Consider the following 68,933-nt stretch of genomic DNA (forward strand, 5'->3'; position numbering starts at 1 on the left):
CTACGTGCATACAGCAGCGAATTAATTTCTACACAAGACACAACTGAAGGTAAAGGTTGCTGGCAATGGCAGTAAACATGTCTGTTTTACTATTTTGTCTGTAGAGTTCCAGGGAAGCTTCTGCTACACATATGCACAATACACAAACAGATTTGATCTGATTTACAGTAAAATAATTGAAAACATGTGAGAAAAGTATCTGTAGTTAAGAATTTCTGTGGAATAATGAGTAAACTGTATTTTTCTGATCAGAGAATCTCATTTGCATTTAACTATTGTGAGTGGGCTTGTTGATTTTCCCAATAGAATGTGCCTCTTCTTGTGCTGAACTGAGAGGATGACATTTGTCTGTGTCAACTACAGTTTCACTGAATTTCAACCTTACATTTCACTCCATTATTAACAGTTGTACAGTGTATTTAACTTGTACCTGTCATTCACAATCACTGGAGATACCACACTAACAGTACTGGCGATGTGGGTCGGTTCACCACTTTGTTCCAGACTGGAATACAACTATTGGATAGAGTGCCATGATACTTTGTTCACATGTTAATGCTCCCCAGAGGATGATGCCCTCTGATTTATAAGCTACACAATGAAGTTGTCTTTTTTTTTTTTTTTTTTAGTGCAATGTCTAGAGACAACTAAAGGATTGTCATGAAATTTGGTACAGATATTCAGGCTCCCAAGAGGATCAGTTCTAATGACTTCATTGATTCTCTGACTTTTCATCTAGCACCACCAGCAGGTTGAAGCTCTCACTTTTCCATTTAAATATCTTCACTCCTACAAAATGGGTTGGCACAAGACCTTCATCGCTCCCAGACGAAGTATCCTGCTAACTTTGATGATCACCTCACTTTAGTGCTGCATGAGGCTCACATTTGTGGGTTTGAGTAAACAATTATTGGATGGATTGAAATTAACTTTGGTACAGACATTCATGTGTTCCCCATGATTAATTGTTACAACTTTAGTAACTCCTTAACCTTCCATCTACTACCATCATGTACTTTTTTTTAATTTTTTTTTAGAGCTAATTAGCAAATATTAGCATATTAACACACTAAACTGCCTGGTTACCATGGAAAACATGCTAAACATCTGTCTCAGTAACGCCTCCTGAGCATGGCTGTTAACCCTTTAATTTGCTTTTTTTAATTTCCCAAAAATGACTTGACACACCGTGTTTTCTTAAAATAAGATTTTTAATATTACTTATTATCATAAAGATATATTTACACACTTTACAGAAATAGAAAATAAAAACACAAAGCTACGCATGAAAGGAAAAATAAAATAAGTACTCCAAGAGCTAAAGCTTATCTTTTATAAATTAGAAACCAAAAGTTCAAATATGTACACAGTATTTCAACCATTTCTGATACACTTGTTTTATTTATTTATTTATGTCATTTATTTTTGCCCAGTTCAACATCAAAACAGAGACAGGGACTGTACATTTGGCCTGGTGGGTAATATGAGCACACACCATAAACAGAATATAAGTTTCAGGAGTAATACATTGTCTTTCAAATGGTATCTGCTTGAGACCTAGTAACACTGTTGCGATGGCGTGTAAGCCTTCAGACTGCATCTCTCCTCAGATTGTTCTGAATGTAGCTGATTTTGGAAACAGTGGTTATATAGATGGAGAATGTGTCACAATCAAGGCAGGAGGGGCCTGTGCTATTCTGGGTGTAGGAAGTCTCATTTTGAGGCTCCGAGATTATGACAGATCATAGCCATTTCCCATGGGAGATAAAATCTAGTTATCCTTTGGATTGCCCAGCCGGTGGAAAAGTGTGAATGCATTGGATTGAATATCAGCCACTTGATCCTGCAGACACCCACTCTGAAGGCCAACATGATACAGTTTGATGGGCTTAGAGCTTCACAAGGTAAAATCATGGAATGTGTTTAGTTTGTCAACTCTGTTTCCATTTCCACAATGAGTGAAATGTTTGGTTCAATGTAACGTTAAAGGAATTTTATCTGGTAGAGAAGTGAGAGTATAGAGTGACAATAGGATTTGAAAAAAAAAAGTAAAAACCTTGTGTTTTTTGCGATCTTTTAGTGCGGGGGTTGTGTCTATAGCTATTGGGAAACAGAGACCAATGGCTAAGCTAATATTCTATAACCTGCTGCTAGCTTATTCTCATCTCCACCAGTAACACAAATCTATCTCTCTGCTCATTCCCACTCCTTAAACACTCCCAGCCAAATGCATTTGGACAAAAAGAACTAAACACAAAGGGGCAAGTTCTCTGAACAAACTTTTTTTTTCTACCAGGAAAACATGCTAACAAGTGCATAGGAACATTACTCAGGCCTTGTGATGGTCACAGAGAAGAGGAACTGGAGAGGAAACATTGAGAGGATAGGAATCGTTTCTCTAGTGTAAGCCTTGCTGGAAAAGACCATTAAGGAAAATGGTTTTGCTCCCCGAGCATAATGTATTGGTTTACCATTTCAGTTTGAGCCTGGACGTGCTTGTCCTTCCACACCACAAGCCCCATTAACCTGATGTGCAAGGGAGGGTTGTGGGCTATGATCTGCAAGAAAAGAATGCCTGAAAGCTTTCACGTGTCCACGACATATTGTGCTGCAGACTACTTTTCTATTTTGTTACATCCACAAAAGATACAGCTTTTCACACTGTATTCAAAAAGTAAGCTTTGGACAACCAGCTAGACAAGAATCAGACAAAGAAATTGTCACAATACACTGGAAAACCATTCCATACCAAGAGACTCTTGTTTTCAGGGTGTATTTTTCCAGCAGCATAATGGAATTGCAAAAGTGCAGCCTTGCAAACCCATACAGAGAAGTCTTGGAGCAAAGCCACGTCTATTCGTTGGGACTAGTTGACACCGGAGGCTTTGGATTAATGGGATATTTGGCTTTGATTTTTTGGATTCAACTGATAACCAGACAAAGATTCAAAGGGTACTTTACATAAACATTGGTTTGCTCTGGTCTCTGAAAGGGCAGCATGGCTGGTGCAGATGGTGAGGATACATTCATGAAGAACAGTGCGGATACAGACGTTGCTCGGCTCCGTAACAATAACTTCTGAGATGGGGAAATATTGATTTGAACCCCTTTTCATGACCCAGTCTACTTCCAGCATCCCAACTCCTGCGGCTCAGAACTTCCATCCCCAGCTCATATCTTCATACTATCTTCCCCAATAATACATGAGACATCCTGAGAAAAGCTGTCTCATACCCGAGGAGCATTAATGAAATCTACATCTCTGTCTGAGAGGGTATGAAAAAATAATGGTGGAACTGAAATTATTACTCTTCACAGTGCCCTAGGATTTAATACATTTTTAATCAAGGTGAGCTTGGCTGGGTGGATTACCACTGTGATTTTAGATGCTCTCTTAATAAAAGCTTCTCATGCTGGGACTGAGAAGACTCTGCATTTTATTATAATATTTGCATGAGACATGGCGAGAGGGAAAGAGTGTTGAAATCTAGTTTAACCTGCCAGTCGCTTGTCTGGTCAAAACTGCCTCGAATAAGGGCATTTGCTGATTGTAATGTTGTCTCTTTTCGAGTTTTCAACTTAAACCCTTTTTTTTTTTTTAAATTAGGAAGTTGCCTAATACGCATCAAACGACTGGAAGGTGGCTGCTCTACAGGTTAATATGTTACATGGTTACACACTGAATCAGTAGGGGTCTGGGGATTGGAAAGGGGGAAGGGTGTGGTTTCAGTCTAAGCCAATTTAACAATGAGCTCAGACTAAGTGGCCCCGGCCAGCCTTGGGGAGATCCATCTGAGAAAGATTAACTCTAGGATTTAATGAGCGTAATGATCAAAGCCACGACCACCTGTGCTGTGGAAGGGCAGACTAGAAAGGCAACTGTACCCAACATAACGTAGGGAAAGGACTGAATCAGGATACATGGCTATATTGGTGTATACATAGAGGGAGAGTAAAGATACAGTATACAAAATATGCTCATATAAGCTTTAAATGTACTGTAAATTTGTGTTTTTTTTAAAATAAATGCGCAAAATAGACTGCTCTAGTACAAGCCTCTATCACAGCACCCTGAGAAAAAAAGAAATAAAACTACTTAAACACACAAATAACATAAACAGTAATATAATATATTCCAGTATGATGGAAAGGCATAGCATTATCTCAGTGAAAGATATCGGGGTCAAACCAGCCTTATGCTGAATATTAACACAGCCAGAGCACTAGTGGTAGGCTGATCATGGTGACATATTAACTCAGCTGATGTTTGCTGTAATGTTTGTTTGTTTTTTTCTTTCTCCTTCTTCTTATTTTTTTCTCTTTTTTTTGGTCTAATTTAACTCTTCCGCACTAACATTGTCTCACGTGTGTTTTCTGTTTTGCAGAAATTTAAAATGCATAATGTGTCAGTGTATCAAGACTTCAAACAAGAGGTAATGTGTTTCTCATTTCTCCCTAACCTTTCATTCTTTCGTTCCTGGCAGCATTGTGGAGAAGGTTATTATTTGGCACTTCATTAAAAGGCAAGGCGGCCTGTCGGTGGAGCAGACCGCCCCTGCCAGTTAACAGTCGTGTAGAGCAGCTGCACGGGGCAGCAGTGTGGTGAGAAGGCTGGGGATTGGGGACAGGATTGGGATTGGGATTTGGGGTCAAAAGACTCATCCAAGGTGGGACATGTTACAGTAACCTTGAGCGCATCAGTAAACCCCCCAAGGTGTTAATGAGTTCAGAAACACCGAAATAGCTTTGGATTAAAGAATCTCCTAAATGAAGGAATTATTCTGTCACTTAAATAGATTGTTTTGACAATATGTGCTCTCTTTTCAGTCCGACTTTACTTTGCATGTGGATGTACTGTCGTTAGGAATTACAAAGCACCATTAATAAAGATAATTAAGCAAAGTCATGATGTTGTTCAGATGTAACGCTCTTGCTTTTCCATATTAAACACGAAACATTTGATTCCTTTTCGCAGCAGACATACAGACTATCAAGTAAACTTAATATTTGCTATTGTCAACTATTAAAACTGACACCGCCCTTTCCCATGATTAGTGCTCTCTCCCACTAGTAAAGCCACTAAGTAGCTACACAGCAATGAAATTAGCAGCTGCAGTAACCTTGAATCTGAGAGATGGGAAAACCACACAGTGGAGAAGTGACAGATGCTTTAAGACTCAGATTGTTTTGACCGGGCTCCCTCTCCGCCACATGTCATGCAAAGTGTTTGAGACACACAGGGAGACTGCTATGATTGGGCTCTATTAAGCAAATGATAGAAAAAAACACTTGGGAGAAGACAGAGATAGATAAGTAGTTAGGGAGTGAGAGAAGGAGAGAGACAGAGAAATAGAATCTGATAGCTCGGGCTAAATACCTCCCCACCCCCCCTTTCCCTGCCCCCAATTCCTCCTAGAGCTGAGGGTGAGCGGCTTGTCCTGATTTTTTGTGGACAGAGTTGCTTGAAGAACCAGCAGGTGCTATGGACATCACTCTTCAGGCTGGGCAAGCGTAGGCCCTTCGTTGCAAGGCCCCCCAAGGCAAAGGAAGAGCATAGAAATCAGAACCTGGGGAGGGCGCTCAAAGCAGTGCCTGCAACACAAGAAAATAACACAGAAAAAGTGGCATCAGCGTGTGTTTTTTTGTTTCTTAAAAAACATTTTATGAGTCATGCAGACTTTTCAATTTCCTCTCCAATAAGGTTGCCCCTCTGGGCATTTCTACCAGAGCTTTCACAGTGTTATCTTGCACTAGAATGAAGTGAAACAGCGAAGAAAAGGTTACTCTGGACATGTTCATCCAGATTTCACCGTCTTTGTTAGAAAAGTGAGGCAGGGAGAAAGAAAAACAATTGTATATCTCGCTGTAGAACACAAGCCCATCATTATACTGCGATCGGGGCACTGTATCGCTTCCTGTCAATGAAGAAATCTGTTATCTTCCTTCGCCTTTTATCTCCTCCTGTCCTGTGATAATTTCCAGAGATTTCACATGAGTAGTAGTGCAGTAAGCTTTGTTGCATTACAACAAGGTTCATTCACTGATAAGAACCGGCTTTTGTTTAGAGATGGCATATTTCTGAAGTCATGTAATACCCAGAGAACTGATGTACATATATCTAATCTCTGATGAGTTATATAGCGGTTTGTTGTTTTGTCTTTCGTGCTGTTTGGGTCCACAGGATGATCTCAGTGTAGCAGCTCCTTGAAGTCATACTGTATCACAGAAGGAGTGTATGGGAGGAGTTGCAGACCTGCTCTACATTTTTTCTGATGGAAAGCTCTTTGGAAGACTCATTCACCGAGCTTTCTCACACTGAGGGTCTCAAGGGGCTTTCATAAATTGCCTGTGGCTTTAAAGCTGTAATATCCTCTCGTCTTTTAGACTGTCACTGGCATGGCTTAGATCCAAGAGTTGTAATAGCACGTTCTGAGTCTACTCAGATGCTTGAGAGGATGACCGGGGTCGACGTCTTTCTTCTCAGAGTCCCTCACATCTGGAATGTGTAATGATGAAAAGGCAAACTTTGCCTCAGGTGTCTTAGAGGATAAAAGATGAGCTGTTTCTGACACTGAAATGGGGAGTTGCTAAACAGGATAGAGCTGTTGGATGGACACTGTCACATCCAACATTGTACTTAATGTCTACTTAAACAGAACAGCAATGATGATTAAGACATAATAATGTATCCACATTCAGTCTGTCTGCCTAGGAGTCTGACCAGTCCTCAGCTGGGTGTCTCCACTGAAGCTTTGATCATAAAACTTTGTGTTTGAATGAAACAAAATGCATCTCTGGCTGCTTCCAGAGGTGTTTTTCCCCTCATCAGCTCAAACTGAGGAAGAAAGCAGGACACATCAAGTAGAGCAAAGCCTTTCAAGTTGATGTGTTGTCAGAGTGACTTGATGGATGGACTGATGCTAGATATCAGGCTTTGTGAAGAATTAATTCCTCTAGTCAGATAACATCCTTCCTGGAAAAAAAGAACTAACTAAGAGGAAGCTCAGATGTTTAAGTTTTTGAATGATTTACTGTGGTAGCTGATTCCTCTTAAATGCCGTTAATGCAGGGCTTAATTCACACGCTGGTCAGGTTGGGGTGCAATGGTATGTGCAGAAATCCTTGAACGAGATGAACTTTGAGCTGGAGAGGGAAGCGAACAAGAAAGGGAAATCTTCAGGGTGTTGTGGTTTAAGTGGTGTTTGTGGAGACAGCATTGTGACTCACTGAGCCGTTCACTTTTACAGAGCTTCACAACTTCCTGAAGCTCCCCCTATTGTGTGGCAGACACTGTGGCACTGAACACAAGCACTGACCACTCAACTCGCAGAGAGGATTCTCACATTTTATTGGCAGACCGAGGAAAGTTGGAGGACCCGTGTTGTCCTTCAAGTGCATGCTAGCCTGGCTTGGCCCTTACTCATTGTTTCCATCTTTGTGCTGCTGCCTCTAAAGTCTATTATGAAAGCAGGAATGAGTTCAAAAGAAAGAAAAAAATACAAAAAAACCCCAATATTGATCCATAATTCACTATAGATTGTGAAACCTTAGAGAAAAGAGATTACAAACTTCTATGGCTTTGATCCCCTCTCCTTAAAACTGATTAACCATGCCTTGACACTTTGGCTGCAGCTTCGTCTCACTGTGGCTTCAATTTATGGTGGCCCTTTGCAGGTCAGTGTTGTATGGTCGTCACCTCCTGCAGGGATATTGTGGCTTGTCGGGTTTCCCTGTCTCTCACAGCGTCTGGGAGCGACGTGTGAATGGGTCTTGTGCTTCTTAACACACGGACATAATTGTACTGCTGTCGCATTTTATTCACAGAGACATGCTAACATTGGCAAGTGCTTAGACAGTTTTAATCTGTATATACTGTACATTTGACTGTTTAAATGGCAGTAGTATACTTTAGTTTCTCAATCTGTTTTTGCTGAAACACAGAGTTTGTTTTGGTTCAGCATAGAAAATCAAACTGTGAAAAGTTGATAAGTAAAATATTATCTCTGATTTTGGATGAAAGAGTTTTCACACTAAGGATTGTTTTACTTGACAGCGAGTTAAACATTCCTTCCTGCAAAGAGGCTGAGCCAGGAAACTCAACTCTGATACGTATTATCTTTGGTAAAGGGTTTTAACTGACTTAATCAGATGGACAGAAAAGATTTATTCCAGCTGAATTGACTCAAAGATTAGGTTTCTACTTATAACCATCTTCCATATGAGGAAATAAATGACGCAGCCTTAAAAACAACCTACAGAGGCATGCAAGCTGGTAGGCTAAAGTCCAATAATCTGTTACAACATGCACTTTTTTTCAAAGCCAACAATAACATCCTTGTATTGGCGTTGAGTGTAGCTGTGATGGTCCGTAACAGACTTTCCAGTGTTCCTATGAGAGTTTGACTTTCCCATTCGTCATCGAAAACATCCGAAATGATTCTGCCAACAAAGTATTTTAAGACTCAACAACGTTCCTCTTAAAAATTCCTCTCCATAATAGTATTTCCCCCGCTAGTCAGCAGTTATGATTTAATATATCTGGAAATCTTTTTGCTCATACTCTCTCTCGTGAGTGTGAAATGTGCAGTTCTGACTTGACAGAAATTCAGAGAGAAAGTTGGTCAGATAGCCAAACACAGCAAATATAGGCACATCATTTTAAACAAGAATTCAAAGTTGGTAGAGAGACTTTTACTGTCTAACACTGACTGTTTTACTGCAGTTTGATGGCACGCTCTGCCAACAAAACCTAACGAGCGTCTTTTCACCCCTGACTTCTTGAAATTCACCTTGCTCTAGAACGGCATGGGCCCCTTGTGGGAAAGACGGGGCCGTGGGCGTCTCCTCTTCCAGCCGGATGGTCTGTGGGTCTGACCGCCCCTCGCAGGGTTTTGCTGGACCAGCTTTCTCACCGTAGCTGCCTCTTCCAGCTCTCTGCCATGCTCCGTGGAGGCCATGGGACCTGGACGAGACAGACACACACACACACACACACAGAGGAGAGACCAATTAGATCACCCAAAAATGGCCTCTAAAGCAAAAATGTGATTTCACAGCCTCCTCTCACCCAAAGTATCACATTTTGATTATGAGCCAAATCCACCGGTGCCTAAAGAAAATGTGAAGCAAGATCCTAAGAGGGATTACAGGGGTAATGGATGAGGAAACAAGAGACATGTATAGATAAGTGTGTGTGTGTGTGTGTGTGTGTGTGTGTGTGTGTGTGTGTGTGTGTGTGTGTGTGTGTGTGTGTGTGAGTGTGAGTGTGTGTGGGCCTCTTAAAGCCCACCCAGCATTGTAGTTCATCAAGTCACTGTGGTGCACCCACACCACAGCAGATAGCCATAGTCCCGGATGAAGCAGGAAACCCAAACCCTCGTGTCTCATGTCTCTGTCACTCTCCCCCAAGATTACAAACACCACACAGCACCAGACCTTTGTATAGGTGCATCCTGTCGCAGTGTTTGATCCAAGATTAGAGATGAGCTTAATAGCAGAGTGTGTCTGGCAGAGAATGTGTGTGAACATCTTAGGTGTGTGTGAACATGCGCATGTGTGTGTTTGAGAGTGATCCCAGATGTTCTTAGTCAGCTCTCAATAAGTGTGGTCTGATCCTCTTAAGCCCCTCTTTTCCAAACGGTTAGGTCCACCTCAAGTATCTCTATAACCTTTCAGCCAATCTTAAACTGAGAGACCCCCTCTTGGAGAGCTAGAGATCTTTTTGGGGGAATGTTTTGCAGAACTTGTAATGGGAGATTTAACGTGGGTGATCTTTCACACTACTCCTAGTTTTTTTAGTCCAATGAAATCTGAGTAAAAGCAGAGCAGGATTTTCTTTATTCAGCCATGTCAAAGTGATTTAATATCTCAGTGAATAGGTATTGTTGGTGTTACTTAGCTACACAATTAAGCATTTTTCCTTTGAATGAACAATTGAATGTACATTGTTATCATAAACAATTTAAGTTACTGCAATGAAGCTGTGTAGATGTGATTAAAGGGGTACTTGGTTGTACTGTATTTGATGTTGAGGGAGTCACAAGAGACAGGTTTATAAAAGAGTGTAGCACAGGAACAGATGTATGGATGGGAGGGTTTGGAGAGATTCCCATATAAAGGACTTGCTTCACATCATCAGACTACTTGGAAAGATTTTGTGATATCTGAATTGTGTCCTATGATAATTTAAAACACTGTGCATTGGCAAACTTGCATTACATCCATTAAATTCAGGTTTGATTACATTGACCAACAGACTTTGGCTGATGTTTCATGTTTGCTTGGTTTTCAGCCACTTCTTTTTTAGTGCCAAGTCATGTATATCAAAGCTTTCAGAAAAATCCCAGTTACACAGTCATAATTACAACTTGGATGCTGATATGAACACTATTTACAAGTCAGAAACGCGTAATTACTGTAACTCCAATGTGACATGAATGTGGCATTAGATTACACTTTTTAGACCACCCTTTTATACAAATGTAGGCGTCGAGTAGCATTCCTTGTGTTGAGTAAGCTGACCTTTATGTGCAAAAAACAGTTCACCTTTCTCACTCTTCCAAATTGATGCAATGTTCTATGATCCTTTCTGCATTTCTAAAACATTCTAAAACCATTGGGCATTTTCTGTCAAAAAGCTGATTGACATCACTTATTTGGGGTCATGATATCCAAGGCTCCTCTCCTCAGAGACACTGACACAATTTTTAGACTTAAAGTGACCTTTCTTGGGTTTACGAGGGCTTGGGCAAAGACACAGCTTAAGATAAGTCACTGAGTCGACTGCAGAGGTGGAGAAAAGTATCAAGTTTACTGAAGACAGCATTTGAGCAGCTTACAAAAGCTATGATGATTCTTGGCTCCCTGGTCCCTTAAAGCAATTTTCAGCATTTTTTAGTTCAATATATGTATGTGTGGCAGAGTGGTGATATTGCTAGTGGTGATGTGAACAAGGCACAGCTGTAACCCGAAGAACGTGGACTGATAGGGACTTTGAAATACTACCTCTTAAACCTGCCTACTGCTTTCAAAACACTTACGATATCTCCAACAGCCAAGATCAATTTGTTTGAATAGAGGTTAGCTTTCTTCAAGAGCAGACTTCAAAATGCCATTAGAAGCAAGCCAAACGTCTCTCTGTAGCCTTTCTTAATTAACGACCTTCAGCTGTGGCATATTGAAGGAATTTTTTAAAAGAACAATTTCCACTGAAATGGAGAAAACATCGAAGGGTCTCTAGCTTTCAGCTTTCAACAATGGTGAACTGCATGACTGAGCTAGCTTGTTGAATGTTTTGAATATATATCCCTGAAACGCCAGACATCTCAAGTTCCATTTCCACACTAATCTTCTTCCGTGAGCACATTACACACCATATTTGTGGGCGAACAGTGGGCTAATTCATTTGCAGCAGAGAAAGTCTCTGTTGCATATTTCTGCATCCAAAGCCCATCTTTGCCCCTAGGAGCACTAATCTGCACATTATCCTTTTGTTATTGTTCCAGATACAGAGTGAATGAGCGACGTTCACACATTCTGAAGGCATTCAGCTCATTTCTTTCAAATCCAAGGGGTTGAATGTTAATACAGTCTGTGTTTGGGTAGATTTTGAGGCTAACAGAAGTATTATGGGGAGGCCCTACTTCCCTTTTGCCCCTGAAACACCCTCAGCATTGAGAGGCAGAACACACACACAAACAAAAGGCTGTAGTCTTTGCCATTTATGTGGCAGTTTGCTAAAACTATTTTGTACAATGCTGTGTTCGTTGGACCATGTTTTGAGGTCAAAAGTTGTTTTGGCTCTTATGAATGGCTGCACTTTCAATTAGTATTTCCCTCAACGTATTCCCAGTCGAACATATGAAAAAGTGGCAAGTACTCATGTAGAAAAGGAAAGAGAACAGAAAAGTGAATTGACCATTGACCAATTGTGTTAAAAGTTACCAAATTCAACGTTAGAAAGGTGTGGAGGAGTAAAAGGTGTCAGACACTGTTCAAGTATTCAAGCATACTGACACCTTCGATGTCTCACAGTGATACCTGGTGTAACTACAATGCTGCACAACGGCCAACTGCAATTGATCTTTGAGCGATGGTGCTGCACATGCATGGGGTCACACTCAATCGCTATATACGCATACATACACACACTGCAATGCGAAATGGTAAGGTAATTGCATTTCGGCTGACACAACTCATCTGCTGTTCCTCTCCAGGTGGCTCAGGCTGTCATAACCCAGGTCCATAATGAGACAATTTAGATGTCTCCTGCCATGGCAAGCTGTCAGCCACTGCTCAACACCGCGGTTTGAAGGGAGAACATCTTGTGATTCTCCTGACAAATCTCAACCATCCAATCTGGCGACAGGATGGAAAAGTGTAATGAAAGCTGCTAAAAATGAGCTAGGACCCAGCAATAACACCGGGAGTATAGATTAACTCTTGCAGCCTGTGGGGAGAGCATCACAAAGCGACAGATATGACATACAGCAACACTTAGTTTTGTATCTCTACCCATCCGTAGTGGAATACATATAGATTGAATGTGGCAGCATCTGTTGCATCAGGATAAGACCTTTCGATTGTTACTATGGCAGGTCTATCATTGGATAATGCATATTTCATCTCCATAAACAAAGATATCTCAGCTATCTTATTGCTCTGAAATTGGATCCAGTCTCTGTAGTATCCCATTTGATCTTTTCCCATCGGAGATTCCCATGTTTAGGTTCAGCTGGTAAAACAGTCAAATGGAAGGATAACATACTGTATGTCTCACAACAATAAGCCTCTTATCTCTACTTCTGATGACCTTGGAGCCCTGGGTTTGCCCTCTTTCCACCAAATCTCAACACTTCTTTCCCCAGTTGGTAATTCCCTAATTAAAGTTTAATAAAGGGGGAATTTCAGGAATGCCTGGTTATTGCTGCTACTGGTTGCATGGCTGCCCCCTCCCTCAAAAAGAGGATGGAGAGGAGAGGTACAAGCAGATGCAGAGAATAGTTGACAGTGTCTCAAACTGGCCAGTCTCCAAACTTATGATGAATAACTGGTCGGCTGCTCCCTAATTCCCCGTCCTAGTTTCACCACCACCTCCTAAGGTGATATCTGTTATGTTGTCTTTTTCAAATGGCCAGCTCTTTGTCTTATTATGGCCCAGCGGAAAGTGGAATACTGACAGCTTATCCCTGTTGAATCTGCAACAGTCCATCAGCGGAGCCTGGAGAGATATATATCTTCTAGCACTTGTCCATCCAGTCAGAGAAGAGAAATGGCTGTCCTCTGGTTTAACGCCAAGTTCATCAACTGCCCTCATGGCTGGCAAGAGCAAACTGTATATCACATTGTTGTGTGTCAACGCAGGAACACAGACAGCATTGCAAATGGACTAGAGCAGCTTATTAATAGTTGTAAAGCTGATTTGTGTGTAACGACTGCCAAAACAACCACATAACAAATGTCTGCACTTGTAAATGCAGCCGCAGCATAATGGTTTTTCTGCCACTAGGACATAAGAGATTAAACTATACCAGCCTGTGAGTTTAACTACAGCAACAAGTACACAGAGGAAAGTGTTGCATCAAATGTAAACATGCACCAGTCAAGCACAGCCTCCACAATTTAATCCATGCTGTGTTTAATTTTCTCTGTGTCATCGCAAATTGATTTGCTGTCCTATTGAATCTTATCTGTTTGTTTACTCGTCTTGCTCATCACTCCCAGTCACACTGATTATGAATCAATTGTGTGCAATCTCATTGATCCACTGTCACGGTTGGCTAAGCATCTCAAAAACATTTCATCCCTCCTCTGTGTTTGTTTTTGTTTTGTTTTTACTGTCCCTACATCACTTATCTGACACCTCTCCACCACGGATATTGCTCACTGCGAGTTGTATCTCGATGTGTAAACAAACAGCTGGCAGAGTGGGGATGGGTCGGTACTGGACTAAGAGGAGAAGAGGGGGGTTAGCTGTATGTGCCCACTGTGTGATTTCTACTTCATCTTTCAGCATCAGAAACATTGTAAATGATCAAAGTAGTTTATTTTACTGTGATCGTTTGAACTATGATAGTGACAAAGCTCTGCGGTCGATTAGTTGGTCAGACTGACTCTCTCTTATTAACACACCCTAAATGCTACCACTAATAAAGTATTCCCCAACAATATATTATAATATAATAGTGGATTGGATTTCCACTGCAAAAACAAACACTATGACCATATTTGCTGGTCATGCACAGCATAATACAAAGAAAGCAACACTATTTGTTTGTAAATGGGAGGTAGTTGTAGCCTATTATGTGCATGTGTAATCCTTATGGGTAACAAAACAATATTTGTGTTAGCAGGAGAGAGGAAGAATAAATACCCTGGTGTGTGTAGTCATGGTTATTACCATGACGTTGGAGGAGCAGGCCTGCTGTCTCCTTCGTGTGCCTCCCTCCTTCATTCACTAAAAGCAGAGGAATAGCTTTAGCTAATCAATCCCTCTATAGCATGCCATTACCACAGACATACTAACCCACACAACCAGACTGAGACATGTCACGGGCAAAAATGCTTCGCACTGCATAAGCACATTACAGGATAAGGATTATTTAGCCAAGGATGAGATGTGTTAATTGTGCCAAACATTCTCCTAACCTAGAATAAGCCCCAGTGCTCCCACAGCATCGTACTGAGGATTTGTTAGCTGTCTGATAGCCTCCCCACACATTCATCCAGCGCATATGGAATGGTGCCTAACCAAGGAGGCAGTCCCTTGTTGTTCAGCTTTCACAATCCAACATTTAGTGTCGGAAATGCTGCTTATCGCATGCCTACCAGTAAGTCTGGGCCTTGGCAGAAACTGGTACCAATTGCTTGCCGACTTTCAGACCACGTTACCATGGCAGCCACCATGAAAGGCGCTCAGTTTGGAGCAAAAAAGAATGACATTGTCAGTTGAAATCGACCAGGTTCTCATTTTTACAGATTTTGTTGCACACAGTCTGAATCCATGATCAGCCCTCCGACTGTGTGTGTGATGTTTTTAACCTCCTCTGGGGGCCACCGCACTTGGCCGCTGAGTGTTCGTCTCAGGGGGGGTTTGTTTTGGTCGTGAGCACTTTCTTTTATTTCTGTCGGGGACTGTTTGATATGCAGCATTGTTGTACTGTGATAATGCTAGGCTTGTGGCTGAGCTGAAGGCTGGCTTTGTCCGTACAAACTCCAATGAGGAAACTAAGGTGCATGAAAAGTTGCTCCCATTACTGCAGCTTTTCCTCCCTCTCCTAAAAGCAACCCCCCTCTCTCACCCCCCTACACACTCTCACTGAAGGCTCAGAACAAATTAAAAACAAACTGTGCAGCCCACTAGTTTCTGGCTTTCTGCAGATGTCCCTTTGAGTCAGTCAGCTGCCTGTGAAGTGTGGAGCTATATATGCTCCTGAATTAGAGAGTGTATGAAATGATGAGGTGTGAGACTGCATACTCTGCTATGATCAGAGCGCTGCAAGTTCAAAGGGCCGGCAACAGCATTGAGACAGCTAATGAAGCCACTGACTCCCCTCACCACTTGACTGCCTTGTTGGTTTATTCACAATCCCACTCAAGTTGGAGGGGTGAATTTGTGGCTACAAGGTTACTGCAGGTTGGAGCCTAGTAAACAAGAGCAGCCCAGAGAGGGAAACACAAAATAACCTCATAACAACTTTCCTCAAGGACTGTAAGAGGGGCTGAGGACAGAAACAGGAGAGATGCTGCTGTTTCTGTGAACAGTAGCAAACTGAATCTATGCGCATGGCAGGTACAGTAGGTAGGTGAGGCTACCAACCGTTGCCCTAATCTCCAGAGATTGCATGTCAAGGGCAAAGGGATTCTCCAACCATCCGTTTCCATGGGCACGCTAATCAGATGTGAAACACAGCCCCTCCCCTCTCCTGTGTCATCACTCCCCCCATGCTGTGAACCTGCGTGCCTTCTCCCATTTGAGATGTGGGAGAAAAGAGAGAAACAGAAAGGGGGAGAGAAACGTCACTGCGCAGGGTTCACTGCAGCTCTGGATGCCTGAAGGGACCATTGCCTCTCCCACAGAATATACAGAACTATTAAAGGAAAATAGCAGCAACATTGCATCAGACTATATTACCTCCCAACCAAACTAAATAATACAAAACAATGACTCTGATACTTAAAGAAAAACTGGATAGATTAGCTCACACAATGTATTATTGCATGCAGTCATTGTTTGAGTTGTAGTGGTATGTCACAACATGGCAAATTCATGTTTAATCACATGTAAACTAATGAAACTGATGCTTAATGCAATGAGATATGTTCCATTGTTGTTGCATTTCTTTTTCTTTTTTTTTAAGATTTTCTCTGGCATAGACGCCTTTATTTGAAAGTAGAGAGACAGGAAATTACGGGAGAGAGAGGGGGGTGTGACATGCAGAAAGGTCCGCCGGCCAGGAATCGAACCGGGGTCCGCTGCGTACATGGCATGCGCTCTAAACCACTCGACCACCTGCGTGCCTGTTGTTGCATTTCATTAAACAAAACTCTTCAAATGTGTAAAACAAGACCTCAGTAACTGATTGTGTTCGTTTTTAATGATAGTTTTCCTTGGAGTCATACATTTTGACAGCAGAATTTATAAAAAACTCAAAATTGACCATATTATCATAATAACCCTGAAAGTTGCAGGCAAATAACTTGTGAGTAAGGCATGTTTAATCTTTTGTAGCACAAACAATACTTTATGCCACAGAGATAAATATGTCTATGAAAATAATAGCTTATCATATACCTTTTCATATATTACTATTTTTAATTGTCATGGTTTGGATGGTACATGTTTTGGACTTAGTGAAACATGTCTCCTAGAACATTGTTTTATTATTACTATACTGAGCAGTTGTGTAGTAAAGTAGCACCTTTCGGTAAATGTTATGCAGTGAAACTTAAGAAAGCAACTCTGTCAAACATTTATAGCGAAGACATAAAATTCATAAACGTTTTTACTGACAGGTTCAGCTGCACAGTGCTGCAGGTGAGCTAAAGCTCAGTGTTTATTGGCCCTCCGCGTCTACAAGGTTTTCATCAACTGCTAAGATAAACTGTTTAGCTGATGTGGATGCATGTTTATGAATTCCATATATTGTTTTGCTCTTCATTTTTTCACAAACATCTGTTTGTGTTCAGGGGCCCTGAGTGCAGGGGGACCTCTCCTCTACAGTGTGTTAGACAGAGGGACACAGCAAGGGGGCCTGTACAGATCCAGGAAACAGTCTGTGGGGAGATTCAGGCTGTTAGTCTGTGGCAGATCATGTGATTGACCAGTATTTAAGTGTAGACCTGTATGTGTGAAATCGTCTCCCAGGGAAAATGACATATGTGATCAAAGACACATCAATTTTGATGAATAATGCATGATTTCATAAATGAATGATCTGTGTGTTGTCACAGAAGGGACCCAGTTGTGTGGAAAATGGAAGAGATCCTGTGATTTCTGTTTTCAAGCATTTCATCTGAGGCAAGAACATAAGGTACATGACTGTTTGAAACCGCATGAGGTGCACCACAATAGCTTATAATTCTCTGAGAACAAGCGAGACACGCACATCCTGCTGCCTAAGGCTTTGAGTTTAGGTAGATCCCAGTGGGGGCATCACTAAATGAACCCTAAATCTTCTAAGTCCCTCTACACCATCTATAGCCCCAATCCAGTCTGCCATCTTCACAGCAATGAAATCCCTTTTTTGACTTACAACAGCCTAACAACAGCCAGCTGTGCAGCGCTTTTAGCCTCATATGAAATCTCACTGATCCATGATGTCGCCTCTAGACGTTTCACATTAATGGCGACAATACCCTAAACCATATTTATTTGATTCCCTGTTACTTCGACATAGCGTTTTAGCTGCTGAAATATTAATTTCTACCACAAATGACATCTCTAAAGCAATATACAGAAGTCATATTTTTCTATACTGGGTTTCGCTAAATTGAGCATGAAAGTAATTAAAGCACCTGCATTCCTAAAGACCACAGTATTTATTCTGTGGTCTGGCAGCCCATTTATAAAAATGTCCACTCAGATCTTGATCAGGAATCTGATCTGCCTGGCCTACCACTATAAATGTAACACTTAATGTTCAAAAAGAGAGTCATAAATCACTTTAATATTGAACACTGGTGGAAAACAGGGCAGTTTTTGAAAAAAATAAATCTGGCTCTAATTAAGTTGTAAGGAGCGCCCTGGGCCTGAGGATAGGGTCTGGTGATCACATGAGGTCTGGTTAACACAGGATCCCCTACCCCCACCCCTCAACCTCGTGCCCGAACCTCCAGGTTATGCCCTCAAAACTCTAAGGGGGGCCTGGACTGCACCAGACATATGCACAAGGAATCAAAATAGAGTCAGAATTCAATTTAGGTAATTTAAGTAATTCAACAGAACAGACTTCTTATTTACTGCCAAGAAGAGTAATTTCTCAACATATGAAATCTGTAAAGATGGATTAGATCTCCAGCTGTGAGGTTTTAAATGTTTCTGTGAGTTCCTCCACCATAGAAAGCTTACCACTAAACTCCCAGATAGCCAGTCTTCCGGTCCTCCCTTTTATTTTTCTGTCCCTTGGCCCGTCTTTTACTCCCTTTTGCTTTTTTCCCCCCCTTTACTGCATTCACTCTCAAGGGAAGATCTAAGTGAGTAGATTTATTCATTCAAAGGGTTCTGAATTACATTACACCAGCCCAGCAGTCACATATGCCAAAGTCTTCAACAGCTGAGCTCTCCAGGGAGCGTTAGCCCAAAGGTTAGCCTTATATCCCTACCAAATGAGTTATGATTTTTCTCTAAATCTCTTCCTCAACTCCCACTCACTCCAGAGCAATCGTGAGTGCCATTTACCGAGCTCATGTTGGGTGATATTGTACAGATGTGAAGTGGTTTATCACAAAAAGCCTCTCTAAAATTTCCTCCTGAAGCCTCCAGCTACACTGAGTCACATATAGTGAACCCTAGCAGGACCGCGCAATATGGATAAATTGATGGCGGTACATGTAATTCTGTATCACTATAACAGTATTTCATATATTTTGGCTAGTTCATCAAATCACTTTATCATATTGATGCAGAAACTGTATAAAAATTCAACATTGCCATAAAATAGTCATGCTTATTGATTTGCAACATCGCTCACAATGGCCTAATACATCCAGAGATATTAATTATTAGCTACCATGGTACAATAATATGCCAAAATAATTTATAGTTGACAAATTTATATCATCTCACAGTTTGTATTGTCAATCATCATCCCTCTTTAAACCCAAGCAAAATGATTACATACTGTGTGAAAGATAGCTGTAATGCTTCTATTTAAGCTCAAACAACAGCAAATCACCAGGAAGACAAGAAATCACTCTTTACTCACATCCCAAAACACATCTCAGGGATTGTTCAGTGTGTGTGTGCGTGTGTGCCTTGTCGGCAGTAGACAAACTACACTGATGCTGCAGGCGGCTGGCTCTATTTCCCCGTAATGCTTCATGAAGAGGAAATCCAGGTTCTTCATGAAATGGATTTCATCTGACCCAATGTGTGTGCCTGTCTGTGTGTGTGTGACATAAACCCAGCTGGTGCTCACAAGCTCCTGTGCCTCAAACAAAAAAGAGGCTCTGTGATTCTCCATAATCCCGTAATAACCTTTCCACTGCTCCCCCTTTGACACAACTGTTTGCCCACTGTTATAATGTTATGCCTAGACATCTGGAAAAGTTTAGCAGCTTTTGTTCTCTCCCCGGCCACCGTAATCACGTCCACGGGCACAAACACCTTCCTTGCATTAGAAAAACTGGGATTATGATTTAAAGCTTCCTGGTTACGGTTGGTTTAGAACTATAGATGTTGTTTAACTAAATAATCAGACCTAGCTTGGTGTTATTTTATGCCTCTGGGTGCCTTAATGAGTTGCTGCAAGCACTGTAGCCCTCCTCTTTTGGCAGTGCTTTGACCTGTAACACTCGGTTGAGCATCTGAGAGAGGCCGGCTACAGTACAGTATGCATGCATGCTGGTGCCACAGAGCAGCCAGCCCCAACAATACATCAAAGTTTAATATGGAATAATAGCACTGCTGACAGCTCTCATAAAATCACCCCCTTCCCAAGCAGTCGATTTCTCTGCTAGATAATGGCTCTGATCTGGGCCTCGTGGTCCTCTCATGCTCGCAACAGCCTCACCTGTTCAACCCAGGCAGTGCAATTACACCTTCTGTCTATATGTGCACATAGGTAGGTGTGTGCATGTGTCTGAGCCAGCTGCTATTGTTTTTCCCCCTTGCATCCCTAGGTGAAGATTGGAAGGGTGTTTCCATGGCTGAGAAAAATTGAGGTTTGATATCTCTGCGACCCTGTGCCAGACACAAGAGTGTTTTGAGACTAAGGACTGTTTATATACCAGTCTTAAGAGTTACACAGGGAGGACGAGTGATCGGCCTCGGGATGAATTATGGATACCACATGTCTAAAGCTGGAGCCCACTCTTAAGCCAGAGTGCTTTTCAAGGATGGGTAATTGAAGTGTGCTGTTAAAGGATGCTAATATTACATAGAGAGGGCCACAGCTCTTTTAGTGTACTGAATGAATATTGGAAGTAGCATTAGGTTGTTTAGGTGAATTGCCTGTTGCACCAGGAGTTGTTGCTAATGTGCACATACCTCCATAAATACAATTTAGATTCACACTCTTGCACACTTCCCCACCCTATATCAGTCAGATTCAGCCCTATATGCATTTCTTCCTTCAAGTACACACACATGCTCTCTTGGTCTCACTCTCTGTGTATCTCTCTCCTTTCTCAGACACACATGTACACACACAGATGCCTGAGAGAGAGAGAGAGAGAAAGCCCACTGAACTGGAAAAAGCGTTTGTCTCAAGATGAAAGGCTTCACACCCACTGCCTACATGCAGAGGCTCTTCCGACACCTTCCCGCGACAGCGCATAGTGTAGCAGAGGCTTGTGTTTAGCAGACACACTCCAGCTAGCATCCCTCCCCACACCCATCATCGCCGCAACACACTTGCATCCCTTCCTCTCTTTCAATCCCTTTCTCTCTCCCTCTCTGTCAATGGAGCTCTGATACTACAGTAGCAGCCAGGGAACAGAGAGGCACATAAGCAGCATGACTTGAACAACGTTGAGAAGGATAAGCTTCCATGAAAGCCTGAGGCACAGCAGCCTTGTTTTCCCCGATGCTGATGTAGCACGGTGGGCTCTCAGGCGTGGAACATGCTTAGACACACGCAGGGCGTGAAAAATGACACTGACCATGATGCTAGATAATTGCTTCCCATTTACTCATGTGCTGAGAGCCTCAGACAAAAATAGCATGTCGCTATAACGAATGTGCTGGGAAGCATGGGAACTGTGAGTGCTGTGGCCATGGATCGATACACAGAGTGGACAGCATCTTGCAAGCATAAAGTATACACAGCATCTTACAACCACAACATATTACTGTCTATATTATTAGGCCTTTATCTGCCAACATGTACAGTACACAGCATCTTATAATTATAGTCTAAGCAACATCTTATACACTGTCTATATCCAATAACATGGAGTCTGGTCTGATTCTTATACATACAGTATATTACATATAAATACAGCCTGTGTGTGTGTGTCTTCTAAACCACTGTAGTTGGTAGGTAGGTGATAATCCCAAGAATGGTCCGGACATTTACACAGGCCTAACTGTTGTTTTTTCACACCACAATGTTACCTGCATCACATCTGCAGACTGGCCATTGCTCTTCAAACTAAAGACCCCAGCCACATTTCTCAAAACCTTTTTGCTCCCATGAGCTATCAGGGAGAATAAGTCCTGCCCCTGTATAATTGTCCAAAGTCATTGTTTTTGTTCAAAATATTAGATATTTTAGGTCCACAGTGGCATTAATATGTAGTCCAACAATGGCCACAGAGATGCAGCAGCACTTTACGGAAATTTACTGTGACAAGGCATCAAGACTGAGCTCCTCAAGAGACGATCCATGCATCTGGGATCTGTGTTCCCCTCATTGATGCGTACAACAATTACAGTCCTCATTATCATCACCACAGGTGGCACACACGCATATATAGGTGCTGTGTTGCCCTGCTGCACAATCAAAGTCATGTAATAATCATATAGCACATGGGTCAGATGGAATAAATCAAGCCATAAATTAATCAGATTCACTCCATTTGCCACTCCACCTTACAGAACATGTGCCATGCATATCTTACATTTCATAACAGCCACAACAGTCACCATCAAGCCTATATATCACTCAGGAGCAGCTCTACTCTTTCTCACTCACAAACACACACATACACACACACACACACACACACACACACACACACACACACACACACACACACACACACACACACACACACATGAATGTCCATCAATAAAACCCTCTTAATATTTCATCTCCAAGTCACAGACTCTGCTTACATCAAGGTGAGACAGGGAGGAAAATGATACATCTAAGCTAGAAAGCACATTCAAGTTTACCATAAAAGCCATGGCAGTACAATAGCATACAGTATAACCACTGCAGTGCAGTACTGTACACAACCAGGTGCTGATATTCCTGCCTTTTAGAGCCCACACAAGGCTAACCATGCTGGGTAACTGATCAACTACAGCTGCCTGCACGAGCAGAAGGCAAACAGGAGAGAAATAGAAAGCAGAGAGAGGCGACCGGCGACGAGGCTGGCCGCTCCTGTACTCACCAGCACTGGCAGAACACAGCAGAGACACCAAGAGCACAATCACCAGCGTCAGGATCTTCACATTCATTTCTGCACTCCCCTCTGGCTCTCCGCTAGTCACTCGCTGATATACTGTAGTGGTGTGTGTGTGTGTGTGTGTGTGTGTAGATGGGAGGGAGAGAGAGGGAGAGAGAGAGAGAGAGAGAGACAGAGAGAGAGAGAGAGAGAGAGCAGCTGAGCGAGCAAGAAAGAGGGAGAGAGACTGTTTGCTCTCCTGTGTATGTGTATGTAAGAAGTGAGTGTGTCAATTTGTGGGAATGTGTATGTTGCTCCTTGACTGTGCCTGTGTATTTGTCTAAATGCGTATTTGTATATCAGTGTGTGACAGCGCCACGCCAAGACTGAAGGCACGTCTTTATCTGAGCTCTCCCACGGAGGTGTGTGTGTGTGTGTGTCTCCTCTTTTCTTCTGTCAGAGAAACGGCAGCATGAGCCAAGTTCAGTGGAGCTGTGAGTGTGCTGGAAGTCAGCTTGCAGGTCTGTCTGTCGGTGTGTGTGTGCCTGAGTGTGTGTATGAGTCCTGTTTGCCTTGGATAAGGAGGCTAGTTGGTCATGTGGCTTATGTATCATTGACTCCGTGGGTCACGGAAAAGCCCCCCTATTCCACCGTCAGCTGCCCTCTCCACCCCCTTTTCCACAAACACGCGCGCATGCAAGTGCACAAGGCTGAGGAAAGAGAGGGCTGGGAGGTGGCAGAGGGAGGGAGGGAAGGGGGTGAAGAAGGAGGAGTAGGGAGGTGAAGGGTGGGGGGTGTATGCAGGTTTATGATAATACCCAAACAGATGCTCTTGTTGAAAACTCTTTGAATTGCAAACAGGGCCGCTTGCCAGGAATCCAGGAATCAAAATACCAGCTTATGAGGGGAAGTAGATGAAAGAAGGGAAGGTGTGAGATGAGGTTCATGCTTTCCTGCTTTTGTATCTATGGCAGCTGTATAGACCTTTCTTCCTCACACTATTCTTTACCCACAGTGGTGTTGGCGGCCCCATCTTGCTAAAGGTGCAGCTTAAATCATTCGCGCCGTTTGAAGTTAGCGTCCGTGACACGGGGAGTAGCCACAGGAAAAAACTTATCAGACTCTGCCCAATCCCATCACTCGCACTATTTGTTTCACAGCCCCCGAAGTCCTTTGTTTTATTTTGTTACGCCGATTATATTCTTTCAACGAACAAAAGCCGCAAGAAAACCACCTCCCTACGCAGCTAGAAAATGAGGCAACTTAGGTTTTTTTTCATTTGTTTATCAGACAATAAACAGGAAAGGTTGCATTTCTTGCTTTGAATTGTGAGAACTGTAAGTAGACACTAGAACTATACAACAACTTTTCTTATCGCGTTTAGCCATAGAGCAACATCAAGGCGACAAATTTCTGCGTCCGCTCTTGAGACGAAAATCATTTTGGAAGGACCATAAATTTTGTTGGTTCTAAACAACGCATACAGAAAATGTATATCAACATTTTGAACTCCACCCTATGATGTGGATTTGCTGATCTGGCTCAACAACCCTCAACAGTAGAACCAATAAATGAAAACAGCGAAACTGTGAAATATACAAGAGTGAATGAAGGAAATGCGCTAAAATACTGATTATATGACATGAGTTCACTTTAGGGTTGCAGATTTTAGTCCCCAAAGGCTTGCAGTGACACATGATGGATGGATTGCCTTTGGTCACAACCTCCAGACACAACCCCCCTAGACCATGTCTTCCACACAACCCCGTTTCTATATGTTGTCACTAAACAGTCACTTTAGTGGTGTAGACCTGAGAAGAGGGGCCCTGTGACCCTCGACTCTGCAGCTACTGCTTCACACAGCCCAGCCATTGTCTCCCTAAGGCCCTGGGTCCCAGGGGCCAACATGTCTGTGCCACCCACTTGAGATCCAACAACAAGAGCACCTTCCATTTTTACATGCAGCACTTGAAGCCTTCACTTCATGTGAAGCAACCCTCTCACCTCAGGGGTGGCCAAGCCCCCGGGGGCTAAAGATGCTTATCCAAGCCTGTCCTTTTTTTAGCTGAAAGATAATTCGCCCAAGTGCCTTTAAAAGAATCTGTTCACAGCATTTTCTCAAAGGTCCTCACTGATCACTGAAAGAAAGCATGGGCAATTCTTTCCAATTGTACATAATGAGACATAGCAGGGATTATGGTGCCATTACATGCCCACTTAGTAGTTAGTAGTAATTCAAAATTCAATTTAATCCAACATTCAGAAATAATTTCAAAGCAATGTAGTGAAACTGCCTGCAGAATTGTTTTAAATTAACAGTTAGTGTGCATGAGCTGGGTACCAAAACGGAAACCAGGGCAAATATCCAGAATGTGCTGAATCCAGGTGCTACCCGTGATAATTTATGACTGTGGGTTTACTAGTCATTAAAACGTCTTATGGATATGAATGAGAATGTGTGAGACATTGTAAAGTTGGCAGTACGGGCTTAAACATTTGCACTCTCTAAGCTTTAATTGTCTTAGCTTGAAGCAAAGCTTGTAATGAAAATGTAACAGATGGTGTTTCCACAGAGTGTATCAGTGGACGGTGTGCCGTGATGTGAGCGTAAGCCAGTGGCCGATCCGGGCATGTTGAGCGAGACCTGGCAACATGACACGGCAGCAACAGTCAGAGGGCAACAATACAGCCACATCTGCCTCCACACAGGAAACACTTGGCTGTTTACAGGAAGTGTGTGATGAAGGAATGTGATGTATGTCTGGATTTGGTCACTGATGACGACTTATCCTGATTCCTGAGTTTTTAATAATAGGCAGACATTCCTGAGATAAGTGTAACAGAGATGATGTAGAGAGGGTATCTTTGCATTTCCTCTGAGGCATGTTTTCTTTTCAAGTATTATTCAGTCATATACTTTAAGAATTATCAACAGGTGGCCTCTCAGCTTTGGATAAATTAGTCCCCTGATCTCAGAAAAGATTTGCTGCATTATTTACTGTATTCACAATTAATGTTTTTCCTGTTTGTCATCCGCTTCTATATAAAGCTCCTGATTTCTGAAATGCTAATGAAGTGTGCGGATGTTTGTTTGTATTGTTGTTTGGATGATTGAATGAGCAGTGGCAGGCCGCTCGTGTTGTTATTGTTGTGCAAAAGTGAACTTCCATGTCCGCTTCCATTTCCAGCGCATCCATCAGATACAGCCCACCTTTATTAAAATGGAGAACTAATCAAAACCTCCATCAAGATAAGAGTCACAGTCAACAGCTTGAATGAATGCATGATGTCTAAGTGAGATCAGGTCGAGGTTGCTAATTAGCTTCTCTTGAGAGATCAGCAGTGAGAGGAGAAACTGTGACATCTTCATTAAGACGTTTCAAAGTCTGCATTTTCTCGAAGAGATGAAAGAATCTGAGCAGTGTTTTGCTCGACTGAGACTTTAAACAAATGTGATCCTCCCCTCAGGCAGCCTGTGCTTCATATCATGAAATGTCAAGAATCAGAGGCTTGGTGGATTAACCTATCTGCCTTTAATCGTGACATTATCAGCAGCACTGCAAATTCAACTGAGAAATGTTCCCCCATGGTAGATAGGGCAGCAATTTTCTGCCAGTCTGTGCCTTGGAGCAACCACACACATACAGTACATTTCCTTTTCATTTCATACTTGCCTGAATAGAGTCCCTAGCAATCATCAGAAGAGTATAAAGGACTGCTGTTGCCCTGAAATGCAGCAGTTAACAATTATCTTAAACAGTTCCCACAGAAATCACTGTGAATTTTTAGGTTTCTGTCTTTTTGGGAAGAAATTATGACAGACAGGAGACGTGTTTATTCCTGAATCTGGGCAGCAGCTGGGTTTTATATCCTCTAATGTCGAACAGGCTCTGAACTGAGAATAATCACAAACCTTTGACATCAGAGTGCTGTCGGTCCAGACAGGAAAGCAGTTTTCACAATAATCATATAAATACAAATTACCTTCTCATCTTCCCCCCCTTCCTCATTCTACTTAGACAGATTCATTATCTGTAGTGTAATTTGAAATCCAAAATAACCCAATAGATATTACATTTTTCATCGTGAGCTTCCAAGTCGTTTTCACAGCTTCTCTCCCTCTGAATTAACCAGACAAATTATCCCCTGAGACCAGATGTTGTGGTGTTGCATGACTCTCAGACAGTCATCTCTATAATCAGTCCAATATGGTCCATCAGTCTTTGGAAAACAAAGTGGTCTGCAGACAGGAAAAAGATGTTTTGTGAGATGACAATGTAGTGTAACCGCCTAGAGATACAGTAAAAAGGCAACTTTTTATTTCCAGGGAGTTTGTTTTACCAGCAGTTTTATTCATCATAATATCTCTCTAAGGTGACTTCCATCTTAGCAGATTTGGAGGCACAGAGATCAAAGGTTGCACCTGCAGGATGTGCCCTTTTTTAAAAAATCACATAGATTTTACACAAGCAGCTCTCCAAATAATGACATGGTGTAGAACTTTGCTGCACATTTGCTGCTCTGGTTTGAGGCATAGGCAGGATCAAACTCAGGGAGCATGTACAAAACACACTGCACACCCTCATAAGCCTGTCAAATCCAGATATTGTAAAACAACAAATAATGGACGCCTTTTGAATCGGTCTGCGCTCTACGCTGTCTAATCAGAAATGAAAATCTACTGGGGGTTTTTCTCCAGGTGGCAGGTGATAGCAGCCCTGCTGCTGACATCAACCTCAGAGCTCTATGTTTGACTGCTACTGTTGAATGCCTTCAGAAACCATCTTAAGCTTGACTCCTCACCTTTAACTGCTGTACTCGTTGATGTGTATTGGTACTGTATGTGCTGCAGAGAGGGGAATCAGTGGCTGCTTGCCAGCTTTTCACACGCTTCCATGCACTTAAAAATACCAATCTCCTGGTCCGTGAGTGCGCTATTCTTCAGGAGTACTTTTTTTCCTCTGTATGCAGAAGATTTGATGATCATCCACCCTTCCTTTATTGTAGCAGAGGATCAAACACAGTCAAAACAAGCTAAATGGAGGAGGCGTTGTATCCAAAGTGGGTAACGGCTCTCTTCCCCTCCAATATTGTTGCCGTTATCAAAAGTTTAATCAGTGCTACGCAGTTTGGAAATGGCTGATTTGTTTCTTATAGACGCTGCTGATTTTTTTAAAGTGCTGAGGGTTGAGCGTGCCAAGGCTTGATCTTGCTGACATACAGTGAGATGGAGAAATTTGACTTGACAGATGAGAGATAAGCAAATGTTTTCTGGGGGAGAAGACAGACTCTGAAAACAGACATGAGGTGTCTTTGAAAAGGGTCTTTGAAAGCTCACAGAGCCTGAGTCTATGCTGCGAAGTGAAGAAGCTGAAGATCAACGTCTGCCGGAACAGAGCTCGCTGAACCTTTCACTGAATTCACTAATGTTCTTCCGCCTCGATACAAGTCGTGGGATGTTTTAAGGAGGAAACAGTTGCTATGAAGACACATTTTTTACCTGCTACACAAGATCCTGGCCTCCAAAACCCCTTTGCTGTAGAATTTTATTTAATTTTTTTCGTGAAGGTTTTTATTTAATTTTTCTTCCTTATTTTTCTATATATGCATGTAGACACATTTCCTAGAAAAACAATAACTGCAAGACAAAACAGTCACGCCACAACTTCCACCTATGGAAAACATGATCTGATTACATTTTTGAGCAGTGTTGCATAGCTTTGCAGATTGATGTAGCAAACTGAACTTGAAATCACTGAAGGCTGGTGATATTCTGTATTTTTGCCAACAAATCCCTCGAAAAGACTAAAACCAGCAGTGCATTACAGTACTTTGTTTATCAATGCTGTCCAACATCCCCAGCCTGCCTGTGGATTTGTAGTCAAAAGTGCTCACGGTGTCAGTTGTGCATTTGTTGAGCTTATTTCAGCTGCAAAGTTTGAGCTACAGGCAAGATTGTTGGTTTTGGTCTTTTCATGAGATTTGCTGACAATAAGAAAGATTTAAAATATCACCAGACCTAAGCTCACAAGCATTAAATAGGATGAACGTTTGCCAAAAATCAATGTAATTAATTGATACCTTGCAGTCCAGTGAAGTAAATCTGATCTCAAGTTCAATTTTGGTGATCTTTTTAAAAAAAAATGTAATTTAAGATTTTGTTGGCATAGACACCTTTATTTATCAGTAGACAGACAGGAAACATGGGAGAGAGGGGGGTGTGACATGCAGCAAACAAATTCAAGCCATTAACTAACAGAAAGCTGTCTTGATAATGCTGGCCTCTGTGTGAACTGAGAGCAAAAGAGTCAAAAGTGAAGGGAGTTAACGTAACATATCAGATGTGGTCCACCACCCACTTTTATTTAACCTCTTCTTTAGAAACTGCTCCAGAGAATTATGACACATAGTTCAGAAAGAAATGGCCCAAAATCCAAACATATCAAGTTTACTATGAATGACACACAAAGGCTTTAAATCCTCGCATTTGAGACGTTGCAACAAGCAAATATTTGGCATGTGACCTTAAAAACGGACTAAAACGATTATTTAATATTAAAATAGTTAAGTAGTAATGTTTAACTCATCAATTACTCAAGTAATTGTTGCAGCTCTAAACGACTAATTAATGAAAACTGTAATCCTGAAAACAAAATGCCAGAGAGAAGTAAATGGCATAGTAGAAGCTCAGGGGAGCAATTGTGACTTACTAGTGATAGCCCAACTAGCTAATGTGTTAGCTCGTCACCTACAGTAGTTTATCAATTAGACCTGTTAGTATTCACAATATTACGTAGTGTCTAAAACATTTTTGGCTCTGAATGTGCCTTTATCCTTTCCTCCCTCAAGATAAGAATAACCCACCCATAGGCTCACAGGAAGATGACTACTGCATGTTGACATGGGAATATCTAAATAATGCATGAAATAGTTTAATTATCGGTGTCGTTAGTGTAATAGTTTAATTCATTGTGGTGATTATGGTGGGACATTAAGCAGCTCAAATGCCTCTTGATCTTACTGTGATTGATTTTTTAAATACTTGTAGACACAGTAATGGTGTGCAGCTTCTTAAGGCAGGAGGACTTTGAAACACTCCTGTAAATAAACAGAGGAAAAATATCTTGTAGCCACGACTGACAATTTTAATTGAACACGAGCGAGTACAGAAAAGTAAAGGTGACTAAAAGAACAAAGTGGGGAAACTCTGTTTTGAAGTCGCTGTTCTTTTGTCTCTTATCTATCTGTAAAATTTCTCTTTGATGTCTTGTCACCTTCTCCATTATGAATTCTCTTTGCTCTTTCTGGGAAGAAAAACTCCACAATCCTGCATTTCAACAATTCCCTTTTTTATTTTTCCGATATGTGCAATCAAAGTAAATTATTCATGATTGCTCTGACTATAAAGTTTAAGCAGATCTGGTGACTCTATTTCCCCCAGGTGCTATTGTTATGAACAAAAAGAGGAAAGGGGCAAGAAAAGGCAACTTCATTAATGGCACGTTATGTTTTATGGTGGACTTGGAACTTCAAGTATCCTGAGCATAATTTGTCTCTGTTTTATGTGAGCCACCCCGGTCCCCACCTGCCTCAGTTGGGGTAGATGAAGGGCATTTCTCGACATGAGCTTAGAGACCCATTAAACAGGCTTTTATATGTACTTCAATGAAATGCAGATGGAGAACACCTGACAGTTGAATGAAAGCTCATATTCTTTAAATTATTTTCTTTATGTTTGGTTTTCTTACTTAACAAATAGTCGGGCGCAATATTTATGAGTTGCATCGAACACTCAATTGGAAAAGTAAAAAGAGTTAGTGATGCTTATCCACTGAAAAAGTCTGCCTGCCAGAAAAAAAGAGAAATATCGTCGTTTCTTTTTACTGTGACGATTTTAAAGTTAAATAGTTATAAAGTTAAATACGACTGTGGAAAGAATTTAAAGGAAGAAAAGAGACAAGAAAGACAAACAAAAAAGGGAAATGGAGCCAGTGAAGGATATGCTGTCCTTTGTACTTGTGGCGTGTTGGCAGCATTTGATGAATGGACGTCTCTGAAGGAACGGCGTCTCTTCTCAGACAACGCCTGACCTCTCTGAGTTACGTAGCAACTAGACTTCTGGCGTTAGGAATTGTATTTCACATCATTTTTATCTATGAACGCACACAACCGGCATAAATCTAAAGCAGACGTGTGTTCCATTAAATAAGAGGGATAACGTTTTCTTAACTCTTTCTCTCTTAACTCTTCAGCGTCGGTTTGGGGTCAATTGAACAGTTCCTGCTATTTGGTTTCACTAACTGCCAGACGTTGTTTTTCTGGCATCACATCTGACACAGCCCAACAAATGGCTAAGTATAAAGTCTCCCCACCAACCCTCAAAACACATGTACACACACAGCCACTCTCGCATATCAACACTAGAAGGCTGGAGTCTTTCACACCACAGCAAAGCCTTTTAGTGCTGCGATGTCAACACGTGGCTTCATACAATTAACACATTTTCACTGGAGCAAATCTATCTATTTATTGATGCTGTATTTTGAGGGAAAAAATGGTGCCTCTAGACAAATTTCTCATTATTTAAAATCACTGACTCTGATTCATTGGCTCTGGGGTACCAACCAAACCAATTATGAGAAGATATTTTTTGTGGTTGTTGTGCAGCTCATTTCAGCCTCCCCACTGATTGTAAAATCACCAACCAGTTTAAGATTACTTTGCATTACACTACAATAATCAAGATTTTCACTGCAAGCTGCTAGAAATCATTCGTTAAGAAAAAAGTGCAGACAAATAGATTGAGGAATGTACTTTTTCAAGCACATTCAAATGATTTAGTCCTGTTGATTAGAGATCAAGAAGGAAAGGGAAATAGGTTGCGCCCAAATTGAAAGAACACTTGTAAAACCTCATCCAGCTCTTTGATGTTATAAAGTTAAGGGTGCAGCACTGATGACCAGCGTGGTATTCATACTTCTAGATGGATCTGGCTGTACTAGATGCTGGCGCTCGTTTATACTGCTTCATGTTTCAGCTGTTGGAGTCATCAAACCATTACATCATACCATAAACTCGGGAGATGAACCCATAGACACCTGCACCTCCCTTATCTGTGCACATTTGATGTGAGTAGGACTGAGGAATAAACTCGATTTCTTAAAATGTTGTGTTATATAATTTTCACTTCAGCTGGCTAAAAGTTGTTTTTTTTAAAGGTTTTGGGTTAATGGTTCTAGTTCAGGGATAAATAAGAAAACTTAATAAGATTAAAACTTAACTCACAGTTGAATTTCTCTTTGCTATATTTGGGAATTAAAACCAGATCACCAGAGCTGAGGAGAAGTTACACAACCAAGTTTGAACAAATGGGAAACCGAATATAAATTATTTGAATGACTCTGAACCAGCCTGATACTAAAACTAACATTTAGTTTTAAAATAGAAGTGGCTCCATCCATTCATTTTCTCCACCATATGTCCCCCTTGAGTGACAATCTCACATGTTGCTTCAGTTTATTGTTGTAGCATTGTTAATGCAAGTCAGCTGCAATATTGCAGAACATCAGACAGCCTTGCTATCATTGTGCTCAATCCAAAGTCCACCCATTACTTCACAGACATTTGGTGTCATGATTATCCATTCAGCAAAGCACGCTAATCTTCTCTGTTTTGCATTAACCAAGAGAACAATAATCGCCTAATTAAGGACAGCAGGACATGTGATAGATCAGTTTACAAAAGCCCCTGCTGGAGCGCCAGACGGTCTTTTGTGCTTATACACAATTTTGAATTTTTAAAATCATTTCAGATATAATATTTAATTTTTTCCCCATGGTAGATCAAATATCGACTATAAAGGTCAGCCCTGCCCTGTCAAACCATATTTCTTACACCATCTTTCTAACATGTGTGAAAAACACTTTGCTGTTATGTTATTTATTAAACTTCCTTTGCTGTTTGCATTTAAACATTAAACTGATATACTGCACAACCGCACGTTTCTGTCAGGTTATTAAATGCGTAGTAGTAGAGCAATAAACACTCAGACTTGCTGCATTTTCTCTCAACTTTCCCTTTTCAAAGACAAACCAAGCAGCAGCAAACCATGAAATGACTGAAATAATCTTGTTATGGTCTCCCAGTGCGTCTTCGTGCCAATATAATAGCTTCATTCTACGACACATTTCTTTGGGAGCAGTGTTTGTGGGTTCAGGCCTCTCCAGCTGAGTGGTTCAGTATCTGCATGTCTGGATTTCAGCAGCACCACCGACGCTCTGTGACAGCTCTGCCTGAACCAGCATAGTCCTCCAGTGGAGGTGGCGAGGTGACTCTGTTAGCCTGGGAAAACAGGGAGGATGTTCGGTAGCACATTCCCCCTCTGATCACCACTCCAACTGGTTTAAATGAGAGTGAGCAGACGTCTGAAGCATTTTGCCCTGCTTGTCCTGATGTGTTTGTGATCAAATGAGTGGTCAGGCCCCCTCAGTGGTCGCTCATTATCTGGACACAGAGCCCGCTCTGCGCTGTGGGAGGCTCTTCAGCTCAGATAAGCCTGAAATGCTTCATGTATGGTGTCACCGTAAAACATACAGTCGATAAAAAGTGAAGTGGTTATTGTCTTAAAACATTTATCCAAATATTGGTGATTTCTGTGAAACTGTGCATGAAAAGTTTGAGTATATATGATTTTCTCTCAGTGGCCAACTTCCATTATATTGACTTTTTTCTGATCATCAAACTTTTATTATTATCAGGAAACAGCTTTTCAAGCAAAAGAATAAAAGGCATCGTCTTGGGCTTACTCAAAAAATATCCCTATCCAATAGCATTCGTGTGTGAAATAAGCCCATTTTTCTGTTATTTTAACACGATTTCATCCCATATAAAGTCGTTTTCACACTCTGCCTCCCTTGGCAGCAGTTGCAGAGCGCCTCTGTGGGTTGCTGGAATGGTTTGTTTGTTGCACATGAAAGAAATGGATCTGAGCTTTTCTATGCAGATGCTTATTCACTGTGGCACTGCTTCAGAAGAGTCCAAGAGAAAACACTCTCTCTCTACGGTTGGCAGTTTGTAAATTAATTGATTTATTTGGCTTGGAAAGATTGTGTGCATCACATATTTTGGAGCAATCAAATCAGCAATTATGTGGTTTCAAGTTGCCTGTTTGCGTCCAGCTGTGACAAGCTCGACTGTCCTCAGAGAAGTCTGGCTGGATTTAATGTCTGCTGAAGAAAGCTGATTGCCTGGCATCATGATTAAAGATAAATAAAATGTGTTGACATGACAGAAACACATACTATTATTATTAAAATGTGGTATAAGCTTTTATGTATTGATGCCTTTTCACATCCATGATCATTCTTTTAGACTTTGGCAGTCAAGTAGAAACACGTCAGATATTGCCTCATTGGTCGTCTTATAGTTTTCCAACTGGAGTCAAGAATGTACACTGTGGGGAAAAACATCCAAGCAACAGTAAGGAGTAAATCAACAAAATAGCAGGAGATGTAAAACATTCTGTATTAGATTACATGTAAGACATGTACTGTATATTGTTTTTACTGTAAAACATGGCCAATATTTCTTTAAATACCTTCAGACAAGTGAAAGCTTGCTGAGAAGAGAAATGATGAAATGAGATCCCTCTTTTCTGGTGTCTACTTTCACTGGTGGGAAGACTGGTGGGTTAAAACAACCTTTTCTCCTTGAAATTATGTTCATATACAACATATTTTCAAAAGCAAATATGTTATGCTAGAAATGTAATACTGGCATAATTACAATTTCCCTTTACATAATGAGAATATGTTGATTGACGTATTTGACAAGTTGCTACAAAGTTGATAGTGTAAAGTATTCATAGAAAACATACCTAGAGATTTTTTTCCCACCAAAATATGTGATCTTGCAATACAATATCTGCTAGTAGAAAGCAGTATTAAACTTTTGTTTGTTTCTTCCTTTTTATGTGTAGGCACTGGTAGCACTTGCTCAAGAATAGGGACAGGCCATCTGACTATAACCATGCAGAATATATCCATGAAGTGATGACATTTACCAATGCAACAGGATTTTGGAAAACAATTTGGTAGTATACAGGATTGCGTTAAAGGTATCCTGAGGAATTTCTGACCAGCGGTGGCACAATAGAGCAATGTTTTAAATAGTAGTTACATGTTTTGTATCTCAAGCTCAACTACCACATGCACAAAGATGCACGTATATTCACATGCAGATAGCGATAATGCAGATATGTAGTGCATGCATGCCATGAAACAGGAAGAAGATGAAACAATATCATGAATATTAAGAAAGCTGGATTTGGCATGGCGAGTCAACATTTCTGCTAATTTGTCCCTGTGACAAACCAGCAACAAAGTACTGCAGCAAAAACCTCGTTAGTTGCAGTTGCCTAAAACCATAAATGTATTTAAATCTATACTGTTTTTATCCCAGTTGGATGTCTTTCAGGTCAACAAAAGAAAAAGCTAAACATCTAACACCTTTATTAGGTCTCAATGATGCACACAATGCATCTAGGTAAGAGACAGTGAATGTAAACATAACTGTGTTTACAACAAAACTCCTCAAGGTACATTTAAATTTCATGAGTTTCAGCTGAGACTGAAAATATATAGACTATTATTTACTGTTCATTTGTCATTGAAATACATTTTAATTTTTTACATGTTTATATGCAGTTGTTGCCAAGATAAAGATGTGCATGTCAGTAGGTAATTTTCAGCAATGTATTATTGGATTACTTAAATATGATTATCATAGAAAAGCACTACTTGATATTCTACTGTTAAATTTCAGCTCACATGTATTACCGCTGATCAAAGCTAAATCGAGGTTCCTGCTGTCTCATTGAAAATCCTCTGCTGCTGCTTTAATGCTCAAGCAGGTACGGCATCGCATGCAACAGCCCAAGGGCAAACAACGATGGGGGGTGGGTGGACACAACTTTGGTGTGGGCCATCTGTGTGCTATTTAGTCCAGCCCCAGCAGTCATGGCTGCTTAATTCAAAAACTGTCAGGGAGTGTCATTAGGTGCAGCCATTTAAAAGCTTCAGATTTCATTAGCCACAGGAAGGGCCACATTACCCTCAGGATTAATGTCAGGTTTCGCGGTTCAGCGCTACAGCAGTGGACTGCATTAATGTGACTTGGTTGACCCTCTTGTTTAAATACTCACTAAATTACTAAGCATTATGTAGACCAGGAGAAGCCCTTAAATAGCCCATGAATTATGGACATTTCATACAAGCAACATTCTTTTTACACCTCAAAAATCTCAGAAATCGCCCACCACTTCCTGCACAGGCTAAGATTCAATCACAGAGCACTAAATCTTCAACCGAGGGGAGTTATCTACCATTCCACAGCCAAATGTTTTGTGTATACTCTTAAAGGCAGTATCGCTCCCAGTGTTGCATCATCGCGGCTGTTTCATAACAACTTGTGCTCTACAGTGACTTGATGATGCGAGGTGGGCGGTGTGTGTTGTAGAGGTGACGCCATACTGAACATGCCAGGAACCGTCCTGTCAGCCACGAGCTCGCTATCTAGAGGAAAACGAAGAGAGCTGAGTCATATTGTAGTGAGACGTCCAAAAAGACAATAACTCGCTGAGGATGAGCTGAGTCATCGCTCTTCCTGTTTTAATTAGGAGACATGGGCCCTCTAGCAGCTAATCATCTCATCTCCTTCCTTCCCTGCGATGATTATAGAAAAAGATGGTGGGAGCTTCTCAAATTTCAGCAGCTCAGTTGCATTTTCTTGCAGGAGGTTTCAATAAAATATTCAACCTTGCTCGCTTAATAATGAACATGAAACTGTCAGCACCGGTGAACTAAATGAGACTTAATCGAGCAGCGCGCAGCTCTCTTTGCCATTTTGCTACATCATGTTGACATGTTTCCAAGGCCCGGAGGCTGTGAATGTAATACAGTCTGTCCTCCTGAGGGGCGGCGGCACTGTTTGTTGGGGGGGGTCACAGAGCCTCTGTGTTTCATCACTTAGCCATTCATCACAATGTCACCCAAGTGCCTGCGTGTCAGGACTCTTAGCGTGCTTTACCAGGTGTGAGAGAGGTCTGAATTTCGGGGGCTTTTAATCAGGAAATGATTGCAAGCAGCCATGATTCATGGTGTGGTCTGGTTGTCATAGTCTATATGTTGAGCTCCAGAAGCAGCATCTTAAGGTTGAAATGTATACCTCCACTCCTGAGAGCCATACCTGCACCGACGGGATCTGCTTCCTTTGCAGAGTGAGCTCACTTTCCAGAGTTTTGACAGATCTCAAGAGGCAGAACAATATAAATGTTTGAAAGGCAGTTTGGACTCAATTCCCTTTCATCTTTTTTTTCTCCCTTCACACAAAACCTGCGGACTGTTTTCTATGTCAGCCAAAGGGAGGTTAGACCTTTGTGGAGTAGCAGTGAGTTCCGCCATAACGCTGACTTGGCAGTGAATCCATTTTTGCAATTAACACTTTGTTTATGCTCTCACTTCGGTGCCCAGTGGGCTCTGAAGTAAGCGCATAATCCTTAAAGTGGGAGGAGGGGCATCACCGTTTAATGCCCTTTATTACTCGAGTGCAGTCAGTCAATATCTCTGTCGCAGCAGAGGATGTCAGACAAATGTGTTGATGTGTTCGAGTTAGGCTTTAATACATTCCAGGCTCTGTTATTGTCAACCACTGACTATTATCACTGAAACTACCGGGATATTTAGATGATTTGTTCTGCCATATCTGATGTTGTTCAGGTTCATTTTCTTTGCTGTCATCAACATCCTTGTATAAGACCAAAAACTGTATGATTTATGGATAATGATCACTCAAGAGTATTTTTCTGGCATACATCCCCTTTGTCTGCACTACTCCAGAGGACAAGTAATTCAGTGTATATTTAACTTAACATCTGCTACTCATGGCGTCCGACCAACAAGTAATTAAACAACTGGTCTGATGCCACTATCAGCAAGACAGTGTAATTTGTCAGAGCCTTCAACAACCGTTACAAATCTGTATTTTAGGTTTACATAAAAACGATTTAGGGACTTAGTTAAGGAAATTGATCTTGGCTCGGGTTAATATGTGACCTTTTTGCTTTGTACAGTCTGTGATGGTGAAACCAACATTTAAATCCAGTATATTACCAAACTGGTAAAATAACTGTACCAACTGCAGCTTTTCAGAAACAGAACTACAAACATGGCCCTGTTCTCTAAGTACAGCAAATCTATATAAATACTGGATAAAGATGTTCTCATCCTGGGTAGACAAAGGTTAACACCAATGTGATCACAAAAACACTTTGGAAGATACAACCCCCTGCTGGAAAGCAGTTTGTATTTCCTCAGTAAGGTTTTGGGAGTATGCAGAGCTGGGTTCGCATAAGGGGGCTTGGTGTGGGGGCCTTCATTGTCAAGGTTAGAATAACTACTTGTTTAAGGTTGGGGAATCAATCAATTCAATCATTTTTATTTATATAGCACCAAATCATAACAAAAGTTATCTCAAAGCACTTTTCTCACAGTGCAGTTCTAGTTCGTACTCTTTAATTTAATTTGATTGACGGTGATGATGGTTAGAATAGGTCAGTAGAAAACTGATATGGTGGTCTCTAGTATTTCAACATTTTCTTGGCATGTACATCCAACCCAACCTGCTCCTACTGAGGACTTTGTGGCTCTATAACAACGTCACACAATGTTCTTTTTTCCTCCCAACAGAAGAGTCATAATATCAACGGCTACAGGGATCTGTCACTTGAGCGTAAACACACAGTATATCATTATTGGCCATTTGCTGAATCGACTGATCCTACAGTACTTAGTTTGAAACTCCATCCTGTCAACACAGACATAATCAATATAAAATTGTCTTCTTTCAAGACGAGTTCATTTTAATCATAACTCCCTTGTTGTTGTCAGAAAACTCGTAGTGGAAATAAATAGAACAGGAGGAATAATGTGTTTCGTGCTCTGTTATTTGATGTGCTTTACATGTCTGTAAGCGCCTGATAGACTGGGAAAAGACAATGTTGTATAAAGGACCTTGACCCACTTTAAATAACAATGTTGTGCCATGGGAAATAAATGATGAATGGTTTGAAATAGAGGTGAGATGAAAGAAATACCTCCAAAAGCAAACACTGCCAGTATTGTCTTACTTTTGCTTATTTGAAGGCGTTGCCAACAAGTACTGTTCATGACAGTGGAAAAAATCCTAATGATGACACTTAAGTGTGAAGAGCTTATTGAGCTTTCCCAGGAAACCTCCCCAGTGCATCGTTTGGAGCTGCGCGGTAGGCAGTCATTGCAGAGACTCCAATTACTGACCAAGTCCCACTTGGCTGCCTTCTAACTGTGACCAGCAAATTAGAGAGAGGCAGAGAGAAGGGAAAGAAAGGGGCAAGAAAAAGTATTTAAAAGGCAGGACGAAAGTTTTGGTTGCAGTGCGATACTGGCCTACAGGAAGCCAAAAAAGACAAACGTCAAGCAGAGTTTAACAAGTGCATTGCCTAAGCAGGGGGAGAGATAGGCAGCTCTTTGTGCATGAGTTGGACACGCTCCAAATGCATGCTTCATAGGAAGTTCTTCGATAATCCAGTGAGTGGCTGATTTATGACCTGCATTAACGCTCTAACTAAACTTCCTGTACAGAATTTTTAACGATAACCAAACCAAAAAAATAACACCTAATAAAAATGTTGGTCAAAGTCAAACTCAGACTAAAATTCACTTTTGTTAAGGAATCAGTCAATCAATATACCCTTTTGGGTTTGCTTTGATACTTTGATTTTGAACTTATTCGGTCAAAAAAATTTAAATTATTTTAAGAAGATTCAGTGACACATAAGTCTTCCCCAAGATTCTGAAAATGCTGCACTGGTGATTCGATTGTGTGGGCCGTCAACAAAAAATGGTGTGGTGTAATATCACGTCCGTTCCAACGGCCACACAGGCAGAACAGCTGACGGTCTGAAGTTGTAAGTTGTTTATTTGTACCATCTGTGATTTCAGCACGTACTTTCCTCCATGACTCCACGTACATCACTGTAATTACTCAGACTCATGATTCTGCCCTCTCTCTCTTCTTCAATGTGGAGCTAACACATAACAGCTTGTGTAAAAGCTCCTGATGACCCAGCAGGTGTTAAACTAACGTGAATGAAAAGTTACGGCTAGTTAACTTCCTAGACAGGTCTTCGCATATTACGGTTGACAGCCCGTCTCCTAGCAACCATGACCCTCAGTTATCATTCAACAGCTGCCAAAAGTTTGAACTATTAAATGCTACTAATTAGGTGAGTTTCCATCCACCTGCTTTTCTGCGAAGTTTTTAATTTGTTTATAAAAAAAACCTGAGTGGAAATCTATTGCTGAAAAGTTTTTATTTTATGTATCATATCAATAAAAGCAAAATATGACAAAGTACAATTAATACAGATTTAGTGACTAAATCATCACAAAGCATGTGACTTAAATGTTGACTTATGTCCTCTAATTAACACATGAAACAAACAGAAGTGTCATATTTCCATCATATTTTCACTCATTTCATCACATTTTTCACAGTTTGAGGTTTGACTGTTGCTCTTTTAATTATGTTATCTCATGTAACTTGTTACACTCACTTCTTATTGGTTTAATAGTCCTGATTTTTTTTTTTTTTTTTAAATAGGTGCCCCCAGCTGTTTTTCTCAATGAACCAACTTAAAATACTGTATTTGCAACACACCAGTGGATGGAAAAGCAGATTTATGCACATTTTCGTTTCAGGATATTCAGTTAAGATTTGTGACAAATTTGGATGAAAATCTAGTTACTGATTTCACTAATGGGTCCAAACCCCATATCCTCTTTGATCTTCTTTGAAAATATGCAAAATAGTTGCAGTTTTATTATAATTTTTTCCCCCTCCAAACAGTGAGAAGAATTCAAGTTTCACTTTGACTTCAGGAGCACAGTGCTGTTTGCCATAGTAATAACAGCTGGAAGTCGGTGTAAGATTTCACTCAGAGTACGTGCAGTTAACTGCATGTTGTGGTGTTGGGCCAAAAATGAGGAATCTGTGAGATAATACTTCCCGTCTTTGAAACACTTCATATGTTCGCATCATGTAGGAGGCACCGTGCTGCGGTGAGACTTTAAACCACAGTTGTGATGAAAAATGGGTTGAAAAAATGATTCATCCTCTGCAAACAAAACCAATTATCCCAGAGGTTCATGGGCCAAGTGCAGCTGCTTGTTGTAAAAGAAAGTTGGGGGCCATCATGATTTTTGTGTCTCTGAACACTTTCAAGGGATCCCAGGCACTTTCAGTCCATAAGTTATTTCTGGTCTTCTACTGTTTCGATGTGATATCGTGTTTCCCAAGACAGGAGCTTGTACACTCGGGAGGGGAGATGGATAAGAGTGGATATGCTACCTTTTGACATTGAAGTAAGATTACTCTCTTCCCTCCAAGCAGACACACATTAAACAAGTGGGAGATCAGGGAGGCAGAAAAGGCTCATGAGAGGTAGCTGTGCATGTGTGCACTTCCACATGAGGCTTAAGAGGCAGAGAGGACAGCTGGTTCACTCATCACTACTTTGCTGTGTCCTGGGCTTTCAAAACCCCAAGGGACAGATTGTTTCTGCTGGAGAAGTGATGTGAGCTGTACAATAACTGGTTAAAAATGGATGATAGGATCTTACATTGTAGTTGAAGGTTGTTTCTATGGTTGTACTACAGTGGTGTAACTACTAACATGGCATTTTTCTGATTCTATTTTTCTGACAAATCTGGTCAAAAACATCAAATACGATGCTGCTACCGTCATAACTGACTGTTCAATAAACCCCACTTCCCTGAGCTGCTGCCTGTCAAGCTTTTTATTCTCACATATGCAGTTTAAAGTGATAACGGTGGCAGATTTACTTATGAAATCATACTGGGAAGTTTGAGTTGTCTCTGTATACTCAAGTCATGACTTCTAAATTTATGGAGCACACTACAGTTTTCCTGTACTGGGTTTTGTGCACCTCTCAGACCACGATAATGCAGGAAATGCCCACCAGATGTATGTGTATCAAGTGGTAGTTCATAGATTTATGCTTCATTATCCTTCCAAAATATTAGGCTGTATGCTGCATAATGGCGATAACTTATTGATGTTTGAACACTAAATTTGTTATTTTGTCCCATAAATATTATTTTGGTGAAAAGCTCATATTGTTACATCCATATTTCAGCCTTTATTTCTATCATTGGCATGTACGTAACTAATTAGCAGATAAAGTTTCATGTAAGCAATGCTATCTTGAAAAAGAGTCTGATCATTTTGTGGGAAGGATGACACATTTTCTCCCATTTGGATTCTTGCTCACTTATCTTTGGTCCATGTCCACACTTTCTACAATGCAAGAGCTGTAACTTGTACAATGTATTTTGGTGACAATTTGATGAATTTTTGTTTTTTTGTGCAATATATGTTACACCATCCTTAAAAGGTTCAAACTGGTGTTTACCTTTTCTGCAGAAGAGAGAATCTAAAATGTCTTTGTTTTTATAGGACTGATAAACTAGGATGAGTATCTTTGTTTTTATGAGGTTTAAGGAGTAAATTAAATTAAGATATTTTTCTTGGGTGTTTGCAACTTGTATGTAAAATTATTGCTGCATTCCAGGTTGTAATATATGGTGAGAATCCATGCTTTAAAAAATAAACTGTATCCCTCCAGAGCTTTTTTTTTTTTTCTTACACATTCAAGATCCTGATTTGAAATGACACTGCAGGTGAGATGGCTGACCTGTTGAGGTTACCGCTCTGTCTGTTGTCAGTGCACCTCACCCGGTGATGAAAACATCCTATTGGCTCCTCACGCATGGCTAACTCTGAACCATCACAACAAGTCTGTCTCCCTGGGCGCGCCAGACATTTTGTGTGTGTGCTCATTTCTGTGTGTGTGTGTGTGTGTGTGTGCGTGTGTGTGTGTGTGTGTGTGTTTGTGTGTGTGTGGGGAGATGACGTGGTAGACGAGAGAGTGATGGACTAGAAGTGACATACGACCCCAGAAACAGCCAAGGATTAATGGCCTCAATAGGCAGGCTCCTCCAGAAGGATGTGGATGGGTAATGAGGACTTCCACCAGCATCTATCCATCTGCCCCTCCAGATCCTTGCTCTCTTGCAGCTGGAGCTTCCAGATGCGGAGCCACCTGTGGAAAAAAGGGATACTGACTTCCTGCCACAAGGGCAAAGAAGATTCCTCCCTAAAAACTCCCTCTGACCCAACACTCGCCTGATTTTGTTGTGTACAGGAAACAACATATTTAGTGTCAAGGGCACCTTTGGTGGTCTGAGCAGCGATGGTTTTCAGGTGAGGCCGGCCTCACCAGTGGCGTGATAGTTTACACGGAAATCGGGGAGGCGGGAGATATAAGACACTGCAGGGACTCCAGTCAAGGTCCAGGGGAAAAATCAAACACAGAGAACGTCTCTGGGGTATTCTGACATTTTGCACTATGAGCGATGCTGAAAAGGTTCAAACACCAACCGAGAAGTGAATGTGGCAGCTATGAATATGAGTCAGCTGCGTGAGAAGATGTGACACTCCTTTTCTCCGTTCAGAGGTGTTAATACATACTTTTCAACAAACCAGAGGAAACTAACTGAAGAGGTATTTGGCATTTAACAACTGTGAGTGTTGTCAGACATATCTTTGTTTATTTCAGCTGGAATATGAATCACTCGGCTGGTGACGGATTCAGATTTTGAAGTGTAAAGGGTTTTGCCTGATTTTTTACCAAAAGTGGAGCTAGTGGAAAATCCCTCATCCCCCAAATCATTAAAAAAGTGTTCCTACTTCCCCCTCATCCATCAACTCAACTCATCCAGAGTTTCTGTCTTGTTTTCATGACGTTTTCAGATATTTGCTTGTTTGACTTTTTTCATCAAGACAACACAATGGAGGTAAAATGAATTTAATTATGTGCTGCTCAAAGCTTTTAAAAATGAACTTCAAAAACTCAAAATTCAAAGTGACCATCAGCATTCTTAAAATACGGGTTTGTCTAAAGTCCCAGCTCAGTGTCCACAGTAGTTTTTGCCCAGAGGAGTCAATCGTCCGTGTCGGCCTAAACAACTTTAATTAACTGTTGTAACAGCTATTGAGCTCACATGTCAACACATTAATTTCCATGATGAATTAGCAACTTCCGTCCATTAATGAAGACCATGTAACTTGAATGCTTTGGGAAGAGCTGCCTAGTGGACCTTGAGTTGGATAGAGAAAAAAATGTTCTGTTAATCCACAGATCTCACTGTGGACAGTTTTTATTGACTATTTCTTTGGTGGAAAGTAGTTCCATTTAAAATATTGATTGATGTATACATTGATGTATATATGTAACCCCCAACTTATTTGGGAGAGAAAATAAAGGTAAACAGAAAATTATTACTTAAACTGTATTACTGTGAACTTTGCTATAGACATCTATCACAATTTACAGACTGACTTGGTGGTTCAACTTTAACCTACTATACTTGCAGTAGTCGTGTACGCACATAATTTCCCTCTAAAATAAAAGGATAATAAATAAAATAATAAATCATTATTATTATTTCCAGTATTTAAGGTATTTCCACTTTAGTTTTTACTCCAAAATAACTATCTGATTGTCGGCATGGCCAACCAGCTACACTCAAGTCCTAATTACCATAATCATCCTTCAATGAACCTGATCTAGCTTGAGGTTTTCTTACTAAGAAAGGGACAAATCCTCACCACTTTCCACTTTAAAATGTTGAGCCTCTGTGGCCTCAGACAGAAATCACACACAAGGGGCAGATGAGAGTGCTGCCATTGGACATCAAGAGAGCCAGGAGGCGAAACACCTGCTGTCACCATCTCCCACTCTGAAAGCCAGCATGGACATACAGGGTCAAATAGCTCTTCATGTCCCAATCTATTAGATTTTCTGATGCTCTGCTTTTCACTGAGTCAAATCGCTTCCTGCCAACCAGATTAGAAGTGCTGGTGGGGGGGCGATGAGAGGGCTAGCGGGCTGATATTAAAAAGGACCCATGCTGCTGACAAGTCTTTGAACAGGAACGAGCTTCACATTCTGGAAAGAACGTTTCCCGAAAAACCTCTCTGATGAAAATCTGACAGAGGAATTGTCTTTGTGACTTTGGTTAAAGTCTGTGTTGTTTTTCATTGTCGGTCGTCTGATTGGTGTTTGCATTCGTTCACATGTCTGCAGTGATTTAAACACTGTCTGGTCCTATATTCAATTCAATGTCAAAGTTTGTGGTCACATTAAGGAAAGCTGCAAAAACAGGCTTTAATTATGATTCAATGTTTATAGTTCACAGTTTAAATAAAAGCTTTAGCTGTTCATGAAAACAATATAACGCATAGTCTTCATTGCATACTATAAGAAAGGTTAAGAGTGGGCAAGTTTGTCTGACTCACATTACTTTACGAATGATTTAATGTAGTACTAATTTCACCTGAAAAATAGGCCAATCAGACACTGAGTTAGTGGACTATTTAGTTCAGGGAACCCGGAACTGTAAAAAATGTAATATCTTAATATCTGTTTTTTAAATTTCTTCTTTTATTTTCATGAAATCATCCTCTTTAAACCTGAATTAATTGATTTCTTGGCTATGTAAGAGAAGCAGAAACAAAGTTTAAACACAACGCTGACATTCTATCACCTCATAAAGTTGTTATGGTGAACAGGTTTGCCATCCAGCAGATACGGAGCAACACAAGCATTCATTTGGAGTTGTGTGTCAGGCTATCTGGGGAATATATAAAGTCCAGTATTAACTATCCTTTCAGCTCTGTTTTACAAATGTTTTTGTGTCTAGTGCTGGAAAGATGGCATTCAGTCGGTTTATCAAATCTTTTCCAGTAAAACCAGCTGCCTGCTGTGGCAGAAAATGACGCTTATGATTTAACACTGAAACAACTAGCTGAAAGATGCTAAAATGCTCGGTAGAGTTGGCGGGAACTCCAGAGTCAGGTGATTATACCTTATTCATTACTACAAGTCACCACTTCCACAAACACATAATTGTTTGATCAATTGTTAAGATTTAAAAATTTTACATTTTCATACTTGTAATTGCAGTAAAATAAATCTAACACATGAATTAAATGTATAATTGGTAATAAGACTATACATAAAATACATTTATTTTACTAAACATAATATAATCCATAGGCTTTACTACTGTTTTGTGCAATTTGACCATAAACTGTATCTTCATTTTAAAAATGTCAGCTTTGGTGTAAGGAGGGTTTTTCTCTCTATAAATCTGCATTAGAACTTTGTGTTCCTTTGTAATCTTTTTTCTAATCTAAAGTATTTCAGCATTTCCAATTGGACTTAATCCAAGAACCAAATGATCCCTCTTAACTAGTTAATTTTCTAATTGTTTAAATCCAGACAGCGAATAAGAAGACCTCTGTCGTCTTCTTCCAGCTCCTGAAGAGCTCACATGGGGGCTGGCTCACTGGTCATCTGTCCCATTGTCCTAAACCCAAAACAACACCTACCCAGTGGACCAGCCTGGGCCACTTAAACAACCGAGAGCAAACGGGCTCATTGTAAAATAGAAGCGTATGTTTGGTTAATGAGGCTCAGCTGTCCAGTCAGTTTCACTCATGTATATCTCCTAATCTGGTGATGGCTCTGTGAGGATAAGGGGGGGATTTCAGAGGCGATACAAACAGACAGATAGCAAAGTGCGTGGTGGAGGCCTGGCCCAGGATGTCAGTGTTCAGGGTGGGTGACAGTGTTAGTCTCTGCCATCTGTTTCCCAGGCGGCGGTCCAGCAGGACTATGAGGAATGCACAGGGATGAGGGAGTAAGGAGCAGCCCACCATACCACACTATTGGCATTGCAGCATTTTAACACAGCAATGTGTGACGGCCTCCCGTGCCTGTTTGTAGGGGCAGAATTGGTTCGGTTCAGGCTACACACAGATATACTGTATAAAAAAAGCTCTCTTACACTCAGACTGTCCATCTGTCTATCGTCTGTCTGTTTTTCATGTCTGTGGCACTCTCTCAAGTCAAAGAAAAAGGACTGGCACAGTCACAATTTGCTCCACATTGCTGAGCTATAAAGTTACAGAATGCAGACAGAGAATGTAGAAAAAGGAAGATTATTGAATTAGTGCGAGTGCAACTGTTTGTTTTCTCTCTGCATTTCAGCTGAAAGATGTCTGTCCGTGTGAATTTCCCATGAAAAGTCACTCTCTTTCATGAAGACGAGCAAAAATGGAAAGCGGCGTCAGTGTTTGGTGACACGGCACACACCGTAAATGGCATATCATTTTCTGTTTGGGTATGTTACCCAAACAACAAAGGAATGTTATGAGAGCAGTGGGGTCTCATCACTCAACCTTTTATGAGAGGACCCCACAAAGGCCCAAATCACTCTTCCTCTCTGTCTCTGCTGTCACCCTCAGGAAAAGTGAGCATGCCGTAAATCACCTTGGCAGCTCTGTGTTTTGAAGCGGCAGACTGCCTGTAGCCAGTGTCATTTTATAGGTTGTTATTTCACTCCATGTTGTAGAGACAAGGGCTCTAAAATCATGTTGCTTCAAATGTTTTGGGTTGACGTGGTGGACCAAAGTAGGGATGAATGGAGAGACATCAACAAAAAGACGGCCCAAAGTTCACGAGAGAACCTCAATCCAACCTTTGTCCAGAACTTGAACCTTGTGGAATTCAGCTAATTATTTTAGTATGGAAAGTGGAGGCTTTATTGCATTCTTCAAGGTTGTGAACCTGAATGTGTAAGTGTTAACGTGCATTAACATGTGCGCTTTATATACAATGAATTACTTTGTGTGATGCCTCGTAGGAGAGGTTTAGAGAGAAAACTGTTGAGGGTTTTGCTTTTGGATCATTCCAGCAAAGATTTGGGCCATAGTCAAGTTGTCAAAGTGCAATAATAAAGAACCTGAAAATAATTACTTGACTTTAAGTCAAACTATATCTTTAGCTCCAGAGGCCGATACTGTTTCCCTCTATTTCCTTCACATATGCATGTTAAGCTTTTCAATTTGATTATCTCTCAAAACATTTAGACACCAAGGTAACGTGTCATAAGTGCGTGCATGCTTGCATGCATAAATCTGCACAAATCCCAAAACAGGCTGCTCAAAAGCTCCAGAGAGAGAGCTGGATTATTTCTCCCTGATGCCCTTTGTTTGAAGAAAAAGGTGTTGACTGACAGCTGAGTTCCTGGACCCTTCTCAGCCAGGGTTCAATGCGGATGCCTGGCTAATGAGGTCGACTACAGGGATTATAATCAGACAGGGAATATTAGTGTTCTTGTGTGTCAGTCAAGATGAGAAAACCTCCCAGTGTTGCAATGTCCAAGTGAGCTTCTCAGCTTCAGATTGGTTCATATTTACCATACAACAACAAGCCGTGTCACAGTGTCCCCAGGGTGGCTTAAAGACGTCTCGAGTCTGTGACAGTTAATGGAGGAAGGAGTTATGGTGGGAAATCTCACCATGGGTCCAATTCCAAGCCCCCAGTGGACACTGAGGGCACTCCAAAACTTACAAATTATCTCCTGTCGGAGTTTTGCTAGTAAAATGTGGTCGCTTTAACCTCGCAGTCTTTAACCTCACAACAATCATTCAGCGAAAGGTAGACTTCAAGCTGAGACTGAATCCTTGCTTTGTGCTGAAATGTATTAATGGGCATCACGTTTGACCCTCTTCAACCTCGCCAGCGCTCACCTCTCCCTCCCTGTTGAGGCTGTTTTAAAGAGCAAAACAGAGAAAGAGATGAGAGATGGAAAGAAAAACATTTGGAAAAAACCTACAGACTCACAGGAGTAATGTGACATATGGAAGCCATCACAGGCCTGGACTCCCATCTGTGTCGGCTGTCGTGGCCTGCTGGCACCCACTAGTCACTGCGCAGGATGGGAATAATCCAGGACAGAGGATCCGTGGAATTGTGATAAGAGGAGTCTGAATCCCCTGAGGTCAAAATATCAGCATCGGGGGAGGGGAAGGATGGGTAGTAAGTGGAGGGTGTTATTGTGAGGTGCAAAAGCTCGCTGGCTTTTGTAGAAAACAGGTGCCCGACAGCTCAGTGGGGTTCAGCTGGGCTTAGTAGGACTCAGTTTCTCACGTTTCTGCCTGCAACAAATACCCTACACACTACTTAAAACTGCAACGCTACCACTTCCTTGTTTCACAAATGTAAACGACTCATTGCATCGCTGTGAAATTTAAACAGTTTGTAGTGCGCAGCATATTTCCTGCCCCGCAGTTGCTGAGATACTTTTGATTTATTTCTGTTTGATTTCTGTTTGAGATGCAGCTGCAGTTTTATGGCAAATGTAATAAGTGCACACTATACAAAATGTAAGGCATAATTGAAAAAGGAAATTGGCTTCTCATCTTAATTTACTTGTTTGCATTGTTGAATTAGCCTAAAGGAATGAATTAAAAGTGTATTATTATAGGCCTCAGAGTTGAGCGGCGAAGTAATTTAGGAGTCTCCTGACCACATTCACTCAAGATTCATATCCTGGTTCACTGCAGATCTAATCAGGAAGTTGAACCATATTTGCTCCCTCCAGTCATGTTCTATTTTATTCTCCCTCTAAAAACAGCAACATATAAAAACAGGAGGTGCTCTTTAATCAGTCAAGGTAAGATAAAAGTGTATGCATGACTGGAACAATTTAGGGAGGATATTATATTTAATTAAGCTTTTACAAATCTGAGGACTTTTTCAGGTTTTCTAAAGTCTCTAGACCTGAACCATCTTCTCCTTAACTAGACCTGACTAACTGGCACAGTCCAAGTTTTTTTGTCAGTGAAAAATTTATTGTAAAGCGGTAAATTTTTTATCACCCCATTTCAGAGGACCCCTGATTGTACAGTAGGCTGTGGAGCTGTATCAATCTGAGAGAGAATGCCCCTTAGCATTTTCATGGGCGCACACACACAGAAACACACACACACACACTGAATTTTCCGTCGAAGGCCAGCACCTTGTGTACCAACTCTCTGTTGAAAGTGTCTTTTAGTAGAACAAATGAACCTCGTGCTTTGAATTTCAAGCAACAGAATAAATGCAACATCTGATCTTGTGTGACAGTGTGGTCAGGTCCCTTGAATCCTCCACCCTGCACAGCTCCGCGCTGCCCCGAGGCCAGAGAGGGCAGGACCCTTCAGATTTAACACCTCGCAGACATGAACACCTGGGATTTATTAGTGAGTGAACTTCTGTGGCTGTGTGCTGACAAAAAGTCTTGGCCTTTGTCTCAAACAGAACAGAAAAGTTGTAACTTTCTGTTCCCTGGTTTTTTCTTCTTTACCTGCATTTCATCTGTCTCCCTGCTGCTCGTCCATCTTCAGTAGTCTTGTGGAGTGGAGTGGGGGGGGGTGCTTTTCAAGCTTGACTAATGTGGTTCAGATAGCGTGCAGGATGACGATGGGGGAGCACCTTGATCTGGGCCATATCTTGTTTGTTGTGGCGGCTTTACCTCAGTCGATTCTAGTCTTCTTTTTTCACCTCACTGCTGCTCTGCTTCAGCGATTCAGTCAAATGAAAGAACAGCTGCCTGACCCCTTTTTCGGCCTGGTTTCTGCTGTCTGCATCCTTAAGACAGAGTGAGCCCGTCTCCAACAGGATGTAGTCCCCGTCATCACTGTGGTCAACACTTGCCTCATCTCCCGGTTGCTCACTGTAATCAATCGCTTACTTATCATCAGGAAGTATTTCTGCAGGAGATATTTCTTTTGTTTGTTTGTTGTTTTTAAACATATTTATTTCCCCCAGTGCAAACAATAAGACAACATCCTCAGATGAGGAGGGGAGTGTGCCGCTGCTGTGTGCAGCTGGAGGTGACACAGCATGCTGTGGTACAGTAATGGAGTCATCCATCAACAGGCCCCATTAAAACACCTTGACAAGCCAGCTGAGGCCACTCCAGTGGCCATGGTGACCAGTCAAAAGGTTGATTTTTGTTCTCAAACAGTAGCAGCTACAGAAATACTCGGTGTAAAGACATAGCTCAGATGGAGCTGCTAATATGTTTGCAGTATTTATTATTAGGTTCATAATTTAATCCACATAGTAAATGTAAAGTGAATAATCACTTGAGGTCAGAGCTTCCATGTTATTTAATTTAGTGTGTTTACATAATCTTGAATGACTTTATTACCAAGATTAAGCCAACAGTTTGCTGTCACTTATCCAGACTGACCACAAGCCTTGTTTTCAGCCTTTTTCAGATAAGTGCTTATTATTCATAGAGGTTACATAAGTTATTTTAGTACGCCTCATTTCACTCAACACTATTTGATTTAGAGCAGACAGAAATAAAAACAATCAGTCAGAGAGGTAAATAAGTGTAGTCAAGTTGTAAATAAACACATTTCCAAAAAATGACCCACATGAGTAACTTTTTATCCTCCACCATTGTGGTTAAGTTCTGGTTGAGTTGAGGCAAAACCAGTTCATTAAGATATGAGAAAGATCATTGTCATGATTAAAAGAGACTAATGATTACTTTTGGTAGAAGACCAGACACAAACTTCAGTCTGTAGAAATTAAGTCACAAAGTTTGTGTCATTGTGACCTCAAAGAGGTTTTGCAGAATAACAACATTACACTGCTGCTGCATTTGTGACTAGCAGTTATTTGCACAATAGCAAGAGGTCAGAGAAATGTTACTGCTTGTTGTCTTAAGTTTGAATTTGAGCAAACAACCAATTTTGCAGTTTTTCTGAAAACTAATGGGCTTCTGTATCACAGCCACCGATATTATTCCTAATTAAAGCAATATGTAATCTTATTATGATACCACTGTTGTTTTACTTAATGAATCGTTACCGTCCATCAGTTGCAATTACTCTGATTTTGTTCTGCAGCCATAGAGCAACATGGACATCCAAATGGAGTCATTCATTCATCTTTTAACTTTTGTTTGGTCTGCTGCTACTGAGACAGATACATCAGTCTCTTGGTTTATTAAATGTTCTGTTTACTGTTCCTCTGCCACCTGACTCTGAGCAGGTAACAAACAGTGCAGTCAGATTGTGTTCAGGAAGCAGCTGTCAATGGTCTTATTTGAACATTTAGTTTTTATGGTTTGCTGGTCAAAGAGAGCCCATCTATATGTTTGTCCAGTGCTGACAAATACATTTAGAAATTGTCAACACAGTTTATTGTCACATCGAGTTTCTGATAAGAACAGAAATAGTTGTGTCCTCATTTGCTCCTATCAGGTCTGTAGCATTACTGATGCAGAAAAAACTAGACAATAAAGAAAACAAATAGAAAGTATAATTCAACAGATCAACAATCCTGTTTCCTAAAAACAGAGACAAAATCATGAATCAAATAATTGTTTTTAAAGGACTCACATGTGTTGCTGGTTGAAATGCCTTTTTGTCTCTCCTTGTTGCTGTTTAAGAGCGTCATTGTTTGTTCCCTGCACTTTAAGCCCTCTGAGAATTCACTCAAGCTGAGATAGAGCAATTATGTGCAATTTCAGCTCTCTAGCCCATCTCCAGCAATCACCATGGCGATATTTAAAATGTGGTTTGAGTCAGACGGCAGACACAGAAAGTGGTAATATGTTCCCTTTTCTGCTGACCGCTCTTTGTTCTCTTGAAGTTTAACCAATGTATAAACAAATACATCCTTCCTCAAATCCTTTTCACTGATTTAAATGAATTTTTGCTTCACCGCATTGTTAAATTGAGAAACAGTTACAACTGAATGGCTTTAAATTATTGCATTATCTATTTGGGACAAACACTGAATCCCTCAAACCCTGTAGAGGGGTGTTAATCCTGCAGTTTGCAGTTATTATTTTTATTCGTCCCTGGCTGAAAAAGTCCCAGTGAGCCCCCAGTGTGTACGCTATCTTTGACCAGTGATCAGGATCCTATTCAGAGGACCGTATCTCCTCCATCTGTGGCATGTCGACAGGCATCCTCTTGCATTCCAGTCCTTTTGTTTGCAGAGGTAGGGGAAGGACATTAATGAGTCTTCCATTGACTTAACATCCTTGGAAAGTCCGCCTTGGCCTCACACCTGCTGCCTATAAGCTGTTGGAATCCCAGTCCGATCAGCATCAAGGATGTGCAGCCTGGAAAATATGCGGGCTGCTCAAGGCCTTCAAGGTAGCGCAGCATGCGTCGAGGAAACGCTGAGGAATGTCAACCTGGACTAAGATCCACATCCATCCAGACAGCCAAGAATTCAGCTATTGTTTTAATGAAAACAGGCTCTTCATCATTGATATTGAGCACCTGTAGACTTAATATCCACTGTGTTGCTGTTTTCCTTGTTTTGACGGGGATGTACAGTAGAGGGAAAGGTCAGAAAGGCTGTTGTGTATAGTAAGGAGAGTGATTGATTGCGGCTGTTTATTGACTCAATGAAAACTTTTTGTTCAGTTTGCCAACATAAACAGTCGATCCACCACTGTGACAAACAGTACAGTTAAAGAAACACCACAGCTTGTTTTTACAGTTTGATGTTTGTGCAAATGAAACAGTTGAGTTCTAATGAGTTCTAAAGGTGCTGTTATGTGTATTGTGTTACCTTTGGAAAGAGCGAATTTAATATTTCCCTGTTTTGGGTTTTTATTTTATGCTAAGCTAACCAACAGCTGGCTGTAGCTTCATATTTACCTTATAGACATGGCAGTGGTATCAATCATTTGTTTTCCCAAGAACCAGTAACATGCTTCTTATTAACAATAACACAACATGTCTATCTATAGTGTGTGATTCCATAGATGCATGAAGGTTGTGGAATAACATTTTACAGTAATTTGTCTGCCTTTCAGATTATTGTTTAATTCTATTATATGATCAAAAAAAGTGATACTTTTCATTATATTTGTTGTTTTCAAAGGTCACTTTTTCTTTAGTTTTAGTCTCATGTTCATCGTGAAAAACATGTCATCAACAACTATTTTTCATCATATTTTTCATTTCATTAAAGAAAACGCTGGTCTGAAAGTGTGTGACCTTATGCTATTTGTATGATTAGTAGTAGCAAGACTAAAGAACACACAAAAGACACTGATCTTGCAGAGAGATCAGAGGAAATTCATGATGGAGTGGTTATGAAATGTGTTACAAAAAGTCACAGAGCTGATGGACTGTTTACCTAGTGTGCTAATCCCACAATCTATCTGTAATAACAACATAGGTGTTAATTTAGTATTAAGCCATCACCCAGGTGGGATGCCAAATGATTGAGACCGATATGCTGCAAAAAGGTGCAGTAAAGGTTGAGAGATTGAAAGAGCTAGTTTGGTACTTCAAGTCTGAGTACATTATCTATCGAGAGCTACTATGACTAGATGCATTGATGCACTGATGTCCAGAGGTGCACTGGTGTTTAAGTGGCTGCTGCTTTTGTAGGAGACGTGCTGTAAAAACAGTCACTCCAGATGAAGGAGAAAAGTTGTTGAGGCTGATTGATTGGCTGCTGCTGAAAAATCACAGATGGTTCACCTGTGCCTTTAACAGAGCTGTGCAGCTGTTTGCTTTGGCCCTGTCAATATGCTTATGAGCATCTGATGATGACAGCCAGATTATACCCTGTATTTCACTTTGATATTTGATGGCACCTTTCATACGCTCCACATCACAGCTACTGTAGTATTTTATCTGAGGTACTGTACAAAAGCTGCTACTTTACACTTGATCATAACTTTCTTGAGGGAAAGAAAAAGTCAAATATTAAAGAGAACTCTGTTGATGTCATGTGAAATATCAAACTTGTAATGGACTCATAAAGAGGGAAGCTATGAACATTTAAATCTGTCAAACTAGTTATTTAATATGACAAACACAAACACTCGCAACCTGTTTAACTGCTGGCTGCCACACCAATAAGATGTAACTGGGTTTAAATGGCTACAACAGCTTTACAGACACCTGGTTCGGTGTATCTGGATATGGTTTATGTTACAAGTCCATACAGACTCATAAGCCATTCTTATGAACTCTTTGACAGCTCTGCAAAGCTCAGGACAAGGCTAATGCCTGAAAACAGTTCCCTTATCTTAATCCAAAGACACAGGTCTGTCTGTTTTATGTAAGATGAACCCAGTTGACTTGTAAGGTCATGGGTCATTGAGAATAAAATGCTATCACTTTCTGTGAGAACATATCTTTCTTTGCTTTGAACTGCACTGTCTGTAACATGATTCCCTGGGCAAGAAGCATGTTACGCACTGCAGGCCGTTGCCAAAATTGCTGGAAGGTTAGACATACAATCAGGAAATACTCCATGATGGGTTGCAGCAGCTCAGCGTGAGTTCAGATCCCCTGCTGTTACGGCGTGTCATGCCTTTCCCTTTCCTCCATGACCCCCAAACCCTGAAGGTGCCACGCTGCTGTGATGCACTGATGGCCTGATGATCTCAGAGGGGCCTCTGATAGATTTATGAGTGGCATGCTTTTGTTTAGTCAAGACATCCTGCTTATTTTTGCTGCACTGTTAAAGACTACAGGTTGAGATAATGAATCAACAGTCAGGACTGAGATTATGGATCCACAGAGAGCTACACCTCACTGGTCACCTGGTTTGACCATTTTGTTCAGTGATGGTTGGTGTTGTTTTATTTCAATTTAGAAGGATTGGTTTTGTAGATGAGCAGCTCAGGTCCTCACCTAAGCCTCCTCAAAGGCAATTGTGACAGTAACCATAAAGAAAGCACATAGTTTGGTTGTATGAAAGTAAATCATGTGCAATGAATTCAACAAAAAAAAAAAATATTTATGGGCCTATAGTGACTTTGGGAATTTCTACTCGTAAATTGTGACGTAATTTGGATTTACTCCAGATATGTTGAGTCACTTTAAGATTGATTTCAACCCCAATGCATTTTTTATTGCACTTATTCAATAGAAAACAAATTAAAAGTATTTTACAACCTGGTTTCAAAATTGTGATGCTTCTGACCCTGGAAGTCAATCTCCATGCAGTCAGGGGCTGCAGAGACTGATTATTTTCAGCTGAATATATGAAATGATTTATGTCAAGTTAATTGATAGATAAGCTTCAGGAGGCAATGTATTTTTATTGCAACGGTTTGGCTCATCTATATGTTTTTATATATAGTATAATATAGTTATAGTTTTTGGACAACAACAGTGGTCTAAGCCACATAGTACTGTAATTCAAAATATCAGACATTAGATACATGCAAACTACTTGTAAGCAGAGCAATTCATTTTTTTGGTTTTTCTCTGCACATGAAATTTGTTTAAAAAAGGGAACAATTTTGAAAATGACCTGTTTTATCATTTAATTAATGTTAGGGTAGCATTTTTGCTCAGTTATACTTATAATATAAATTTTACACAAAATATGATTAGTTCACATATCTCATTAAATCTGTAACACCTTCTTTGTGTACTTGGAGACAAACTTAAGTATTTCAAAACAAAGCATTAATACGCACATAATGTATATAGACAATGGAGGATTTGATCAATTCCACTGCTTAAGTCCAGCATGCAAAGTCAGTAATGATTAATCAGAAACACCTTGACTCTGTAAAAATATAGCACTAACATAATAGTTTGTATAGCAACGGTTCAATGCACCATTTTAACATCAATGAAATGTATCCTGAGACACAATGCATTCCCTGTTCACTTTTTTTTCAGTGATATATTCAATGATATGCTTGGCTTGTTGAGGCTTGGCAGCTTTTTGAGGGCTAAAATAACATTTGTTCGCTGCGACAGAGGCTGGAAATGGTGGCTGGTTTAATCACTTTAAATTGTAGATAAGGGTACAGTGAAAGGTATATCTGAGTAACAACACAACCAAAATGTGCTATTAATAGCATTTGTCATCAGAGCTGGGAGAAGAAGGTGTTTGGGCTAACAGGCAGGCTCCATGATATGTCGACTGAGGTCAGCGTGTGCGTGCCGTCTGCAGCGGCTCCATTTTTCCACTGGTCGCTGCTGACACCCATAAAAGTCCTGCACATGACAGGGCTGCAGCAGCAGGGTCTCATCGCCTAGAGGTTTGTTTTTATTCTCTTTCCAAGAGAGGTTTTAAAAATTGGTGCCTCCAGCCATTATGCAGACTGACATAAATCGTATTATTGTCTCAGACTACAGTGACAACTTTAACCAATAAGAGTGTTATTTTTGATTGTAGCTTTTAATATTGTGCAGTAAATGTCTTATCTTATCACATTTTTTGGATGGTTGAATGATTTGTAGCTTTCAAATGTGTATTCAACATCCAACATACGGATGTGTGACTGTTATTTTCTGTCTCCACTCTATTCAGACATAAATAACAGAGGTGTTATATTTCTCCATAAAACAGTGACTCATCACTAATGTTAAAATGTAATCCTTACTCTGAGGTGTTGTGGCTTCCTCTCCAAATTTATCTCCAAGTTTCCTAATTATCTTTTTCTGGTAACATGACAGTTTCTGTGCAGGGTAATGATGAGATTTTACATTTTAACAAGCAAAAAAAGAGAGATTTGGTGGTATTTTTCCCCCTCAAGTCTTCGCCTGCTTCCCAAATACACCATATCTGCATCAAAAAAGCGGCTCATGGGCTTAAAGCTCCCTGTGACAGCAGTCTCAGCTCTGTTTCACTGTTTGCTGGAGCACAGCTTAACCCCCAACCAGTGCATATAATGGGCCAACTTGACTGGTCGGGTTTGACATGCAGTCCTCCTTTTGTAAAAGGGTCAGATCCTGCTATGGTGGAGCAGTTTACAAGTGTCAAGGAAAGAGGAATTTATGGAAACAAGGCGAAAGCCCCTGAAACTGAGAGGTGGCTGCCTTTTTTCTTCAGCTGGTGGTGTCTGTTCGCAGTAGTGCAGAGGCCTTATTTTGAGAGGTCAGGAGGTTAAGTTAGGCACTGCGCTAATCCCTCCACAAGCCTATTATGAGCTCCTGAATGTACGGACAAGAGCTGCGCCATACGTTAAGTCATAAGTCGAACCAAAGCTTGCATCATTTCTGCAGCCATACATGAAATTTAAAGAAGTCCAGTTTAGGTCAAGGCCAAATATGCTTTGTATTCAATGCTCAACATTAACTTACATATTTAAACCTATTAGCTTTGTTTGTGGTCTCTCTATAACTCCTGAGGGAAATATATGGTAGTATGCTCACCAGCCTTTGTTTGTTTGCTGTTTGGTGCTCGGTAGGTTGTTTCTTTTGTTGTTGTTGTTTTTGAAAATTGCTGCATTCAAAATGACACAATGAAAGCCGTCATATTGACCCAAAACAGTAAAGCTGCAAGCGGGAAAACCAAAGCAATGAGGAAAGAGTCAAGAGCTGGACTTGTAGTTATTTGAAAACATTTCATCCAAACGTTTTTTCACTGGATACAGTACAAGACGAAACTATCTATAACAAGTCCACATTCCTCTTGACTCAGCGCTGTTGGATTAACAACAAGCTGGATGACTGACAATCTTCACAGACAAAACAATGTGCTGAAAGATTCTGTAAAGCTGCATAAAGCAGAGGGGAACTGCAGTCGAGGCAGGTAAGGGTTCATTACAAATAGCAATTATTTTAAAGCTGCACAGTCATTTGATACATTGCTTAAATAAAAAAATTTGATTATAGCCGCTTTAAGCTTGGCTGTTTCACAATAACCAGGCAGTCAGCAGTTGCCTCCAGTGATTTCTCGTTAAATTTTTCCTCATTTGCTTCCAGCCTGCTGTCCCTAATGTACTTAAAACATATCCCTGATTAGGGATTTGTGGAAAAGCAGAATATCCACTTCTAATCAAGCTGCAGGAATTGAGCCATGTAACGTCTGTGTGGGCTGCGGGACCACTTTTGTGTTTGTGTATGATCACTTGGTCATCCGTGAAGATTAGTGAGCACAATGGCATTCCTCCACACACTGTTACATCCTACATAATTAAGATGGAGCACATTCCAACGTGCAATTAATGATGCCAATTATAGATATCGTTGAACAAACAAGCTGACACAATGACAGATTCACTGACTCACACACACACATACACACACACACACAGAAACACATACAACACACACACACACACACACACACACACACACACACACACACACACACACACACACACACACACACACACACACATACACACACACACAGGATATCCGGAAGTGAGGAAACCCTGTGAATCAATAGGAAACAACACAGCATGAGCCGGAGTGTGTCCCGAGTCCCTGAAGGCACCATGCACTTGAGCCAGGTGCCTTCCTCTGTGTATTTTCCTGTTTACTGACTTGCTTGGCTGCTTATTTTGGTGTTTTCTTTTGGTCCCTTAAGTCAATATCTTCCTGTGGTCTGTAGCTCCCGCCTGACTTCACTGCTTTTTTCTGGCCACCGGACGTCATTAAAAAGCTCAGAATATCAGCCAAGGGAAGTCTGATGGAGTCCAGTGCGCGATGCATTGTTTTGAAACCATGCTGCTTTGGGCTTTTGTTATTTCTGGAACCGCAGGACTGCCTCCTGCACATCGACTCTATTCAACTGTAAGAAGCATATATAGTTATTTTCCACCTACGACTTCATTGCCAAATCAAACAATGCCATTTCCAAGGATTTCCTTTAAATATAAATTAATTTCCTGTCTCTGGAATGACAACCGTATCACTGACGCAAAAGCCGAAATGCTTCCTCTGTTCTGTCACTGTGAGAAATATTTAAACATCACAAATAATACCACGTTATCCTTTGATGAGTATCACGTTTCTCACGCCTCATGTTTTGTTTTATCCTGAAGAATAAATGATTTCATCAATGCATCAGTGGCCAGCTGTTTATGATTTTAGCCAAGCTAGAAGCGTCATTTTCAGTCAGGCAGTCCACTTTTGGTTCAGGCTGAAATATCTCAACAACTATTGGATGGACTGTCATGAAGTTTTGTACAAATATTCATGTTCCAGGATGAATTGTAATAAGTTTGGTGATTCTCTGACTTTTCATCTAGTGCCATCATCAGGGCAAAATTTTAAAATGTCCAAACACATGCAAAGCAAATGACATTTCCATCAGCCTCAGCTGTACTTTCTGTTTTGTGCATATTTGCAAATGTTAGTATGCTAGCACGTCAAACTAAGTGAACACTTTAAACATTACACCTGATAAAACTCACCATATTTGTCATTGTGAGCATTGTATCATGCTGCTATTAGCTTTTACAACTCAAACTTGCTCAAAACTTGAAGAGCAAACCTAGTATTTGGGTCAGATTGAGGTGTCATGTTTACAAAGCAAACAAACTACTACGGAATTCATTTGGGTTTGGTTATTTTTGTTGCTCGTTTGCAATTGCAGATCTGCCCAAACAAATCATACCAAGGAGGAAAATGAACCAGAGTCCAATTCAACTAGACTGAACAATACAGGTACGAAAACACCCTTTGTTTTTTTGTGGTTCTGTCCAACTGTTGTCTTTAGAGCAACACTGCTATCAAATGTATACTATATCCTTCAAATATCCACTGACATTTCTGAGCCTGATTCCTGATGGTTTTTTTAACCTCAGGTTGATAAAGCTCAGATTTGGCACTCCGACTCAGTATCTGGGTCACTGATCGGGCCTTTATAGTTTGACCTTTGCTTTAACATGTTATCAGACACATTATAGACCCCAGGCTGCACAAGTCACATGCACACACAAATACAACTCTGTCGGTGTTTGCTTACATACCCCAAAGCGCTGCCTCTTTCGCCTCAACCAAAGACAAACACTCTGATAACAAAGGATTAGTCAGAATTGCTCTGCTGACTCTTAACATATCAAACACTCACTCCAGTCTTTATCAACTGTAACCTGCTACTCTAACACTCATCTACTGTAGTCTCCACTGATATGCTCCTCCCCTCGCCTGCAACAAGTGGCGTTATTCCCTCAGCGGTTTGGAATTTGACATTCTCAAAGAAAAATGGGAGCGTAACAAGTCTCCCTGGTGAACATCCAGAGCCCCAGAGGACTGGAACAAGACTCTGTCACCTCATACCGAGCACACACTGTTATCATCCTGCACTCTGCCAAACATGCCAGCACCTCACTAGCTGCACATGGATCAGCCAGCTTCTTCTTTTTCTTTTATTCTTTCAGCTATCCAGAATGGCAGCCGTGCCCTTGACGGAGCCGCTGAATGGACCACTAGCTTGTTACAAAGAGTAGAATCAAATCCACAAAAAACTATTTGGATTAAACTTGAGTATAATAAAAACCTCAACATTTCTGCTTGAGTGGCTCTTGTAATGTTCCACTGACCTCAGTTTGCATCAGACCAAAGTTGATCTCATTTCCCAATATTCACTCTCTCATTGTGGACATATTTATTGTCAGACAACCCAAAAATAGTCTGTTTAAACCTCATCTGACCACGAGATTTACCACATAAAAAGCCTTCAGCTGAAATTGTGTCACTGTTCTGTATTCCTTTGATAAGTCATCATTGAGGCTGAGCTGTTAGTGGGCTGCATTCTGGGATTTTTTCCAAGCTTGATTTTGGTTTTTCAAGGTTACCTCAGGCTTCCTGATTTGAGGTGGTTTTAAATGCACTTTTATAGTTATCAGTTATTTTTTTATTGCTTCTCTTTAAAGTATCACATAATCCCTCACCAAATATCTTCTGGCACACTGCGCCATCATGTTTCAACTCAACAGTTCGGTATTTACACTGTAGGTATTCATGAGGGTCCCCGGTCTTTAGAAAGTAGCGGCTTGCATGTGATGGTCTTGTTAAGGAACATAACTCAACCGTGCCACGAAGTTATGCAAATGGCCTTAACCGTGCTATCTCATAACCTAAAAGTCGATTACATTATTGAAGACTGACTTGAGGAATCGCGGACTTGGGCCATGCGTTCCCCGGGGAACCCCACACGCTGCTTTACTGTAAAATGTGATACCTCTTCATTAATCTTGCTGATTGGAGCGCAGCCCAGTAGGATGTATGCAGTTTGTGTGTGTGTGTGTGTGTGTGTGTGTGTGTGTGTGTGTGTGTGTGTGTGTGTGTGTGTGTGTGTGTGTGTGTGTGTGTGTGTGTGTGTGTGTGTGTGTGTGTGTGTGCATGTCCACACACATCTGTTTAATTGTGAGTGAGTGTACATGTGCATCTACATCTTAACACGCGTGTGTCTGTGCATGGTAAGTGAAGCATAGGCGCCTCGGGACTCAAACCCCTCTACCCCTATGGAGTGTGTATGTGTGAGTGTGTGTGTGTGTGTGTGTGTGTGTGTGTGTGTGTGTGTGTGTGTGTGTGTGTGTGTGTGTGTGTGTGTGTGTGTGTGTGTGTGTGTGTGTGTGTGTGTGTGTGTGTGTGTCTGTCTGTCTGTCTGTCTGTCTGTGTGTGTGTGTGTGTGTGAGTATGTGTGTTTATGTGTGATTTGAGCGCCAAAGGAGAAGTCTTGCATCCATCTCATCTGACAGCTCCCGACCTTCTAGTAATCCCAGTTTTTCTCTGTATCTCACTCCCCATTACCTCACACATACATACACACACACACAGACAGCAGGCATGTGACCTGCCGCAGGATCAAAGATGGTCAGCTCATTCATCTGCAGCTGAATTGACAGACAGTCGCATTCAGGACTCCATCATCAGCTACTGGCCAAAATCTGTTGTCGTTCTATCTGCATTCCTGCTTTAATGTTCAGAGTCCTCCAGTCCACATTATATCTCCTCACCTCCTCAGCCTGATTCGGTGTGGAATTTCATTCATCTTAAATCGCTGAAACCAAAGACTCCACTTTGAGCACATTTTTATTGGGTACAATTTATAAGATTTCCTTTTTAATTAGCCATGCTAGCAGAAAAGTCTGTCAGCATGTCCATCAGTTTGGTTCAGACTGAAATATCTCAACTATTATTGAATGTATTGCTGTGAAATCTTGTGCAGACAATCAAGGTTTCTATACAATGTATTCTAATGAGTCTGGTGATCTCCTGATTTCTTGTGTAGTACCACTATGACATATGACATTTTTGTTTCTTACTGAAATAAATCAACAGTTTCTAGAAGGATAGCCAGGAAATTTTGTATAGATGTTCATGATACCCACAGGATGAATCACTCACAAGTTTGAATTTGTTGACTGAAATGTATCAATATCTACAACAACTATGACTTCACCTGCCTTTTGACACTTGTGTGAGTGTTTGGGGGGATTGTTTTTTAATTAATTTCCGTTATTTTTCATCTACTGCTTTCATCAGGTACATCAAAAAACTACACAACAACAAATATCTTTAAAACCAATAAACCTTAGCTGTACTTGCGTTTTGTTAAACTAAGATGGTGACTGGTAAACATTGTACATCTCAAACATCAACATTAGCAAGGTGCCACCAGCATTCAAACTGAAGTAACTGTGCCTCTAAGCAGCCTTTCAGAGCTGCGTCCTGTTGTCTGACCGTGAATGTCACAATGAGTGTATCTTACATTCAGAAACGTATCCTGAAAGTGGTATATGGCAGCGCAATGAAAACGTCAGCACAACATTATACAGAACAGATTTTTACTGCAGCTGTAACTCTCCTGGCAGCTGCTACTGCAGAAAGGTGTTACTCCTGGTCTATATGTGAATCTGTGGCTGCAAACCTTTGTCTCCCAACACCGTCTGATTTACCGCCTGTTATCTTTTGCTTCCTCTATCTCCCTGAAGAATCTGGTTTCACTTGGGCTCCCAGCTCTATTTAAGAGCACTTTGTCAACACAATGAGAGGAGGAGATACTCCTCCCAGCCAAAGGCACACAAAATTATGTATTATGTCGTTAAGGAAGGGAAGACCTATTTTATCTGGCCAGTACTGAAATCTCATAATTTCTTCAAGATGTGTGGATTCTTTATGTTGCAGATGAAAAGACGTTTCATTTTTCCAAATGCAGCTTATGTTTGTGATCACCTCCTATTTCAAATGAAATCTGCTCAACAAAGATATGGTGTCCTGTGTTTAACTTCCCAACAAAACTGTGCGCTGACAACAGTAAATCAAAATGGATTTAGTTAAAACTATTCTTGACTAAACTGGGGTATCACATTCATGGCACGACTGTGGTGACTTCCAGATGTCAGATTAACTTTAGACTCAAAGATCTGGATCTTCAGGATGTGTAAAGGGTTGTTTAACATCCATAATCAGCAAGTTCAAAGAAGAAATATTTACATGATCTGTTTGAAGAGATTCAGGTTACAAGTATCATTTATTCGTTTATTCTAGCTTTGGAGATGAGAGAAAGTAAGTTAGTAAGAAGTTACTTGATGATGAACCCACAGAGAATTAAAACCCACCCTAGCTCTACAGAGCTTTCCAGCATCTTGCAGCTCATTGTTTTGTTTTTTACACTCACCGCTCTGAAACATGTTTCCAGCCACAACTGACAAATATTGTTACTGAAAAAGCTTTGATCAATTCACTGTATATTACCTGCTCAGCACCAAACAGCAAACAAACACAGCTAGCAACCAGCTGGTGAACAAATGTTGGAGCATGTAATGTTTAAAGAGACAGAACTAAAAGGAGAATAAATATTGGACCTGCATTTGACCAGAAACACGATTCCAAATAAATGCTAATATTTCTCTGTATCTGCTGAATGTATAAATAGATAACTGTTTGCCAAATCATATATACTGCACTCAAAAACAATGAGTTTCAAACCTGAAAACTAAGTTTGTTAAAAGGTTTTAAAGTACATGTTGTATATTTAGCAGTGTGCTTGTTTTCTCATTTATTTATTATGTAGTATTCAATTTGACTATTTAAGGGCAACAAGTGTCACTATGCATTCACCATATTTCTGTTTCTGTCTTTTTTTTGGTCCGGTTTACGTGTTTAACTCCATGTACCTCCTTGAGTGCCCATCAGAGGAGAAAGAAAAAATCTGAAGAATTTAATATGTCACTTTGTTTGTCCCTGCATTTTGAGCATGTATGAAAATTATACATCTGCATCATGCAAGTCAAAATATTTAACTGTTATGTGGCTGTAATCTGGGGGAAGTGGCAAGAATTGTAATCAGCTTCCCCGGGTCCCTGCAGTAGTACAGCAAACAAAGGCAGATCAAAGATTGGAAGTGAGTGACCCTAACATGGCCAGTTACTTTACACATAGATTGACAGCTGTGAAAAGGGACTGCAGTGTGTGTACGTGACTCAGGTCACAAAAGCTGTGATAAGACTGCGTAACAGGACAGGACTGCTACTAATTAACTCTTTTTTTCTTGTGCATATTTATGAACTTCCTCAATTATTTTCCCAGTGTCCTCACTATCTTTCTCTCTGTGCTACCTACTGTATTGTCCCTCTGTAGTCAGCATTAGAGGGACTATGAATGGATCTGGAAGCTGGCGTCCACTGTCTGTAGGAGTCTAACTGATATACACTAAGATGATAACCCTAGAAATCAACAGCAACCACTATGGTCGCTTTAAAATACCATCAACTCCTCAGAGATACAGGGGAATGTGTGGCAGGACCACAGTATATCCTAGGGGAACACCCAAGTTGTAATTCCTCGACTGTTTACTGTATTCTAATCCTTCATGTCTTTCAAACCATTCGAACACTGCCGCACAAGTCATTAAGTGTAATTGCTTTGGTTTTGCAGCGTTTTGTGCTTGATATGTGTTGACTTTGAGGACTCAAAGTAAACAATCTCTGCATCCTTCAGTGCCAAAACCTGAAAATGATTCCTCAGTACTGTAGGCGCTCACTGATGCAATTATTTCATGCTGATGTGATTGTAATTCAACCCGTCCTCTTACTCGTGTTCGGCACAGATGTGACTCTGGTTGACAGCCAGGCTCTGAGGTGGTTTTTCAGAAAGCATCCATGTTCGGCCACGGGGCCCTGCCTTCCCCTCTTCCTGAGCTCTGACTCACACACTGAACACTGTTGCCAGGGCTACCATTTATTAATATTGGTCCATAACTTTGAGCTACATCACCAAGCTACAATGTGGCAGACACAGCTTCTGAATCCCCAGACACACACACACACACACACACACACACACACACACACACACACACACACACACACACACACACACACACACACACACACACACACACACACACACACACACAAATACACAAATATACACAGATACGTGCACACACATGGCTTTGTGTCCAAGTGATCCAAGTAGATTGTGAATGAGTGCGCTTATAATGGAGCAAGCTTTTTGAAGAACAGGGTGTTCACTGAGGCTGGAGAGAGAGTTACAAGTGAAATAGTTTGGGACTAGCGACCCCTTGTGGTCACGCTTAGTCATGTTCACACTCAGTTAGCTTGCCCTGCCCAGGTTCAGTACTGAATCAACAGCACATACTGTAAGGCACAAGGCAGAGACCACAGCTGTGTCCTAATTATGATGATGATCATGATGCATTCTAGCATTAAACAGGTTGCACACTGAAAAAGTGTCAAAGTATGCTCAAAAAGTAAGTATTCACTGTAAATCTGTCAGGTTTTTAGGTGCGTGGTTGATTTTGCGTGGTACAAACACATGTTCATTATTTTTTTTCTCCAAGCTGCCTTTTATCTGCTGCTTAACACAACACAGGGAAGAGCAGGGAATGTGTGGGGATATTATAAAATATATATATAAAATGACCATAGTTAACGCAACGTTGTGTTTTTTAATAATTAGTAGCGGAGCCACTAAGTTAGTGGCACTAAGCATAATAAGAGTTGCGGTGGTTTCCTGTCTGGGCTTTCAAAATAAAACCTTTGCTATTGTGCGCTTCTTATTATTATTAACAAACAAATTTGGGGCTTGTCATTTACGGGAGAAATGACGGGAGGGCGGCGGGAGATGGTTTCGAAATATGGGAGAACCAGGGAAAAACGGGAGTGTGAAGGCATTGTATCCAAACGTAATGATCTGAGGCACTCCTGCTGAACTTATCGCACTCGCCATTGTCAATGTCTGATACTCAAGATGCGCGCTTCACACATAGCGCATGCGCGTGGCATGACGTTGGTGTTTACATCTAGCTCAGAGCCAGAGATCACACAAAAAGATGAATGACAGATAAATAATGAGAATAATAATAATAACATGAAATAAAGGTTGTTCTCGAGCCTCGAGTCGAAGTCAAGTCTGAAGTCTTTTGAGGTCGAGTCCAAGTCGAGTCTGAAGTCACAGTTTAGTGAGACTTAAGTGCAACTCGAGTCCGAGTCGCGAGTCCGAGTCCCCAGCTCTGGAGCTTTCTCGGAGCTTTAACATGTCATACCAGGACAATCACAGGTAATTGTGTAATTAATAACATGACTAATAGATGCATGTCATTTATGTATGTGGGTTTTAGGGCACTCTGTTGTGCATTAAGGCTCACTGTCAATGCATAAATACAATAGAGCCATTGTTAATGTCATTAGTGACACCTGTTCATTTCCTACTATGACAATTATGCTATGAAATAGGCCTATTAGTACTAGGAGTCTGGCGACCTCACATGCCCATCATCAGCCTGAGCAGAGGTGTAATCAGCCAAATATTTAAAACACCTGTAGGGTTGCACAGGGCTTTGAAAGAACAGTTCACTCTATTTTTGAGAGGTTTAATTGGATAAAGATGCAGTTTGATTGACATTTGCCAGCATACATCTTGTATATTGTTTTCTTGTGCAAAAAGAGTATACTATGACAATTACTATATGGTGCATACTATATACTAATGGTATTTAGTGTGGAATTGAGATATTGTACAGATACTGTGCACCAATAGATGTTTTTATTTGTCACTACATTCTGAAAAATAATAGAAAATATATTGTGCTTGGTTCAGTTGTGTTGTAGTAATACTTTATGAGTGCTCGTTTTTGTCTAATTATACAGCATGATGTCCATCTTTGGGGATTCCTTTTCTACATTTTTACATTTACATTATCTCTTCAGAGAATCCTAACCTTTCTGCTAAATTTAATAGCTGCAGAAATCAGGTGTGTTAATCGAAGACGTAAATTTCTGCTTTAGGTCCTTTTTGGGCTTTTTGCTCAGTGGATGTAACAAACAGTTGTGGAGCACTTACACCCCCGACTGGTTAGTAAGTGTTATTACCTGCAGAAATTGTGCAGATGTTGTGAAACTTCACTGTCTATATCAAGCAGGAGTTCTCAAACTTTTTCATATGCAGGTCTAAAATGCAGATGACCAACTTAAAATTTGATGGTGTGGAGGGCAAATCATGATGTTGTGAATGCTGATATAGGGTGGAGAGCGAAATATTTGAGCAAAACAGTCACACATGATCTCACTTTGTTTATTTTCAGTTTAGTCAGCAGACTCGCATGAAATTAGTTGGAAATGAATTAAGTATGAAGTGATATTTGGCATCTGTGACCTCCTCTCTCCCAGCAACATTTATTTTATATTGAGGAATGACAACATTAAACTTCCCTCTAGGTGAATTTGATTTAAATCCTACAAGTAGGTGCTGGGATGGAGATATGAGCAGCAGCATAGTAGAGAAAAAGAGTGACTGTATTATTGTAAAGGCTGTGTTGGTTACGTGCCAAAGTGTAATAATGAGAATCTGTCTGATTGATCTTACAGACTTCATTCAAATTAGTGAAATAAAACTAGGGCTTCTTTTATCTGAGAGTTCCCAGACACCAATTTCAGCACCACTCCTCGTCATCATTTCTCAACCTTGGAATTAAAGTTATATAATATATTTTACCACGTCTTTATCTTCTTCTATTGTTCTCTTTGTTATCAAGGAATTATGCAAACTAAACAGGCTTTATGACCAATACTGAGTTTTATTGACTCATATGCAGCTGCCCATTTCAAGGCACAATAACAGATGGTGGCCAAACATTAACAGCCGAATATCATACAGATGTTTCTCCCCTCTGTAATGCAAGCTACTCTGGTCCAATGTCAAAGCAATCGCCAAGCTTAACTGAAGTCAAGTGAGGTTGCATAGCAGTATTAAACACTTTTTTGAGATGTTTTTAGTTTATTAAAACTTCATTTTACAGGTCCTGTAATTAGTAAACAAACGCATTTTTGGCCTAAACATGCACGAAAACTGATGCAGACAAGCAAAAAGGGTTGTATGACTGTTGGTTGTGTGAGGGTAAACTATGCTGTATATTGACAACA

General features: G+C 40.8%; 1 protein-coding gene across 1 annotated transcript; it reads right to left on the reverse strand.

The window, feature by feature from the left end:
- Positions 1–1,198: 1,198 nt before the first annotated feature.
- Positions 1,199–23,324, reverse strand: apln (apelin). The gene is made up of 3 exons (XM_062425658.1): positions 22,780–23,324; positions 8,790–8,962; positions 1,199–5,592 (listed from the first exon to the last, which is right to left on the reverse strand). The coding sequence occupies exons 1-2, from the start codon at positions 22,844–22,846 to the stop codon at positions 8,796–8,798; spliced, it is 234 nt and encodes a 77-aa protein (XP_062281642.1). The 5' UTR covers positions 22,847–23,324; the 3' UTR covers positions 1,199–5,592; positions 8,790–8,795.
- Positions 23,325–68,933: the final 45,609 nt, after the last annotated feature.

Source organism: Scomber scombrus, chromosome 9 (genome assembly GCF_963691925.1).
Source record: "Scomber scombrus chromosome 9, fScoSco1.1, whole genome shotgun sequence".
NCBI lineage: Eukaryota > Metazoa > Chordata > Actinopteri > Scombriformes > Scombridae > Scomber > Scomber scombrus.

Excerpts from the sequence above, each read along its gene's own strand:
- apln (XM_062425658.1), bottom strand. The coding sequence starts at position 22,846 with ATGAATGTGAAGATCCTGACGCTGGTGATTGTGCTCTTGGTGTCTCTG. Across the intron at positions 8,963-22,779 it reads GCTGTGTTCTGCCAGTGCTG|GTCCCATGGCCTCCACGGAG; the intron begins GTGAGTACAGGA and ends TGTCTCGTCCAG.